This window comes from Lagenorhynchus albirostris, chromosome 12 (assembly GCF_949774975.1).
Source record: "Lagenorhynchus albirostris chromosome 12, mLagAlb1.1, whole genome shotgun sequence".
Taxonomy (NCBI): Eukaryota; Metazoa; Chordata; class Mammalia; order Artiodactyla; family Delphinidae; genus Lagenorhynchus; species Lagenorhynchus albirostris.
The window spans coordinates 38,248,262-38,305,212 of NC_083106.1; the positions used below are offsets into that span (position 1 = coordinate 38,248,262).

Genomic DNA, 56,951 nt, shown 5'->3' on the forward strand with positions numbered 1-56,951 from the left:
ACTTCACTCCGTACGATTGTCTCTAGGTCCATCTATGTCTCTACAAATGACCCAATTTCATTCCTTTTTATGGCTGAGTAATATTCCACTGTATATATGTACCACATCTTCTTTATCCATTCATATGTCGATGGGCATTTAGGTTGCTTCCATGACCTGGCTATTGTAAATAGTGCTGCAATGAACATTGGGGTGCATGTGTCTTTTTGAATTATGGTTTTCTTTCAGTATATGGCCAGTAGTGGGATATATATATTCTTTTCTTCAGATTCTTTTCCATTATAGATTATTACAAGATATTGAATATAGTTCTCCATGCTATACAGTAGGTTCTTGTTGTTTATCTATTACATATATATAATAGTACTGTGTTATCTGTTAATCCCAAACTCCCAATTTATCCCCCTCTCTCCCCTTTCCCCTTTGGTAACCATAAGTTTGTTTTCTGTCTGTGAGTCTATTTCTATTTTGTAAATAAGTTCCTTTGTATCATATTTTAGGTTCCACATATAAGTGACAATATATGATATTTGTCTTTCTCTAAATGACTTATTTCACTTAGTATGATAATCTCTAGGTCCATCCATGTTGCTGCAAATGGCATTATTTCATTCATTTTTACGGCTGAGTAATATTCCATTGTATATATGTACCACATCTTCTTTATCTATTCATCTGTCAAGGGACATTAAGGTTGCTTCCATGTCTTGGCTATTGTAAATAGTGCTGCAGTGAACACTGGGGTGCATGTATCTTTTCAAATTAGAGTTTCATCATTTCTAGATATATGCTTAGGAGTGGGATTGCAGGATCATATGGTAACTCTGTTTTTGGTTTTCTAAGGACCCTCTGTACTGTTCTCCATAGTGACTGGACCAATTTACATTCCCACCAACAGGGTAGAAGGGTTGCCTTTTCTCCACACTCTCTTCAGCACAGAAATGCATTTTTATTGGTGAAAATAATAGTCTGTGGACTAGCATGATGAATGTTGGAAATGGACTCTCAAAGGAGAAATTAAAGATATGCAAAGTATGTAGATTAGCTAAATGGCATGGATAGATAGACAGATAGATAGACGATAGATGGATAGGCAGACATAGAAATATGTGCATGTATTTTTTTTTAAGAGACACTCACTCCTCCTATCATACATAAGCAAGGTAGAAGAGCCAGGAGGCCAGCAGCCTCACCTCTAAGGATGATATCTTAGACAATCCTCACCCCTTCTGCCTCCGAAGGTGAACTCCTGAGGGTTTTGAGCAGTGCCCCGTGAAGGCATATTGAAGCCTGAGTTCAGCAAAGAAACAACGTGTGCCCTTACATACTCTTACCAAAATATCCTCCCACATTTTGAACCAAATGTAAAAGTTAATAAAATCTCTACAATCAAAACCATGACCATAAAGCTCCATGTTGCCCAATGGGGTCAGGTGCCACGGTAAACCTTCACGACCTGTTCTGGCAGTTCGGTAACCACTGGTTACTTGGAAATGACTTCTTGTTGCACAGCAATGCAGGAACATAAAACAATGACTGTCTCATTTAAAATTTTGACATTTTGTTCATGACAAATTATTTTGCATTCATTTTGAATTTTTAAAATATTTTTAAAATATTATTTCTCTTACTAAGTGTTAAGTGATTACTAAGTGTTTTGGCACCTCTTTAAATTTTGCACCAGAGGCTAACGCCTCAACTGCCCTGATTTTGAGCATCTGAGGAGGCTACAAGACTGAAATATTGTATCTCTAGAATTTTAGTGTTTGACCCTAGCAAACCTCTAATCCGAGGTAGTGTTCAAAGAACCCCAGTGGATGGAGAATGGGATCTTCTAGAGACTATAAAATGAGAATTGTAAATAAAATGTCTGTTGTTTGGTTTTATATGTTATTTTACTATTAAATATTTAGTTAATATCTATATATGTGGTATAATCTGGATGAAACTTGTTTTCATTATCATCTGACAGGCCAGAATTTGGGAATGGCTACCATTATCTGCCAAAAGAGAAGCTGAGAATAAGTTAATTCACAACACTCAAGGAGACAATGAATGGGATCAAGGGTAATGTATATTTTATCTCATTTAACTACATTTTTGTCACACTAACTATGTGTCAAAGATTGTTTTATATGCTTTACAAAATTTGATTCATAACAATCGTCTTTGTGAAATACTATTACTATGTCTATTTTACAAATGAGAAAACTCTCTTCTTTCACTTGGGAAAATCCAGAACTAGGTGTACCTCGTTTGAAACTGCATGACAGAAAAAGTCCACCATAGATATCATACAAAACTAATGTAGCAAAAGGAAAGAAAACATTGAGCCTTTAGACCCGACGCGCAGGCTCAGTGGCCATGGCTCACGGGCCCAGCCGCTCCGCAGCATGTGGGATCTTCCCGGACCGGGGCACGAACCCACGTCCCCTGCATCGGCAGGCAGACTCTCAACCACTGTGCCACCAGGGAAGCCCAGGACTGTATCTTTAAAATAAGTCATCTCAAGAACCAAAATACGTTTAGAAAATTTGTTAAAATCCTCAATCAAATGCAAAAACCCAAGAACTCATAACTATAAAGGCTCAGGCAAAATAAGAGAGCAAATCAGTAAGATTTAATCTACTACAGTAATGTTTTTGGAGGGGGAGAAAGTTTTATTATCAAGTTAATGTAAATCCTCTTAAAGACTTTGTTAGAATGCTTCTGTCCCACTCTTGGCTCAAATCTACTTAAAAATTGCAGCACTGATTGGCACAAAATTATCTGTGGTTCAGAGAAATGTCTCTAAAGACTAACGTTTAATTATGTCCATTCTAAGAGTTTGTGGTATGAATTTGAAGAGTGGATATAATTTCTGGACTTAGATCCTCGTATCCTGATAGCACTTTTCCCCCCCAGCTTTACTGAGATATAATTGACATATAACACTGTGTAAGTTTGTGTACAACACATTGATTTCATATACTTATATACTGCAATACAGTTAATGCCTTAGCATTAGTTAACGCCTCCATCATGTCACATAATTACAATTTCTTTCTGTGGTGAGTATAGTAATTTTTAATTGTCCATTTATGTATATGTCTTCTTTTTTGTTTCAGGTTTCAATTACAGGCCCTGCACGTAACAGGCATTAAGAAAATGTTTGATGAATAAATGTATGAATCTACTCCTCCCTTTTCCATAAAAATAATTACTGAACATATGAGTAACTTAAATAAACCCAGTATGGCTTCTAAACAAGGGAGCCCCCAATTTGATATTCTGTGGTCTGTCATGCTCAAATGTAGAAGATAAATAACACCTTAAATGTACTCTTATTGAAAAGATCTTGTTTTGCGTCTAAAGCATAAAGATTCCAAATGAAAGATTTTGGTTCTTTCTTCTGTAGCAAACATATCCATTAAAATATAATGATGAGTAGACGGTATTTAAAATTTTTAAGTAACTTCTTTTATTTTCAAAGGATTTTAGTATCTTTATATATCTAAAATCAATGCTACCAACTCTTGGCAAAAAAATGAAGGGTTAAAAGAAACTACGGATATTTCAGCTAAAGATTCCAGCTAGATTTTAAGGGGACTGGTGGTTAATGAATTTTCAAGTGAATAAAAACTGCCTCAGGCTGCTGCTGTGGTGCTTTGATATCACTTGGCAGTCATTTGCAGGCTTAACAGGAAAGAAGACAAGTGAAGACTATATCACAACATTCCCTGTAACTCCAGTCCTTGTTCCAAGCACAATCCCTTTGCTGTCTGGGCGATCTGAGAATAAATGCTTTCAAAACACACACATAAAAAGGGATTTTGTAAGTAGTATCCGGCAGGAACCTCAGTATTAATCTGCAAAATAACAAAACCTGCCTGACAGACTGATCAGAACATAGGTTTATCTTCTATGTTGTGACAGCCATTTCCATGTTTTTGCGATTATATGGTTTTAGACAAAGCAATCATTTTAGCAACTTTTTATCATTCTTCCCAAATAGCAAAGACTCAAGTGGACATCTTTGTAATACAGTTGTCAGTATTTCTGACCCTCTTGTTTTGTGACATGACAGTCACAACCCCTACTCAATAGTTTCTGGGAATGAAGTCCATTGTAATGAAGGTGATCCTGTTAAAAATATTTAAAATATTTTAATTGTTAAATCAGTTTTAGTTACGTGCAATGTGGTTCAAAGGCAATCAGTGTTCCCCATAAGCTGCGCCCACACGCGTGCGCGCGCGCGCACACACACACACACACACACACACACACACACTCATCACAGGAATGCACACGCTAGAATGAGCTCCATAAAGGAAGGAATCTTCATCTGTTTTGTTCACTGCTGTTTACCCAGCACATAGAACAGTGCCTGGAACACTACGGGAACCCTACGTATATTTGTGGAGAGAACTGTGCCATACAAAACACAGCGCTTGTGGCTTTATGTGTGTATAAACTGAACGTTCCCCAGAACAACACTGAAAAGTATGAGGTTCTGTTTTCCTTAACGTCATCTTCCATCTTCTGTACTTCCAAGTCCCTGTCAAATCTACTCTGTTCTCTGTGGGCATCTAACAATGTCAAAAATCATATTAATATTTATAACTTTTACATAATGCTTACAATGTCCAGAAACTGAGCTATGCACTTTACATTTTCACTTAGTTCCCACAATAATGTTATAAATCAGGTGATGCTATAACTCTCATTTTAATTGACGAGACAAACTGAATTACAGAGAGGTAAGTACCTTGGACTACACAAACTAGAATCCCTGACCTCATCAACTTATCATATGGCCTCCCGATGACCTTCTACTCGCTAAGCCCTTTTCCTTACCAGCATGTGAGAGGACAGGCTACCCTTCTTTTCTTATGTCTCAAAATCCCCACTTCCCTTCTCAGTTCTCTTTCCCCAACCCGCCAATGCCAATGCCAGAATCCATCCTCTCTGTCTCAACTGGAATCAGTATGCTCTCAGGCACGTAGGATGGCTGACTAAACTTGTTACCCATTAGTGTAAATGTTTCCATCAATGGATTGCCTAAGCCAAACATTTCTATCTTCAACCTTTAATCTCTGCTGCTTAATGATAATAATAGATGGTTTTATCTAGTCATTAAGGAATTTGGCCATCAGCAAGAAATGGAGAAAAATATCTCCCAACATAGATATAATTTCATTAATTTGACACTGTTCATTATAAAGCTTACTTACCTATTTGTCAAGCATTGTGTTAGGTGATGGGGATACAAAGTTGGGTAAAGCAGAGCCCTGTCCTCTCAGAACTAAAGGAAGAGAGGGAACAGAGAAAAATGGCATTGATGGTTTTAAATAAGGTAACGATGGTGGCCCCAAGGAGAGCACATTAAGTGTGCCTGAAGAGGTCAGATAAGTTGTGACAACAAAGGTAGTTTTTATGTGAGGTCTTAAGAAAAACAATATTAGAGAGAGCAAGAAATGGGGGACTTTAGATTGGGAAAAGGAACAATGTGAGCAAAGGTGAAGAAATGGGTAATTGCATGGATGGACCTAGAGGGTATTATGCTAAGTGAAATAAGTCAGACAGAGAATGACAAATACTGTATGATTTCACTTATATGTGCAGTCTAAAAAAGAAAACAAATGAACTAACATAATTCAACAGAAACAGAGTTATAGATACTGAGAACAAACAGGTGGTTGCCAGAGGGGAGGTGGATGGGGGTATGGGTGAAATAAAAGAGGGAGATTAAGAGGTACAAACTTCCAATTATAAAATAAATGAGTCCGGAGATGAAATGTACAACATGAGGAATATAGTCAATTATACTGTAATATCTGTGTATGGTGACACATGGTAACTAGACTTTTCATCGTGATGATTTTGTAATATAAAGAAATATCCAGTCACTATGTCATGCACCTGAAACTAACATAGTGTTGTAGGTCAATTATTCTTTAATTATTAAAAATATATGCATATATAGACACAGAGTAAATGCATCAAACTGCTCATGGTCATTACCTATGAGAGGTGGGGATTATGGGTGATTGTTACTTTTTACTTTATCCTTTTATGTATTTCTAGTTGAATGCAATGAACATGTATCACTTGTAAAATTAGAAAGAAAACAATAAATGTCATTAAAAATGAAAAATAAATAAATCCCAACCTTATAATAAATTAGGAAATTGAAATATATGCTACATCTGAAGCTAATAAAAGAACAGAAATTAATCCAACAAAGTGTACCACTTTAAAAAGGGGAGAAAAGAACAATATATAAGAGTTTCAGTTCTGTCTTCACCAGTTCTCGACACTGTCAATTTTTCAAAAAACAATTCAATCGGAGTGTGGTAGTAATTTATTTACTTTAAAATTTTTTTTTACTTTTTAGTTTACATTTTTTTAAATGACTAATGTTGTAGAGTGTCTTTTTACATGCTTGTTTGCCATTCGTATTTCTTCACTGGTGAAGTATTTGGATCTTTTGACATTTTAAAAAATTGGGTTGTTTTCTTACTGTTGAGTTTTGAGTTACGTATTTTGAATTCAAGTAAGTTATCAAACATACATATTGAAAATCTTTTGAAATGTATAATTACATGTGTGTTTAGAAACTGACAATCTATGTTAATTAGAATATGGGGTGGTGATGGGAGGAAAGAGTCTTCACTGAGGCAGGAACAAAGGCTACAGAAACCAAAAGGACCACTGGGTCCCTAGTCCTGCATAAAGAAAAGTCCTCCAAGCCTACAAGGCAATGGTCAGGGGACACTCACAGCCATCTTCCTAAAACCACCAGTTTGGGGACATAGAACTTTCATAAGGGAATGTACTATGTATAGCATAGAATGCAAAAGACCTGAAGTTTTACAATAAAAGAGAGGAGTTTTATACTGATTTGTTTAAAATTAAACAACAGATTGTAGAAAGAAATTTGTTTTACTAAAAGTTAAGGATGATGAATCACACTAAATTTTAATGAGGAGAATTTTGTAAAACAGGAACTTCAGGTATGTTTTGAAAAACTAATTATAAAATAAACATGATCCTTACCTTATTATTTCTTTCTGTGTTCATGGAAAGGTTGCCTAATTATGCTTAACATACATAATTGCTCCAAGGAGAAGCAACCCAAGTAGGGGATGCTGTAGCTTGAGAAAATCCATTCTCTACCAAAAGAATAGATAGCTCATCAATAACTGAATTAATACTATTTTTCCTTTCCTTAAGTGTCCTTGATGTTTGTCTAGAATGATTTAGGCAGTACCAGTGGGGAGGCAGGCAGATGATACATTCCTATAAGTAAGTCATGTTTATTCCTAATAAATTTTAAATATTGTAGAAACAATCACAGTAGTAGAGTCTGAGTTGTTTGGCTGCTTTCTTAGGGTACTAATTTATTTTTTAAAAGAAATCCTTAAGTTCTCAATTTAGAGATGATTAGAATAGAAAAATGTTTAAAGAACTAGAGGAATTCTTGGGTAGCCTGTATCAGCTGTAATACACTATAGTACTCTTAATCTGTTGCTCTGTGTCCCTCACACTCCCCGCCAGCCCTCTCCTCTTCTAGTAATCCCAACTCCCTCATAACACAACCATCTACCAGTTTCTCCAGCCAAAAATCTAGCAGTCATCCTTTATTTCTCTCTGTACTTTAGCTCTTACATCCTTGCCATCAATAAATCCTGCTGCTTCTACTTACCAAATATATCACAAAAGGGCTACTTCTCTCCACTGGCAGCACCTCAGCACCCCCCACAGTCCCTTCTCTACTAGACTACTTGAAACCCTCCAAGCGTCTCCATGCTTTCATTATGAATCATTCTCCGTAGAAGAGCCAATATCATCAACTTTAAAGGCTGGATCTCTATAGTACTTAATATATTTAAAAATATATAAAGAAAAATAGAGCTAACATTAACATAGCCACTAGGAAATTGATTGAACTAGGAAATAAAACTTTACCAACACATTTAAATCCCCTTATATATCTCTCCCCAATCAACTTTCCCATTCATTAACCTCCAACATTCCTGTATTTGATGTTTACCAACACACCTCTTCTGGGGGAATCTATTACATGTATCTGTAAGCAACATATAAATACTATTTCTGCATTTTTAAAGTCTGATAAAATATTTAGCCATTCTCCCGTGACATTCTCTTCCTTAAAACTTAGTTCTAAAGAGGACTGCCCTTCACTCACAGAATGAAGACAGCTAGTGAGGTCATGTCCTGTGATGTTTCATAGACTCAGAGATGGCCCTAATGTGACCTTGGTGTTTTCCCAAGAGTATAGATAGTGCATAAACAGTGTCAACCTCATGATACTTAAAACTGTCTGAACCTCAGTTAACACATGAAGTTTCCAGAAGAATGAATTAAAAGACTGAAAATTATCATATTAAAAATAATTCGTCATACTTAGAGAAAAGTAATTTGTCTTATTGTATAAATGACAATTTCAACAAGAGTATAAATTAAATGCAATTATATAAACTGGAAGATAGGGTATGTACATCCAAACATCATTCTAGTAATGGGCAGTTTAGATACATTCGATATAATAAAAATTTAGGATGTTAAAAATATCTACATTTTGGGCATCATAAAAAAGCAAAGACAGGAATTCTTCCTGCCCACTCAGCAACTCGCCAATTTTTGCATAACAATTCCACAAACTGATCTCAGAAACAGAGCAATGATACATTTTCTATGAGTATAGGCTGTGAAATACTATGGATTGTGCTTTATATAATACTGTTTGAGGCAATCTGTATACGAAATAACATCAAGATTCATAATTGCACAAATCTGAAAGGCCTTACATTTCTCATCACAAATTACCCTACTGTCATAACTCACAAAGAAGTAATTGTAGTATTTTATAAACTGTTTACTGTCTAAGATTGCAAATTGTTTAGCTAATTCATACAAACTTTTTGGCTGCAAATCTTCAATGTCATAGGCCTGGGTCAGGGTATACTCCAGCTTCCAATTAGATTTTCCCTTTAGATTAGCATCTGTCAGGTTCAAGTAATACTGTAGCACATCCTATAGTTAAAAAGAGTAACAAAGCCTGGTTCGTTTTTTGGCATATGAAGTACTGCATATCAAGAAGAGTTCTTATTAGGATTTATGTGACATTCTTAATTTAAAGTATAGTCATTTTAAGAAGTGTGCATTGCTTTTAAAGAAAAAGAGTCCTGATAGAAAAATCTATATATTTTTTCATTTAAAAAATAATGAGGGCTTCCCTGGTGGTGCAGTGGTTGAGAGTCCGTCTGCCGATGCAGGGGACCCGGGTTCGTGCCCCGGTCCGGGAAGATCCCACATGCCGCAGAGCGGCTGGGCCCATGAGCCATGGCCGCTGAGCCTGCGTGTCTGGAGCCTGTGCTCCACAACGGGAGAGGCCACAACAGTGAGAGGCCCACGTACCGCAAAAAAAAAAAAAAAAAAAGAAAGAACATAATACAAAATAATCCAACTATACAGAGGGACTTACAAAATAAAAAGCGTTCAATTCACACACATCAGAAGTAACCACTGCTAACAGTTGTATATAAATCAGTCATATGCAGGAGGTGGCTTGTACCAGCCCACAAATGCTTGACTGTCAAATTTTCAGGCATCTTGCAAGTTAGTTGGTATCACTTTGGCAGCTTGAAATTGGCCATGATGGGAGTATTTATTCCATGGAAATTGGCAAACACTACAAATCAAAGCACTTTTCCCCCTGCCCGGTGAATCAGCTGTTAAACATTTACCAGCACTCCAGTGTGCTGTTCTAGACTTTATGTACAAAGAAATATAAGTATTTAGAATATATATACCTATTTCCTAACTTTTTGGCTTTTTCAAAAAATGAAATTAAACTATACAAACTGTTTTGCACTTTTTTTTTTTTAAACTTCACAAAAAGGTAAAATGTGAGCTCCATGTGGGAAAGGATTTTGTTTCTTTCACTGTGTTTTGCACTTTTAAAAATGGTATAGTATTATATCAGGTACATCTTTCTATGTCAGTATACACACACACACATGCACACACACGTGTGTGTGTATCTGAGATTCAGATCCAAAAATAGGCAACTAATAGTTGTAAAAGAATTCCTTTGGGGACTTCCCTGGTGGAGCAGTGGTTAAGAATCCGCCTGCCAATGCAGAGGACACAGGTTCAAGCCCTGGTCCAGGAAGATCCCACATGCCGTAGAACAACTAAGCCTGTGCGCCACAACTACTGAGCCTGTGAGCCACAACTACTGAGCCCACGTGCCACAACTACTAAAACCCATGCACCTAGAGACCGTGCTCCACAACAAGAGAAGCCACCACAATGAGAAGCCCCCACTTGCCGCAACTAGAGAAAGCCCACGTGCAGCAACAAAGACCCAATGCAGCCAAAAATAAATAAATAAATAAATAAAAATTCCTTAGGACTATTTTCTCAATTGTTTTATCTCCTCATTTAATTTAATGTTTATGGATTAAACCAGATTTTTTCTGCCCTATCTTTTCTTGTAAAAACATGCTCTAGGGATTAACAAATCTATCTCCTACTAAATTTACCTAGAAGAATACAGTCACATCAATAGAGATTTTAACTGAGAAATTCTTTTCAAATTATATTTGTTGAAAGGGGCAGTACCCATAAGCTAAATGCCTGGCCTTTTGAGGCTGAATTGATATATAGAGTCATGTACCAGCTCCAGAGAGCTTTTGTCTCAAAAGTTCCACCTCGATTTATTTTCCTTACAAAAAAATTTTGCCAACATTTATTGAGTGCTTACTGTGAGCCAAGCATTTTCCCACGTGCTTTAAGAATAGTTGTTTGGGCTTCCCTGGTGGCGCAATGGTTGAGAATCTGCCTGCCAATGCAGGGGACACAGGTTCGAGCCCTAGTCTGGGAAGATCCCACATGCCGTGGAGCAACTAGGCCCGCGAGCCACAGCTACTGAGCCTGCGCGTCTGGAGCCTGTGCTCCACAACAAGAGAGGCCGCAATAGTGAAAGGCCTGCACTCCGCGATGAAGAGTGGCCCCCGCTTGCCACAACTGGAGAAAGCCCTCGCACAGAAACGAAAACCCAACACAGCCATAAATAAATAATTAAAATTTTAAAAAAAGAATAGTTGTTCATGTAGTCCTCACAGCAACTCAGTGAAGTCAGTAATATTTTAATCCCAGTTTTAAGGGGAATAGACTAGGACACAGAGAAGTAGGGTAAGACCACTCATGAGACAGTATGGTTTCAGAGCCTACATTCTTCTTCATAGCTGTGTTCAGGAGAAGAGTAATTAATAACAAATATGGAGTAGTGAAAAGTTTCAAATGTATGTAAGTCCACAAACAAGGCGCTACCCAATGATGTAAATGTGAAGACCTTAGAGGACAGAAACAGCTTCCCAAAGGCTAACCTCATAAACCCACACTTAGAAAGTGCTGACATTCCAAATATAAAAAAGCAGAAAAACATCCTGAGATTTCAACATCAAGTACGACTCACAATAGCTGTGCTGAAGACATTCAACTAAACTAATGAAAACTACAAAGATATGCATAAATATGGGGTCAATTCTAAAATTGTACCAACTTACCAGTAATTTATAATCACGAGGATCATATTGAAATAGTCTGACACCAGGGTTGTTGGTCTGTTTTTCTAAAACACTCTTCACCGGAGTAACAGCAGGAGCCACAAACAAAGAATTTACCGGATTTCCTAGACAAAATATATGTACATAAGCATACAGTTTTTAATAATTGAGTTTAACTATATTAAAAATATGAACAAATTCCAGATTAAGAGGTTAACAGAAGTAACGGCCAAATGATGTGTGACGCTTGACGGACCCTGATCTGAAACAACACTAAAGAGACACTTTTGAGAAAATAGGGGAAGTTTTGCTATGAAGAGATTAAAAGAATTATTGTTGATTTTGTTAGGTAAGTTAATGGTATTATTATTATGTAAGTTATCCATATACTTAGCAATGAATACAGAAGCATGTAGGGCTGAAATACAGTTGATGTATGAGATTTATGTTCGAATACTTCAGAGAAAAAAGAATAAAGAATCATAGGTAAAAGAAATGTGGCAAAATCTTGACAGATATTGAATATAAGTGATGGTACATGGGGGTTTGTCTTATAATTCTCTCTACCTATACATATATTTGAAATTTTTCATAATAAAACTATCCAACTTATTACAAGGACACACACACAAAATAGACAAAGCTAGTTTTTTTTGTACTCTACCTATAACAATATTCCAATAATTATATAATAAGAATTTGATTTAAGTGTCACCATGTTTTACACATATCTGCTATAACAGCAGCCCCCAGCCATTTTGGCACCAGGGACCAGTTTGGTGGAAGGCAATTTTCCCATGGGTGGGGAGGGTGGGTGATGCTTCAGGCGGTAATGGGAGCGATGGGGAGTGATGGGGAACAGCAGATGACGCTTCGCTCTGGGCGGCCCCGTTCCTAACAGGCTGCAGACAGCGGTCCGCAGCCCAGGGGTTGGGGACCCCTGTATTATAGAGCTAAATTTCTGAGTAAAAAAGCTACCAAATGCTGAAAATGGTCATTTTTACCCAGCCCACTCATTCTAGATGAAGAAGGTAAATAAAGCATTTCAAAAATGTTCCCCAGGGCTTCCCTGGTGGCGCAGTGGTTGAGAGTCCGCCTGCTGATGTAGGGCACACGGGTTCGTGCCCCGGTCCAGGAAGATCCCACGTGCCGCGGAGCGGCTGGGCCCGTGAGCCATGGCCGCTGAGCCTGCGCGTCCGGAGCCTGTGCTCCGCAACGGGAGGCCACAACAGTGAGAGGCCCACGTAACGCAAAAAAAAAAAAAATGTTCCCCAATTACTGAAAAAAAAAAATACATATTGATTTTTCTCCTGGCTGACTACTAAAAAATCAGAACTCTTATTTTGTTAACTCTCAGTTTTCTTGCCCTTATACAGAAGTTATCTTTAAAAATAGATAATCGTTGTCTTATTTAATGCTAGAGCTTCTTCTATTTTTTTCTTTTAATGCTGAGTAGATGACAATGTCGATAAGCACTTAAAAGTAGGAGCTTAATTTATTTTAAACCAACAGTAAATTGTGCTTTGCTCTTTAAATTCTGAGAAGTAAATCTAATCATATCAAAGGAAACTTGAGTCTAGCAGGTAAATAAAAAAGAGTGATTCTCTAAACTTGAGGACCTAAAAGAACATTTGAGTGAACTGAGGGTTTCAGAGGCTTTTGTGTCAACAGCAGTCAAATGATGACGGCCTTGTGGAGCTAAAAGGAAGAAACCCAGTGGCAGGACTAAATATGATTTGGACAGTTGCCATCACTCACAGAAGGTAACTGAGAAAAAGCAGGTGCTGGCAGGTAGATTTAATAAAACTTTTAATTTACTGGATCAGTAAAAATTAATGGATTTTTACTGTTTTGTTCTAGCATCTTGGACTGAGGAGATGCAAATAGAATGTTATATTACCTTTTTTATCTGAAAGAACCATAATACTATCTCTGTGAGTGTGTCCATAAAATTGTCCTGCAATGATGTTACTGTATTTTCTAAAAATATCTATCAATTTCTCATTATAGTATTCTCTCATTGCCGTGATGCTCCTTGAATAAGGCAGGTACCCCACTGGAACATGAGCTATGATGTACACCTGGAGAAAGAAACACAAAGAGGACTGATGAGAATCTTTTCACACATTTTTCACAACAAAATGATTTAGATACCCAAGATTGAAAGTATATGAATTGAATTTTAGAAAGCAAATATACCATTTCTCCTATTTATTTACCCAAAAAAAGATGAAATTATGAAACTATTAATGGCCCTATATTTGCACTTGTCTATTGGAACTACATGGTTTATGATATAAGGTAACTGTGACATTGCTCAAATTTTTTAAAAAAATATCAACAGATGTCAATCAATCCCCAGAGCAATAAAAGCAAAATAAAACAAGCAACAACAGCAGAGGCAAATCACAAAGTGTTTCATGTAAGAATATCTTTAAATTTTAATACTTTTATTAATACCTGACCCCACTCAAGTCTAATAAGTATACAAGTTTAACCCTCTGTTCATCCCATGATGATGTTGGTCTATGGCATCTACCTTCTCCTTATTTTGCTGAGAGATGTTCAGTGTATTTTCTAGCCATTCAAACTGATTTGCTGGGTCAGTCTTATTTAGGGTCACAATATTTGGGCCATAGTATAAGTTTGTGTTGAGACTGATGATCCTAAAGTTCAGATTAGTTGAAACTTTCTGTGAATAAAAGCCACCTATAAAAACAAATTTGAAACACATTCTGGAATAATACACACACAGATACATATACACTGTGAAAGCAAAATCTTAATTAAGGTTTTCAATCCATTTAGGCAAGTTATACTTATTTCTTATTCTTTAGTTTGCACATACATAGGCTGTCATTGGATAAGAATCAGATTTAACAAACATTTATTGAAAACCTACTATGTGTCAAGTCCAATGCTGCCACTTCCACAAATTGAGGTAACAACAGTTGTATCCAACATTCACTTGAAAAGATAACTAAATGTTTTGGCACTAGGCAATGAGGTACTGAATTTTATAAAAGCAAGATTAATACATCAACTTCTACTTTTGTATGTTTGGGGAATTAAGATAAGAGATATTGTGAAATCTAAAATCCAAAGAATGGGAACACACATGGATCTTGCCAGAGAATACTGAGGAAGAAATGTCAGATAAACCAGAGCTGCTACAATCTCAGGTGAGATGAGGCTTAAAGGTATAACCCCACTCACACCTGTGAACCAGTGGTGACAGAACACCCTGCTCCTGTGGCACTTTCAGCCACTGGGACCCTGACCCTGCTTTCTTCACCCTGGGCCCACTCGCCATCCATGCCACTCCCCGGCTTTCAAACATGATAAGGCCTCCAGAGAAACTGGGCACAGGGACTCTGCAGAATTGGCACACCCAAGCAAACATTAAAGATCTAAGTCTAAACAACATGAACTGAGATAAAAAATAGAGATAAAATAGGGATGAGTAAATCTTTCACTTACCTTTCCTTAGAGTACTAATAGCTTCTTCTTCCAGCCATGGCTTCCAGAGGCTTGCTACTGCATTGTACACCTTGCTGGTGAATACAGGCAGTTGATCCTGGCCACAAACAATATAATCTACCAGTGAAACTCTGAAGATATGTGGATGAATTAATGTAAATATCACTTGAGCAGTTACTACTATGTTAGGCATCTGGAGATGCAGGAATACTAGATAGACTTGATTTTCAAGGATTTACAACTTAACTGGGGAGATGGAGGACAAAATGCAACCAATCATCTGTAAGACAATGTGCTAGGTACCACCACAAGGGTTCTGGGAGTGGAAAAGCAAGAACAATCAAGTCTAGCCCAGAGAGTCAGCAGGGAGAGTGAAAAGAGCATTTGAACCAGAACTTGAATAATGATTTCATCAAGTTGACAAGAAAGGGAATCAAAGCAAAAATAATGGCTCAGACACCAACACAGTGCCATATACAGAAACAAGCCCTTGTTTCAGCGTGACTGGGGTATAGAATGGACGTGAGAATATGCTTATTATAGAGACACTGAAGGCAGGTTTTAGCCTGAATATGTGGGACCTGGTGTAGCATGCCTAGGAGATGGATTTCAGAATTAAACAAAGTCCTCTGGAATGTTAATACTAGTATAAAGCTTTTTAACTTCTTGAATGGAGACTTATAACCACACGTTTTTGATTTTTTGTTTGTTTTATTGGAGTATAGAGTTGCTTTACAGTGTTGTGTTAGTTTCTGTTGTACAGCAAAGTGAATCAGTTGTACGTATACATATATCCTCTCTTATTTAGATTTCCTTCTCATTCAGGTCACCACAGAGCACTGAGTAGAGTTCCCCGTGCTATAAGGGTGAGGTAAAAAGGGAACCCTCCTGCACTGTTGGTGGGAACGTAAACTGATACAACCACTATGGAAAACAGTATGGAGGTTCCTTAAAAAACTAAGAATAGAACTACCATGTGACTCAGCAATCCCACTACTGGGCATATACCCTGAGAAAACCATAATTCAAAAAGAGTCATGTACCACAGTGTTCATTGCAGCTCTATTTACAATAGCCAGGACATGGAACCAACCTAAGTGTCCATCGACAGATGAATGGGTAAAGAATATGTGGCACATATATACAACGGAATAATACTCAGCCATAAAAAGAAACGAAATTGAGTTATTTGTAGTGAGGTGGATGGACCTAGAGTCTGTCATACAGAGTAAAGTAAGTTAGAAAGAGAAAAACATGTTTTTGATTTGAAGTCTCTTTATGTCAGCCTAAATCATATCGTTCTGATTTTTTAAAATAATATATGTATAATACATTACACCGTATTTTTATCATCCTATTTTATCATATTATAATAAAGTATCTTTATGGTGACATAAGCGCAGGGGAAGAAAAAAAACTTCAAGAAAGTACATACTGAATAAAAACCCAGAAATCATTTGTGAAATTGGGTAATTATTCCTATTTTTCATTTCAAAAAATTATGGTAAAAAACTGAAGCTATTTTCTTCACTCTCTTCATTTCCTTCTCTATATTGGTGACACAGGCCTATTTCTTAAAGGAGTTTCCCTGTCATCAGTAATTAAAATTCTTAGTTTATTTTTTTTTTAAAGATGACACCCAAGTCACATTAGTTCCTAATACATGTGCCTAATACATAATGAAAATACAAATATATTCAGGGCAAGTAATAAGCAAATGACTTCTTTTAACTGAAACTGATTATCCAAAGGATATTTTCAATTCGTGTCAGCGATCAGAGTCATCTGTCTGAAAATTACACAATGGCTTAGGCCAATCTAAATTCTGATTAAAAATTGGTAATTATCATCATCATCATCAAAAACCTAATATCTTAGCCATTTGTTTACATTGGGATGGATGCCAAGATACTGGTATGGTCATGTAGAATCAAAATTATATAAACATTGCTCTAGATTTTTCTGTCTATTTTAAGTATGAAAAACATGAGCACCAGAGAAGTTAAGTGATTTATCCAGGGAGAGCTGGTCAGTCCCAGAGCTGGGTCTAAATCCCAGGTCTTTCTACCATCACTCTTACATCCAGTTATCTATTGCACAATGGGAAGTGACCCACTCACCAGTTTGGTAGCACCAGCCTTGCCATTGTAGGAGTACCTGAGGACCCTGGTCCAGACTGCTTCCTTGCCTGTCAATGGGAAGAAATCCCTGGGCTGTCCACACAAATATCTACTTCTGATGTAGTGGGTGGGAATTTGCGTCTGTATTTGTATGTTGATGTAGCTATGTTTAAATACATGTTTATGGGGTTTTAGTGGAGAAATAACACATCCGATTTATTTGTTACTAACATTCACTGGAATTTGATCTCAGATATGAGAAGTCTCCAGGAGAATTTGTTGTAGGGCTTTCGTGTTACATCTGACCTTCCTGAAACTGGGATGGAAGGACGGCAGTAGAATAATAGAAGGTTTTCAGGTATAAGGTCATAAGCTAGGAAGAGAAAAAAATTAACTGTTTAAGGTATAAAGGCTGCCAGTTTATCCTAGCTGTACATATAATCGGATATATTTTAGAAGTTGGAGAGCATCTATATCTTGAATTATTATAAGATTTGGCTTTGCAGAAAGAAGGCAGAGATAAAAGTAAAATAAAACCAGTCCTCAGGGGAGTTAGGAAACATGTGTCCCATGTCACTGCTTCATGCTGCAAAACCACCACTTCACTTACTGAGGGCTTATTATGTGCCAGGTAGGAAACTATGCCCTTTCCACATAGTGTCGCTAATTCTCCCCAAAACTTTGCAAAGTAGGTATTACTGCTCTTGTTTACAAATGATCAGGGATAATTATGTGCATTATCCAAGTTGCTCAAGCTATTAGAAGCAGGACAGAACAGGTTTTTAACTTCCAGTGAATGTGACTCTAAACCCCACACGTTTTCTATTACAACAGTCTGCCTGTCACATAAAGCATATAAAAACAATGTGTGTAACCTCTGATTCCTGGAGATTGCCCATTCCCAAGCCTCTGCCCTGTGTGGTCTAACATCTCAACAGTAACAAAAGCTGACCACTGGTTGAAAGGCCAACTCGCAAAGACTCACATATTGTTCATCTCAAGACAGGAGGCCGGGCTCAAGAAGTCACTTGAAACTTAAGGTCATCATAGAGTGCAACTTTTCAAAGTCACATTATTCACATTCATTAACTATTATAATCAAAACCTTCATTAAGCAGCCTTTGGACATGAGATGGAAAAGATATGCTAAACCAAAAGAAAAATGTAGACAAAGAAAGGCATGAAAGTAAATATAATGTTTAGGAAATATTGATATGTTAGTCTGGCAAGAGTAAAGGATGTGTGAAAGGATGTTTGTTTAACTGAACACAAAAGATCCAGGATGTGGGCTCTCCCACTAAGTGATTGCGAGCACCGGAACAAGCAACTTAACATTTCTGGGCCTCAGTTTTTTCTTTTGTAAAATGAAGAGCTCATCTAGACAAGGGGTCAGCAAACTTTTTCTATGAAGGGTCAAAAAATAAATATTACTTTAGGCTTCTTGGCCACATAGTCAATGTGGCAACTATTCTACTCTGCTGTTACAGTACACAAGCAGCCACAGGCAAAACAGAAAGCACAGCCATGGCTGTGTTCCAGCAAAACCTTATTTACAAAAACAAGTGTCACACTGCATTCGGACCACAGGCCCTAGTTTGCCAAGCCCTGAACTAAACAACAATCTCTAAGATCTCTTGAATCTGAACAAATCTAAGATTCTACACTGCTATAGCAGATCGCTGTAACCAGCGCTGCTATCCGATTGTTATGCACAGGCTGTTTAATAAACAGCCACCCTAATAGGTTGAAGCCTGGGCCGTATCAGGCATAAAAAATATTCTGAACATGCTCTCTACCTTGAATCACATCTTGAACATGGACCTCCCTTTTGGGTTCTTATGATGATTTTCTATGCTTTTGTTTTTAATCACAATCCAGCTTAGATCAGAGTATGGGTAGTTTAGTAGGCCTAATAGAAATTCTGAAAAATGTAAACATTTGTCAACATTAACCGTTTTTGCTAACCTGAACATGGAAATTCAAATGAACAAAATTATTCAAAAGAAAGGAGAAACTGAGGAAGAATACAAAGGAAATCAAGAATTAATAACTCACAAACTAGGTAATTTGATTCCAAAATCTCGCTATGGATATAACTTTTTTTTTTTTTTTTTTTTTTGCGGTACGCGGGCCTCTCACTGCTGTGGCCTCTCCCGTTGCGGAGCACAGACTCCGGACGCGCAGGCTCAGCGGCCATGGCTCACGGACCCAGCTGCTCTGCGGCACACGGGATTCTCCCGGACCGGGGCACGAACCCGTGTCCCCTGCATTGGCCGGCGGACTCTCAACCACTGCGCCACCAGGGAAGCCCTGGATATAACTTTTTATGAACTATTAGGAGTCCCTTTCAAGTCCCCAAAGCACTTGTCTTGCCTTCCTCGATGGTTAGCATTCAGAGCAAACTCCACCTCCATGAGCGCCCCTCCCACGCCCTATCATCGGCTAGTTATCAGCATAACTTTGACACTATTGATGGAAAAAATCCTTTAAGCATTTCCAGAAGTTGTGGTCAAATTTACCTGTGGCCAATAGTCATGATTACCCAGTGCAGGGAAAACCTGGAGATTTGGAAAGAGACTCTGGACTGTGGTGGTCATATTAGCAATCACATTTATGACCGTGTCTGTTGAGAGTTCACGCACTGGAACATGAGGTGGGCTATCCCTGAAAAGGAGACAGAATCATAGAGAACAAAATCAGTTGCTATAAAAAGTCACTAGACTCCCGTGTAATGCCTTGCTGTATTGTCATTGTCAAATTCCACTATAAATCAACAGATGATAAAGAGTTGATAAACTACTCTTCATTTACCTTTGTCCCACAGGGAAGCCTATACAAAAGAAAATTTGTGAAATACAAAAGATAAACTGGAAATCTCAGTCTACTTCACTGCCTGACTGAAGATTTATAAGAGGCAAAAATTTTTAGCAATTAAAAGCACAGATTCCAGGGCCAAGAGTGCCAAGTTTGCCATTTATTAGCTGTGTGCACTTGGGCAAGTTACTTAGATACTCAGTGCCTTCATTTCCTTATCTGTAAAATGGGAATCATAATATCCATTGTGAAGATTAAATGAGTTACAATGTATAAATTAAAACAGTGCCACGGTCATTACTTCAGGTCCAGGAAATATTAGGCCTCTTCACTCTGTCGTGATGGATGGAATTTGTTAATTACACCACCAGAAGATGATGTTTGCAAAATCGCTGTCACAGGTTAACTCCCATTGTTGCCTTTTGTTTTTGGATTATTTAATCAAGACCTATTATCACATTAATAAACACCTCAAGACACTGACACAAATACGCTGTTTATGGATTCATCTCTTAGTTAACATGGACAATATTTCTAGAGCCTATATTCTAAACAAGCAAACAGAGAAACAAAACTGGGTCTTTTAAAGTTTTTCTTATCCCTAATAATGTTGATTAATTTGATCTAGTATTTTTTTAAACCCCAAGAATTCTTAAAACGTAATATATATTCTTATGAAATTCGGCATTCTAATGAAGTTTAGGACACTGTAGATACATACTGAGTAACTAAGGGTATTTATATAATCACTCACCCTGTCCATATCATAAAAGATGCTTCCTGTCCTGAATTTTTAATAAAATCAAATGCTGACAGAATGAGGTGATAAGGAGAATCACATAGAACATCTCCAAAAGGGCCAGGGTTGGAGGCACTTGCACCTTTCGAGGAAGCGCACACTTTTGTGTGGTCATCTGTGATGTGGTAAGTAGGGTCTAAGTGTAAGTCAGTCACGTGCCAAAACTGTCCTGGTGATGAGAAAATAAATGCTGTTAAATCTACTTCTCTTTTGGAATTCCCATACCAATATTTACAGTATGACGAGACAGTTGCTCCACCCTGTGATAGAGGAAAGCCTTAGTCATTTAAATATTCATATGCCCTGAAGTTAAATACACTCCCTGTCAGAAATAAGGATTCTAAAGACAATAGGAAGACTTTACTAGAATTTACTATTTACACACATCAGAACTGATGAAGTCCCTCAAAGCATGACTACTTAATAAAGACTACAGGACAAACATAAGTTTGCATAGTGATATATATGGAGACATCCTTCTGGGAAGTCAATAATAATCCCATATTGTATCTTAATAGTATGTCTCCTTCCTTGTAGCATTTAAGGTTTTAGAATTTATTTATTTTCTTGTAGAAAAATGGACAAAAAATATGATGTGTTTTGTTAGGGTCACACAGTGAATAGATTGCAGAACTTGTAACTAATAAATCTCACTCCTAATTTCTTGTAAAATCTTGCCTCTCAATATTAATGAAAAAAAGAGTCTTCAGTTTAGCTTTCAGCCCAAAATAGCTACTGCCAGAGGTTCTTAAAAGCTATTTAACAGAGGAACATCTTCTATCATACACTTGTATAAGATGTTTATAATATTAAGGGAAGCATTTGTTAAAGAAGATGCTTCCACTGGGTTTTCAGGGAGAAGCCCAAGACCCACTTGATAGCACCCCTGATTGGAAATCATCTTGAGAAAGATTCTTTCATTGAAGGAAACACAGGTTAATCATAGTAGTATCTCTCTTTATTAAGTATTTACTATGTGCCAGATATTGTAATAAGCAATTTAAATATACTGTGTCATTTCATTCTCAAAACTACTCTCTGAAGTAGCAATCACTGTTCTCATTTTAGAGTTGAGAAATTAATGCTGGATCAGTTAGAAAATTTGCTCTAGTATATACAGCTTAATAAATGGCAGAGACAAAATCTGACCCCTCATTTTGAAGGGCCCTCAAGTTTGCTTATACTTAATTCACATATATCTTCAGTGATTTTGCTGCCTTCTCATATGCGACCAATAAACTGTTTTAATATTGAGACTTTTTCACACTTTGAATTTGGAGCTCACTCTGATTAGGACCAATTTACAATAGGAAACATCAGAAGTGACATAGCAGCAGTACTACACCAGAAGCATGGAGCAAATAAGTAGAATGCAAACTTTTATCTATACAAATGATAAAAGCTAAGTATGATAAAAGCTAAGTATGCACCTTGGATAAAACCCAAAGCTGGATAATAAAGTAGAAAACTGAAAGCAGTTTACTTAAGGTGGAAAAGGTGTACTATATTTAGGATGTTATTTCTTTGCAAAGTTGTTGTAATTTTATAACACATTTAAGTTCACAGCTAAGAAGTGGTAGACAGAAGATCCAGAACAAAGTAGTCATTAAATAGTCTTTACGGTCAATTACTTGGTATTCAGCCCCCATTTGAAAACATTTGCCAAGAGTTATTTTCTTCCATAATGCAGAAAGTACTGCAACTCTTTTTCCAGCTTGGACATACTTTACCCAGCACATAAAGTGGTTTGGCAGATAGCTCAGAATCATCCTGGTGGCTGCCCTTCCTTGGGGTATAAATATATACTGCATCTCTATTTTACGTAAATATGTACATTATTATTCATAGAATGTTAAGGTATGTAGTCAACTACACACAGAACAGCACAGTGTTATGGTTAAGGATGGGGGCTCTGGAATCAGACCGCCTTACTTCAAATCCAAGCTCTTCTTCCTAATCTAGTTGTATGATCTCGGCCTGTTTCACCTGTAAAATGGGAATAATATTATTGTCTACTGAATGAGGGTTAAGTGACTTAGTAGCAGAAAGAGGCTGGCATCTGGTAAGCTCAACATTAGTTGTATTGTTATTCATTTGTAATGTCAAGCTTGCATCTGAGATTGAATTTCCTCATTTCCAAGTAGTAGCTGAAATGTATTGAGTACTTACTGTAAGTTTAATACTGTTTCTTATGCTTTACGTGTATTGACTGACCATTATTTCCATTTTACAGGTAAGGAACTGCAGCACTCAGAAATTAAGTGCAAGCCACATATGTCATATTCAGGAAATCTGACTCCAGAGTCCACACGGCTCTTAACCACTGCACACAGTACCTCTCTGTGCGTGCTCACATTCAAATGTCCTTCCAGAAAACAGAAGTCCTTCCGTCTCACTTGCCTGGTGTAAGATAGATAACAGCTACACCTATAGGGGATACTGTGACAAGTAAGGGACATGAAATTATTAATATATTAAACTTTGTAAAACAAAACTGGAAACACATTAAGGACACATTCCTCTGATGTAACCTATTACCTGGATTTATATATCCCCAGCATCCAGAATACGTCTGACCTATAGTAGGTCCTCAACAAACATTCTTTAATTAGGCACAGACAGATTCAGAATTTCCTCAATATCACATGGTGACTCAGTAATGAAAGCTGAAATGGAACCTGTCTCTCCAGACTTGCAGTCTAGCGCCCTTTCCACTACATTGGATTGCTAGACAGATAAGTGAGGAATAATTATTTAGGTGCACTGAAGGGTGTCTTTAAATAGAAGCCAAGAATGGAGCCCTGACAGGTTCTTAACCTGGGATTTATGAATAATGAACCTCTGGAGGCCTCACCTCCCACCTCTAATGAAATTTATACAAAATACTGTGTGTGTGTGTGTCTGTGTGTGTGTCCAAGGCCAGAAACCTGGCCTGTGGCAGAGCCCACACTTCAATTGATTCTCTGGTTCACAGTCCAATGTTCTTTTCACTACACAACAATTGCTTTCTTGTTCTGCAGATAATCTTTAAAAAGATTCCCACATATGTATATGTGTATATGTGTATGTGTGTTGTAAACATATCTGGATAAATGCTCAAAACAATCTTATCTTATCTTTGGGATAATGTATCCCAAAGAAGCTAGTATATCATAATTCAGATGTTTGGACATATGGTGGTTGTTTAAAATAGGTGTTTTTGTTTATTTCTTTATAATGTCAGTTCCTACCAAATACTCCATCAGGTCCTGACTTACTAAATCTAAAAAACTGTGGCCAAACACAACCAGGTGAAGTCTCCCTGGGCTATTGTCCTCTAACCACTGGGACTTGACAGGACAGAAAGTTGAAACCGGGAATTGGCACACACACACACCCACACACACACACACACACACACACCACGGTGTAAAGAAGTCCTAGCATTTGGGGTGGGAACAGGGAGAGAGGGGAAGGTCACATCAAGCGGAAAGCATATGAATTAATATATCCAATGTGAACCTGCTGAATGGACACTTCAGCAGGTCTTTGAACCTTGGTTCCCCCTCTCCCTCTCTCTTCCCCAGGTGTAGCTTCCCTACAGAAACAGGGCGGTGTGAAGTGGAGACTCACTAGACCCCAGAAAGCTGTCATTGAGGCCTTCAGCAATCGGATCCTTAAAACCAAAAGGTGCATTTGCCATGCGTTGGCCTCCGGCATCCTAGGACATTTTATCTCAAAATCCTAAACAGCCACATAATTAAAGAAAAACAGCTTTAATGAAGGCAGAAACCAGCAGCATGCATAAGTATTTGAGGACAATTTCTTGTTACCACTGACAGTTGGGAAATAAGATTGACAGTTCTTGCTTTCAACTGCCTGACAGCTGAGTCATGAGGACTTGGCTCCTGAACAAACAGGAGGCATTTTTTGCCCAGGGCATTTCCGAAATCATGTGAGAGTCAAGTGATGGAGAAGAGAGGAGGCTTCAGAGCCAAGTACTAAGCTGTTTCAGAGACAGCTATGCCCAAACCACAGAACACAACTCCACCCATCCCATTTCTCCCCCTCTAGATAACAAAGCAATTATGTTTAAAGTTGAGTCAGGGAGGTGAGGGTGGGCACCTTGACCTTTAGCACTGAAGGCTCAGGTGGCATCACAAAATCTCTCATCCAACGTTTATCCATTCTGGACCAGTGGTTCTCAGACTCTAGCATGTATCACAATCACCTGGACGATTTGTTAAACAGATCGTTGGGGCTCAATTCTCCGAGAGTTTCGGGTTTGGCAGGTCTGGGGTGGGGCTAAAACCTTGCATTTTTAACGCGTTTAAGCGTTGCTGGTGCTTCTGGTGCCGGACCCCACTTTGAGAACCACTTCTGTACAGGCGCTGGGCTAAGCGTTGGGAATGAATTAACATCGGCCCTGCCGGCGGGGAGCCCAGGGACGTCCAGGTAAAGTGAAGGCCCCGTGCGTTCTAACGTAGACTAACCAGCGCGGAGCGCCAGGGCCGCAACCGCGCTGGGGTTGGAGGGGTGGGAAGAAAAGGCCACCAAATTTGACGCGCAGGACAGAAGAAACTCAGTCCCACTGAAATTTACGCTGCTGAGAAGCTGAAACCCCGCAGCTCCCCCTCTGCTCTGGGCAGATTCGGGGCCTCTGGAAATGCGGGACACCCAGCCCCCAGCTTCTTTTTTCCTTGAGACACCCAGTTTTTCCTTCCTTTCCTCCGGGCACAAAACACACCTGGAGACGCAAAGCGAAAACAACTGCACGGGAGGAGCAGCGGCCCCCACTGTCCGCAGCCAGTCCCGGCCTCCCCGCCGAGCCGAGCTGGCGCTCGTGTCCTTCCGTCGCCCTCGCCCTCCCCGCGCCCCGAAGGGGGAGTCGCAGCCCAGAGCCTTGGCTGGGGCCACTGCTGCCCACACGCAATTTTCTCGGCTTTGCGCAGGCGCTCTGGCCGCCGCTCCCGGGCAGCTCCCAGCAGGATAAGGGTACAGACGACTCACCCACCGCCGGACTGGGACTCGGGCCGCCAGCGGGAGCCAGAGGCAGTCCGAGGCCGGGGCGGCAGTGCCAAGCAGCCAGCAGGCAGCAGACGAGCGCGCCCAGCCGCGCCATCGCGGGTCGCGGCCACGGGCCTGGGAGACCTATTACAGTCCCGGGGCTCCACACGACCGTAGGGTCCGGGGCTGGGGAGAAGGAAGACCTCTGCTGGGGTTGACGCCCAGTGGTCACGTGAGAGGGCAGAGTCCTTAATGAGTAGGTTCGGTTGACTTTCAACAGCTGTCTAGCTATAATCCGGCTTTTCCCGTTGCTGTTTGTGTCTCAACGTCAGTAACTGGGAAGGAATGTGCTTGGAGCAACCCCTCGCAGATCATCTTCCCTAAGTGCCACCTGACCCTGAGCGCATGGGACTCCTCTGCAGAAGTGATGCAGAGAACCTCGAAGTGTCTCGATTTGAACTAGGTCAGCAGAGATTTGGGATACAGTGGATCTGAGTGTGGGCCCTCGACCAGCAGTGTCAGCACTACCTGGGAAGTCTAGTTAGAGGGGAAAATTCCCAGGCCGGGCAGGGACCTACTGAGCCACAAACTCTGAGGGTGAAGCCTAGTCGTTTGTGTGTACAAGTCCTCTACGTGACGCTAAAGTGATGGTGATGTTTGAGAACCACTGCTCAGAAAACACTAGGTTTCAGTTTTTTATCCGTTTGGCTTTTTTTCTTTGTTTTTGGAACTGAGAACAATGTCTCAGAACCATATTCTATGCATTCCAGAGATATACAAAAATCATAGAACTGGTTGATTTTACTCTTCAAGGAATTTTTGAAGATACTCAGTCTGACAAAGGAGCCAAGATCCCCAAACTTCATTGGGTTCTGTGGTCCTTCTATTACCATTTATGAGGATGCTGACTTCTTTAAGATAAGGGAACATGTAGTTTAAATTTGTAGGGCGTGGAATTCCTCTGAAGAAGAAAAAACCCTCCAGAATTACTAACCTCATAAAAGATGTTGTAAAGTGTGTTTGTTTCCCAACAGAGAAAACCTTATTTTGTATGCTGTGTAATTTAATGGGAAAGTGTCTCATGAAACGGGCTTTGAAATGGGAGTTAGGGTGCCTCTATTTTATGCTTCATATGCTGCCAGGGCTGTTCAAGTTCTGCTTCAGCTTTAGGATGAATCAAAAGCCTTTGGAGAACCAAAGTGCTTTCCTATTGTGGAAGAAATTGTCCTTGGAGTTTCTCAGTCAACAACCTCAAGAGTGTGGAGGAAAATGGAGCAAGATTTAAAAAAAAAAAGGAAAATGGATGTGAGAGAACAACTCTAAGGACAGCAATATAACTTGCATGTTTCTAGGACAAGCATTTTGAAAGATAGAAAAAGGATTTAAAAAAATTGTAAAAATAGAAATTCTCACTCTTCTTTTGCCAATTTTCAGTCAGCTTTACTGGAAGTAAATTGGTTGTGAAATAATTCTTCTTAAGTAAGCATAAAATATGGCATACACATTTTGAAACCTAAGAAGTGCTTGCAGTTTTAAAAAGGCAACATATTGAGTTAATGGGTAGAAACACTATCCTCCCTTTGACTCCCTCTGCTTTCTTTTGTTTTCCTTTATACCCTCTCTCTGAGGAGCACAAAGCTACAGTGCCTTACCATCTCTGGGTGTATACCTCACACCTGGGCACGTATTTGTAGGTCCCCATGTTCCAGGTGTAGGTGTAATTTGTTGTGAGCGTGTGTATCTGGGTGAGAGACTGCACCAGTGACAAAGTGGTTCGTGACTAGATTTCACAAGACAACCTTTAGCATAGTCAGTATCTGAGATCTTGGAATTTCAGAGATGTTCTTCCAGGGCCAGTTGGTCAAATTGCCTTTGGGCTTAGTAGTTTTTCCTTTTCAGATGCGTTGAAAAAATTTTAAAGAGGCAAACCAGAAAAGCTAGTACCTTGGCAGGTTACTGTATGAGATAGAATATAGCTTGAAGGAAAATGATTTGTAACTACCTTGTAAACATTTAGAAAGTAAATATCCTTGTTATTTGTCTTCCTAGAAAACTGCATTTGATCTACCGCTGCAACTCTTGAGCTTTTAACCCAGTGTAACTTTGCTTCCCACTAGGCCATCCCAAAACTTTTCCATTTTTCAGACAGTTGTTACGGAAATGAATGCCAGGATGTTATTTGACCTAATTATAATGAGACGAAGCTAAATCCCTATCCTTGCCCTTGTATCTTTAAGAATAGAGAGGCTAGAAGCCGTGCTTCTATCAGAGCATAGGCTGAAATCACCAAGAGAAAGCAGTCTTCCTCCAGAAGCAGAGATGAAGGTTTTCAGAGCTATTGGAGCAAACACCCTCTCTATGTTCTGTTTCATGCTTTTAAAGACAAAGGTAGACTCTAGTTTTAGTAATGGTAACTTGAGCTAGACCATCATATCCTGACATTCAGTAATAATTGTACATTCACGTGTTAAATCCTATAGCTGCACTTTAGATTTTTTCTACTCTTTACTGCAGTAGTTAAAAGTAATACAATAGTCAGGTACTAGTATCTTTGTGTTGAACTGTGTAAGTTAAGGGAAGTTTCCTCAAACTTATATCTGTAAGTTAATTGGACTTTGAATTAACTTATAGAAACTTAATGAAAATATTGGGTTGATTAAAAATGAATACTGAATGTTTGTCCTGAAAAATATTTACCCTTTCCCTGCCCCATGCACCAGCCTTCACAGAGGCTAACAGGAAACTTTTCCTAAGGAGTAATTCAGGGAAAATAAAATCTTACATTTTTGTTTCAAAAGAAAATTTAGCTGAAATATTAATTTTTGAGAGGAAGTAAGCAGGAAGATTGCAAGGTTTGCATTTCTCAGTATTATTCACTAGTCGAGAGAACTTGGACATGTTAATCGAATCTTCAGTTTCCTCATCGGTAAAGTAAAAATAATAATATCTGCCTTACCTGCTTCACATTGTGGGTTTGAAAACATGTACAAAAACTGTCTTATAAACAGTGAAATACGAAATAATATTTGTACTTTACAAATGCAAATCTTAGCCAGTCATAAACAGATATTTACTTTCCTTTGGTCAACTCAGTTCCACCAACCTCGCACACCCCTGCTTCCCCACCACACACACACACATACACACAATGCCCTCTGCACACTCCATTTTATCCGTTTTAGCACGTATAGACTTTGTTCAGCTCAGTGTACTTGTCTGGAGATGCATCTTTATAGTGTTAGCACAAGTTCGTGTGCCCAATGCACAATGAGGCCAAACAAACTGAAACGTCAGAGTCTGGAGCAGAGAAAGGTTTATTGCAGGGCCATGCGAGGAGACAGGTGGCTTCTGCCCTAAAAGCCCTGAGCTCCCCGAAGTGTTTGGCCAAACATTTTTAAAAGCCAGGTGAGGGAGGTGGGGTTGCAGGGTATGTGATCAGCTCATGCACAATTCTCTGACTGACTGATGGTGAAGTAACAGGGTTGTGTCACAAGGGTTCACATGATCAGTCCTTAGGCTCCAGGAGGCCTGGGGGCTATGTGCTCATGGTCATCAAGTAGTTAACATCTTCCATTTGGTGGGGGGTTTTCACATCTGGAAAACAACTCAGGAAATGTGCATCAAATACTGTTATCTAGGTACTTCAGAGAGGAGCTAAAGCAGAGGATATGGAGGGAGGCCTGTCCCAGGAAGGCCCCATAGGGTCCTACTTGGTTACAATAGTCTCGGATAAAATTCACTCCCTGGTCCTATTTACCTTTCAATAAGAAGCTTGAATTACATGACATTTTGATTATATGAGATTTTGATTATATTTACTCTTTAATAAGACATTTTCATGTATATCAGCTTGCTTCTTCAGACTGCCTGTTTCTAGTAGCAAGAGGTCATTCGTGCAGTCCAGCCCACCATAACAAAGCTCCTTTGGATCCTGGACATCCCCAATTCTCTACAGAAGTACCAATCCAAATTTTTCCACGTTTCCCTGGGCTTCTGCTTATTTTTTAAATTAGTATTTTAAACAAAGTGCTAACTTCCCCAGCCTGACTTTATGCCATAAAAAAAGGCTATTTAAAACTCTCTAATATATAGTTCCCAGCCAGATTAGTGATATTAACAACAACAACAAATTTCTCATGGGTGTAAGATTTTTATTCCAATTTGATTTGCATTCCATTGGAAATTATAGAATGTATTCCCTTCTTTATTTTAAAAAAAAGTAGTTTACAATTTTAATAGGAATTATAAAATGTGATAAATCTGCAGATCAAAAATGGCTTTGATTGCTTGCAGTAACAAGTCTTTAAAACAAGTTTTGAAGTCATCATTTTCCACCTCCACACCAAGGATAACCTTCTAATTAGCGATCGGCCGTGCTGTAACAGCAGTAGAGCACTGAGACTTGGGTAAACAGAAAGGTTGTAGAACTTCTCCAGCCCCAGATCAGGATGTTTTCTATGCCTTCTCATAGTGGCGAATGGCAACCACATCGCCAAAAGTAAGAGTCTGAAAGATTCAAAAGATAACCAAATCTTTTTACACAGGTACATCAGTAGCTGGAAATTTTAAAGATTATCATGTTATGTTATTTTAAAGATTATCATATATATGATTTAAGTATTATACAAAAGAATAATGGCATTTACAAACATTAAATGTTGCATAAGTCTTCATTTTTTGAAAAGAAACCCTTATATTTATCTCGTGAATGACATGTATACACAGTTCATGTCTCTAAAAGAAATATGAGGCAAAAACTGAGATTATCTAGATTCAGGTCAAAAGAATTCCTTTTGCCTTAAATTATCAGGGTAATTGGAGCAGATTAGCTATCTGCTTTAAAAAGTATATAAAATTTATAGTAGGTTTTCATAATACTTTACAATTCATGACCTAGATAAATTTTGAAGAGTTTTTTGAAAACCCAAATTATTTGGACAAATGGTATTTGCAATGATTTGTTCCACAATCAGCAGGAAAAGGTAAATGTACAAACGTTCTCGTTGCTTTGGCTGTCATGTTGTAGCCTATGTGAACCTTGGTGGTTATGTGGCTATAATGTGCAACATGGGCTCTTGTATCTAAGCCAACTTGAAGAATTGCTATAAATCCTCTTTACAAAATTTAGTGTTTTTTAGTGTTCATCATTTTCATGTAGTCCTGTGATTTCCAAGAGTATAGTGTGCCCTTGTCATCCATTACTTTCATTTCCTTGTTTGAACTCAGGCTTGCCTGATCACCGTCATACATGCCAAAGCTGAGCTATCCACTTTTCTGTATTCAGGAAAAAAATAAAGAAAAAATCATAAAGGAGAACTTCAGATTGAATCCTTTATAAATGAATTTTTTTGTTTGTTTGTTTGATGATGGTGATGGTCACTGCAGGAAAACGTGGGCAAATGTTCATCAACATGAAAGGAAAACTGTCCCTCTGCTCCCCACACCCACTTCCACCCAGGAAATGAAGAATGAATATGTAAGGCCTCTATCTCAACCTAGAACAGCTAGCTGGTAGTCAAGGGAAGGAGAAGAAAACTAATCAATAGTCTTAAATAACAAAACCAAAAGACCCTTCCTGCTATTATCTTAGAAGGAATATGTAAAGCAACCCCCCGCCAAAAAAACCCCACAAATGATGTATTGACTACTTCAATGTCATCAAAATTCCATTTTAGAGAAATTATTTTTAAATTATTTTTTATTTTATAATTTTTACATGACTATCCAGTATTGAATAGACATGTTTTTAAAGCTATCTGATGCATTAAAAAGAAAGACTGGAAGGAAGTAATACCAAAATGGTTCTAAGGGGACATTAAAAAGGATTTTCATATTTTTGTTACACTTTCCTGTTATATTCCAAATTATCTGCACTGAACTTGTGAAACCTTTATAAACTAAAATATAAAATGTTTAAAACTCTCATTTATTACAGAAGCTATAAGGTAATTTTTCTGAGTTTCAGCAAACGATAATATAATATCATCTCTATATTTTCATGATGATTGGTTTTATATTCAGATTTCATTGGAGGATTAGACATTACGGTAATCCAACAACTGTTCTTTTGACACAGTTTTAGCTAAATCAATGGCAACTTTTTAAAACTACACTTAAGTAGAACTTTTCTCTTTTTCTGTAATTAAAAAAGCAGAGTGGAGGAAACAATTAGCTAAGATATTTTTATTTCTCCTGTTTTACACATGATTAAAGAAGCTTGCTAGTGATTTAATGTTGTTTAAGAAGGAAAGACAGGAGAAAAGGAGGGAGGGAGGGACAGGGAAGGAGATGGGAAATGAGGGGGTGAGGGGTGGGCAATGAAGCAGGAAGGGGAAATTGCTCCTACTTACCATGACCATTTTGCCATTCTTAATCTCTCTTACAAAATTTGTCTCTTTGCCATCCCATTTCTGTACATGGACAAGTTTGTCTCCATCCAGGCTAACAACAGACTGAAACCAACAACAAAATGCAGAATATATCAATAGGTACACATCAGATTTCTGATATGGAAGCCAAATGAATTGATTTTTATCTATTTACATTTATTTATTTATTTTTGACTGCATTGGGTCTTTGTTGCTGAGAGTGGGCTTTCTCTAGTTGCAGCGAGCAGGGGCTAATCTTCCTTGCGGTGCGCGGCCTTCTCATTGCAGTGGCTTCTCTTGTTGCGGAGCACGGGCTCCAGGTGCGGACTTCAGTAGTTGTGGCACACGGGCTCAGTAGTTGTGGCACACGGGCTCAGTAGCTGTGGTACACGGGCTTAGTTGCTCTGTGGCATGTGGGATCTTCCTGTACCAGGGATTGAACCCATGTCCCTTGCATTGGCAGGTGGATTCTTAACCAGTGTGCCACCAGGGAAGTCCCTGAGTTGATTTTTAAAAGAGTGATAATTGAATAAATAGTGATCAACTAATTATCAAAGTAGTACAATTTCCTCTGTTGCTTCCAGAGTCATTATTATAAAATCTCTAGTAATTCATAATTTGATTGAAATGTGTACATCTAAATGCAAAAATTTACCTATTAGAAATAAAAATCCTGAACTAGTGCTTTCTGACTAATCATCCTACTCTTTTAAACAGAGTCTTAGAATGAGGCAAGCTATTGATTGAGTCAACCTGAGGCAAAAGAAAGATTAAACAAAATGCAGTCTTTCAAATGAACACTATTAAATACTTTCTGAAATACAGGTTTAATATAAAATGAGAAAAACACATGGTAAAGAAACAGATTCAGGGCTTCCCTGGTGGCACAGTGGTTGAGAGTCCGCCTGCCGATGCAGGGGACACGGGGTCGTGCCCCGGTCCGGAAGATCCCACATGCCGCGGAGCGGCTGGGCCCGTGAGCCATGGCCGCTGAGCCTGCGTGTCTGGAGCCTGTGCTCCGCAACGGGAGAGGCCACAACGGTGAGAGGCCCGCGTACCGCAAAAAAAAAAAAAAAAGAAAGAAAGAAAGAAAGAAAGAAACAGATTCAAGATTTGAGCTATAGTAGGTGCCCATTATTCAGAATATAAGCTATGAACACTAGGATGCAAAATTAACTCTTGGTCCTTCTCTCTGAAGTGAAATACTGAGAATATTTTTCACTTCCCATCATCTAGAAAAAAAGAAATATTGGGACTTTCTCTCTTTTATTCTCTCCTTCCCATCCCCACCCTCAGAGAAGGAGCAGCTCCTCACCTTACAGTTTCTGTCATCTGGAGTGGTTTCATCAAACTCTTCTCCCAGATGGAAACTAATCTCCGTGTTCTTGAATGTGCTTTGAGTCCTGATCACCACTTTGTCCCCCTCCTGACTGATGATCACTGTTGGTTTAGTCACATTTCCCACCTGCCTAGTGGCAAAGCCCACACCTAAAATAGCAAAAGGAAGCAGTACAGTTGGCTGCAACTTCCAAAATAGCTCACAAAGCAGGAATCTACCTTCCTATTCTGGAATCTATGTCCTAAAGTGGAAGTTTCATTAGAGTATGTTTAGCCCATCAATTATGCAGGACAACTACTGAGCCGTAATAATAAGCAGATGCTTATTTGGAAGCATAAATAGTAAAAGGATGCTGAAGAAAAAGCGGAAAAGGCGCGGAAGCTTCATGTCCTCCCCAGAATACTAAATGCTCCGTTATTTGGCCCTAGGCAAGAAAGCAGGCAAATGCTACATTTAAATATCCATTCTGTGAGAAACACACAGCCTAGCACCCTGATTACGACAATGTGATCTGTCTTTGTCTCTTGCTAACCTGATGGGTGAAGAAGGAATCTGCAAGTATCTGAAGCTGCAGGTTAAGATGAGAAAGCACATCTTATTTTTACCTACCTAGAGCCTTCATGTACTCGTCAAAATTCTGACTGTCCGTCAACTTCCACGTAGCACAGAAAGCCTCCACCATCCTTACCCTTTTCCCGTTAGCTTCAGAATCAGATAAAAGAGGCAGAGGCAAGGATCTTCCGATCTTAGGGCCACTGCAATTCGGAAGACCCCTTTGCACCTCACAGCAGCTCCTGCCTTCTTATTAAGAAAAGAGGCAGGCAGAAAGCCAAGGATTTGAATTGCAAACACATCCCTCCAGTGTCCCTCTTTCCAGGAGGCTGTTGCAGGGGGAGGAGATGGGAAGGGGGGCATTCAGCGAGGTTCCAATCCTCTTTGTGATTGGCTCAGGCCACTGGGTTAGCGGAGTAGGTCGAGTTCCTCCCAAACCTCACACTGCAGCCCTTCTGCCTGAGAAATCTCTGCAAAGATTCAGTGAGGCTGGAGGCAGGGAGCGTATAATGAGAGAAGGTCTTTCAGGTTCAGCCCGAAAACTTGGCAAAGGCCATTTCAGACTGTGAGGAAAGAAAAAAACGCACAGTAGGACATTCAGATTGATTTCCGTTAATGGCAAAGCTGGTTGCAAATGAGGACCCCGCCTTAACGAAAACCACTGAAACGCCAGACTTTTCAGACAAAAGAGACTGAATAGTGCCTTTTATTTTCTCTCGTATTTATAGGGAGAGCAAAACATGAGCTAGAATTTGCCAGACTCGGGAAAGAGGAGGGGGAGGGGGTGTAAATACCTTCCCTAGATTGTACTGCTAGAAGACCACTCCGGCTGAGTACTAATGGGACACTAATTTTGGCCTCTTCCCAGCACAAACTGAGTGAATTTAAAGATCCCATTTTTCTTTCTAAGGCTATGAGAACGAGACTAAGATGGAAAAGGGACCTAAGGGCGAGTATGGTTAGGATTCACTAATGAGCTACAAAAATAAAGCAGAACACACTCTTTTTCCCCACTCTTTCAACAGATTGTAGAATCGAAGTGGAAAAACTGGACAGAAGTTCATTTGGTAAGATTTTAAATGACCTGCACTGTAGAACCTTTTGATTTCCTGAGGCCACATCTACATCTGTATACTAGTTGTGAGTTAGAAATGGAGGGGGGGCAAGAATTGGAGCAGAGGTGGGAATCGGAAGACTTTGGCTTCAGTTCGTCCTGGCTTAGGGCATCTCAAGGATGGCAAGCTACCTCCAGCGTTCTAAGTAATAACATATTTAAAGAGGGACTCAGACTCCCCTTTACCCAGAGTTTCTTCCTGCTTTATTAGTGCAGACCGCTGATGAAAAGCAGGTTCCCCCCCTTTCATGGGGACAGATCAGGGGACTCTGACTTGGCAGTCTCTGCTCTTCCCTCTCTCTCTCCTCCCATTTCAATCTCAGCCCACTGCCTTTCAGCTTCTGTCCACATCAAATACAAGAGACAAGGCTCAGAATGCATCTTACTCCAACTGTCAGCTCTGTGGTTCTACTTTGGTGTCTCAAAGGTACCTCAAAACATAAACTCAATCTTTCCCCTCACCTGGTCCTCCTCCAGTTTTCACCATGTTTGTGAATGGCAGCATCATCTACCCAACTGCACAAGCCAGAAAACTTGAAATCCTTTCTAACCTTTACTCTCTACATCAAAGTCAATGTCAGAGCCCATCTATTTTCCTTCCTGAATATGTCTCTAACTTCTCACTTTCCCCCTATCCCCACAACCACCTTCTTAATTCAAGTAACCATTGTCTTTTACTAGTCCTATGGCAATAGCCTCTTAACTGTTCTCCCTGCAGCCATGCCTGATCTCCGGCAGTTCACTAGGCTGAAGCCAGAGTGACCTTTTAAAATACAAATCTGCATCTTCCTAGTGACTAATGGTGCTGAGCACACTTTTCGTGTGCTTCTCTGCTATTAATCTATCTTCTTTGGTGAAGTAACTGTTCAAATCTATTGTCCATTTTCAATTGGATTGTTTCTTTCTACTGAATTGTAAGAGTCCTTTATATAGTCTAGATAAGTCATTAGTTGAATGTGTTCTTCAAAACTTTGTTCTGTTCAGTTATAGATACAGAGAACAAACAGATGGTTGCCAGAGGGGAGGGGGACTGGAGGGAGGAAAGAAATAGGCAAGGAAGATTAAGAGGTACTAACATTGCAAAATAAATGTCACAAGTATGAAATGTACAGTGTGGGGAATACAGTCAATAATTATGTAATATCTTTCTATGTGACATATCATAACTAGACCTAACATCGTGATTGTTTGGAAATGTATAGAAATACCGAATCACTGTGTTGTATAATAGCAACTAACACAGTGTTATAGGTCAAATGTACTTCAAAAACAAACTCATAGGAAAAGAGGTCAGATTTGTTGTCACCAGAGGCAGAGGGTAGGAGGAGAGGGGATTGGATGAAGGCTGGTCAAAATGAACAAACTTCCAGTTATAAGACGAATAAGTACTAGGGATGTGATGTACAACATGATGACTATAATGAACACTGCTGTGTGTTATACAGGAAAGTTGTTGAGAAGGGAAATCCTAAGAGTTCTCACTGCAAGGGAAAAATATTTTTTCTATGTCTTTAATTTTGTATCCAGATGAGGTGATGGATGTTAACTAAACTTATTGTGATAATCATTTAATCTTGTATGTAGGTCAAATCATTATGCTGCACACCTTAAACTTATACAGTGCTGTATGTTAATTATATCTCAATAAAACTGGAAGAAAAATGTTGTTTAATTTTTTTGCTTTTCATTTTCTCGATTGTGATAATGGATACATTGGTGTGTCAAAATTTATCAGTTGTACATGTTAAATGTGTGCAATTGATCTTATGTCAAATATACGATGGTAAAACTATTTTTTAAAAGCTAAATCTTATCTTGTCCCTCTCCTGATTAAACTCCAAATGGCTTTTTCCTGCTCTCAGGTTAAAGACCAAAATTCCTATCATTGCCTGTACCAGATCTGTTTCTAACTTTTGAAGGACTCGGAGTAAGAATCCAAACAGGGCTTCCCTGGTGGCACAGTGGTTGAGAGTCCTCCTGCCGATGCGGGGGACACGGGTTCGTGCCCCGGTCCGGGAGGATCCCACATGCCGCGGAGCGGCTGGGCCCGTGAGCCATGGCCGCTGAGCCTGCGCGTCTGGAGCCTGTGCTCCGCAGCGGGAGAGGCCACAACAGTGAGAGCCCACGTACCGAAAAAAAAAAAGAATCCAAACAGAGGTTCACATGCCATATGCCTAAACAGTAAAAGTTATGGATCAAACGATGCCCACGGCCTGGCCCAGCATCGAGTCAGGACTCATAGCCACCCTGCCACCCTTTCCTGACAGGCTGCCCCGTGGCTGCCCACGGGCACTGGCACAGATCTGGTGGGGCAGGCAAGTGGAAGCTTGTCTGGAGCTCAGGGTTTCCAGTCAGTGACTAGAGTACCCTAAACCTGGAATGCGGACTAACATGGACTTGCTGTTGTGCTGACGTGAGCCTGAAGCTGCCTAAGGCTACAGTGAAAAGTCTGAAATGAAACAAGCCCAGAGGAAGCAAAGCTTATACATCAGACACATCCGACATCATTTGAGCCTTTGAACCAAGTCTCCGAAGATAGCCCCACCTATGAATTTTTCATACATTCTCTTTTTTGCTAAATCTAGGCGACTAATTAATTAATCCATTTACACAAATCATCCTTAGGGTAGAAGTTCTCAGACCAATTTATTTTGTTATGTCAAAATATTCTTATATGTTCCCCTTAATAAAACATATTTAAACTGGTAGAATGTTTAATTATTATTCTAAAATGTAATAAACCATTTCTTTTTCATGGTCCAAGAATATAAGATCAGGATTGTTGAGAGCAGGGTGCACGTATTAGACATCTTCATCTTACCTCCTAACTGATCATGATGCTGAAATATTCATCTGTCTCATTTATTTTTTCCACTCTTTAGATAAGGAAAGGAACTAATGATATATTTATTTTAACTTAAAGCATATATTTCTGTAATTCAGATATTTTTACACATTATATAAAACATAAAAGCTCAGCAATTTAGAGATAGGTTTTTTGGAATTGTATATTAACTTAGTAATAAGCAGGAGAGAATATTGTTATCCAGATGTCTATAGTAGAAATTTTACGAAAAGCCCCTTGACTATTTTGTAATTCCCTAAACTGACATATTTAATCTTACTATTTTTAATTGCTCAGGATATAATAGATTTACAGCCAAGAATAGCTGCTTTCAACTAATAGGTAATAATAAGTCATTTGCTCTATTTATTGAGGACTTTATTAGAAGAGAAAGTGAAAGAACAGAGAAAAGATTGTGCTGTGCTAAGGAGGATTCAACTAATAGATATTTTTGGTAACCTAAATGGGAGGGAAGTCCAAAAGGGAGAAGATATCTGTATGTGTATGGCTGATTCATTTTGTTGTGCAGTGGAGGCTAACACAGCATTGTAAGGCAGCCATACTCTAATAAAAATTAATTAAAAAAATAGTAGATATTAATTTTAAAAAACTAATAGATTTTTTTTTCAATTTTCCTAAACCTAGGAACAATTTATAATCTTGCTATGGCTTCTATAATATAAATGCATCCACAGACTTAAAAAAGGAAAGAATGTGACAGATTGACCCCTCTCTCAAGGCTATGACCTTTATGTATGGGAATTTGGACTCTAAAGAATCCATTATAAAGATTATTTTTAATAGTGAAATAAAAGGAACAAAGAAAAATTGCTTTGGGAAATCTTGGCAAAATCTCCACGTGGGACTGAATTTCCTGGCACCTGCTTTATGGAAATTTTTCCTTCTCAAGAAAATAAAAAGTTTTAATAAAATGTTAACACTGTTCTTGAGCCAAGTAAGCCAACTGGGGTCATGACACTATTTCCGATAAAATATCCAAGGATCTCCACCAAAAGAGATTAAGTAACATTCAAAGTACTTGCTTGAGGTTCTTTTTGTTACCAAATGGCACAAAATAAAATAGTAATGGAAGATCTCTATAGTTGGAAATAAAATGTGATTACACCATGAAGGCACTCTTGGCCCACAATCTCTCCCATGATAGGTAATATCTTCAGACAACACCCCTTGCTGAACCAGTGGTCTGTCTGTCATGTGCATCACACTCTCTCCACCCAAACAATTAAACGGCTAAACCAGCTCTAGGCTTCAGGAGTGATGAAGATTCCAACATTCAAGCAGGAGTTAATGTGCTATGGGTAATGGAATTCAATGGGAGGAGGTGTGTGGGAAAAGACCTGTGAATTGTCGCCCCTTGGTGTTGTGAAATTTTTATATTATTATACTTTTTAAAATGTGGACTAAACCAGAGAGGAGATGCACCTCCAGGTGTGGCACAATCTTGAAAAGAAGGGCTTTATTCTACTGGAGAACGAAAAGCTAATAAAGACAAGCTGTTGAGGTTTGGACTATCTTTCCAATGTCCTTCTCATTCTTTTCGATTTTCTGCAGGTTTTTTTTCTCCTTTTACCTCTCATTACCTGAGTATTCCACTCTTCACATTTTCTTGGGTATAAAATGTAGAAGAAGTCCTTCACCTGCCTCTAGATATGACAAATCTACTCAGGAGAGAAATTTATTCCAGGTTTGTTATGAAAGAGTTATGGACCTTCCCTCCCTGGCCATTTATATGCCACAACTCTGCTGAGAAAACTCCACTCTCCAGTCCCCTAGGTACTTTCCTCTTGTCTTTTAGAGGTTAGCTCAAATATTATTCACTCAAGGAAGACTGGATCAGAACCCCAATTATGTCATCCCGTGGTTTTATGTCTTTTTAAACATATAAATTTTTAAAACTTTTGTAGTCAATTGTTTAATATCTTTCTCTCCCATTAGAACATGAGTTCCCTGAAGCATTTATTTTAGCATCTATGTCTTTTATCCTCCATTGTGCTCTATCCTCATTGTCTATCACAGTATCAAGTTCACAGTGTTTGTTCAACAAATGTTAAAGGCATGAACAAATTTTGAGCATGGACATAGAGAATCATAGAACTTCAAAAAAGTAAGATTGTAAACTATTGTTCAAATGATCTTTTCCAAGTTTCTATTCAAACTTTTCCTCTCTTTGCAACCTGTATAATCTCCAGAGAAGGATACCTAAACCTCTTCCTCATTCCTGTCATGTCAATTTGGGAAGAAATTAAGGCTCAATTTTTCTAGAGTTCTTTTCTTTGAAGTAAAAGCACATAGACTAGTCTGAGCAAACCTCTAAATGTATGATGGATCTATTAAATGCAAAAGGAGGAGAGTTTTGTGCCATCTCATATGTGGAAACCTGGTGCCAATTAATATGCACAGAATTTGTCCTTTCAGTGGATCTGTTTGATGTGAGTTGTTGATGTGTAAATAAAAAATTTAGAAGGTTTTTTTTTTCTGGTTCATATACTCCTGGAAGATCTCTATTGCTAATTCTGCACATGAAATGTCGAAGTAAGCTTTGAGTAATGATTATCAGACCGGTGGCTATAAAAGGAAGGTATTAAGGTATTAATCAGTTTAAGATTAAAGAACCCACTCTAGCTATTTTTAACAGAAACAGGATGAAATACAGGGAATTATACACTTATAAAATTCTTAGAAGTGTTGGAGGACAAGGTTTTAGGCTGAGCTGAGCTTTCAGTAATAATTCCAGAACATACCACCGCATCATAGAAACTGGTCTGCTAAGGAAAACATTTTCTCTACTAAAATCAGAACGCTGGGGAATCAGGAAGCTGCTTTCCCACCTGCTGGCTCCAGAAATCTCTTGCCTTAGTTGTCATCCAGGAATGAGGGAGCGTCACCCAGAAATAGTGATTCCAGAGGCATGCCACATGGGCCAGATCTCAGGAGCAAAATGGTTGTCTTGGGGTCACTCTCTCTCACCACTTACCTGAGTTTTGAATTCAAGTCCTACTCAAGCATGTATGATAAGCAGGGCCTAAATCAAGTGTAGATAGAGAAGAGATTGGGAAATGTTGTTTTGCTCTCTGGGGCCTCTGCAGAGCAGAGAAGACCACAGAAGGCAGTGGGAGCAAAGGTCAGGTGAGTCAATCTACCACACCCTATACACAACTCAGAGATAACTGGATATATTTTTTAAATGTTTGTTAAAAGGGGAGAATAAATAAAAAATAGAGATCCTGTATGTCTGGAAATATTTTAGAGTAGTGAAATGGGTAATCATTAGAATCACCTGGGGAGATTTATAATAACGCAGAATCTAAAGTTACCCAGAGAGATTTTGATACAGGTGGTCTGGGGTAAGGCTGAACTTTGTACTGAAAAACAAAATTTTAAGTTGAAATCCTATGTATGCTGATGCATTTAATGCCTTATGATTTATAAAATAAATAGTATACTCCAGTCTGTCAGAATCACATTAATAAATTTGGATTGTAATACTTCTTCAATGCAAAATACAGGGTAAGACTAGGATAGTGATACTACTAGTTTCTTGACACTACCATTTCAGAAATGGTGTGTAACTTATACCAAGGATGGCTCCACATTTAAAATTATGTGTGTTACACAATAAACTTACACTACGCTTTAGGTCAATTATATCTCAATGAAACTGGAAGGAAACAAATTTAAAAATAATGTGTCATGTGATAATCAGCAAGAAAGAAACATGATCCAACTATCCTAAGGATGAAACATATTAAATCAATGTTAACAAGTAAAATTCTGAGTTGTAATGGAGAGTGTAATCTATCATAATCAAATTATCAGGATTCATAAAATTAAGGAGCTCTCTATAAATTTAAATGGAGACATTTCTGAAGACATTGAGAAGTCTTATCCCAAGAGAGCATCTGGTCTACCTGGGCCTTCTTGTGAATAAGATATTTTCATACTCATTTTCTAGAAGAAACAGAATCCTTGAATAGTACTTTCCATCTAAAATTTAAGTCTCTACAACATGCAATTTTCAAGACAATTTATTGGAACAGCTCTTGATATAGTTTGACCAGTAACATAATTAAAAATTATAAATGGGCCATTGAGATTCATGGCATTTTTCACCCAATCACTAATTGGAAAGCACAGGAGTATAAGCATATCTTTGAATGCTAGTGATATAAAAATAAAATAAAAATAAAATAGGGTATTAATTAATTTATTTTTTATTTCCAAAGCAACTTATTAAGTTGAAACCATTATTATGATTGCATTATTTTTGTTATTGTTTTTAAGCACATAGGAATAACTTTACAAATGTTAGTACCCATCGATTTGTTGAAGGGTGAGCCTCCATTTTGAAACTGTTAAGAAAATGCCAGAATATCATAAATTTTCTGCTCTTCATATTAATTTACTATGTTTGGAAATAGTTAATATCCTGAAGAGGAGACAGTAATAAATAGAATTATATTGTTTGAAGAGAATTTCTAGAATGCAGGGAGATATTATGAATAGTAAAAGTGGAAATAATAGACACGAAGAGAATGAAAATACAGCCTAATTACAGGTATTACTAAGAAAGACATCTAAACAACTGGAATAAGATATGTAATAAAGAAAATCATAATTGAGAAAAACATTCTGTAGCTAAAAATAGGCATCAGTATATAGATCAAAATGTTCATCATTTGACATAATTAATGAAAATAGAACACAAGCTCTTTAATTCTAGTAATATATTTGAATCAAATATAATTCAAATAAATATATATAAATATAAGGAAAAATCCAATAAATATTCAATCAGAGGAAAAGATGCATAAAATGTTATAAGAAGTGTGGCTGACCATAGTCTTTTCATTGTAGCATTTAGATACCAAATAAATATAGAGCAATGTTACAGAGTTATTGAAAAAAGTGGTGGCTCAAATTTTTTTCATCATATTGTGAATGTAGAAGAGATTTTCTTTTTGAAAATCAATCGATGGTCATTTTCATTATACCATTTTCATGTGCTACTTGTCTGCAGGAAGAGAATATATTAGTCAATGGATTGAGAACACAATTTACTCTGCAATTATATTTCTCTTGCAAATCAATAAATTCTGATTGCATATATCAGTCATGGCAGCCTAGTTGACTCGTGTCTGTCCCTGAGACAAGATCAAGGTTTGCTGTCAAATTGTGTTCCCAGATCCTCAGGATCAAAGTCCAGTTTCTGAACAATGACAAACACTTTTCTGTTTTTGTTGTTGAAATATAGTTGATGTGCAATATTATGTTAGTTTCAGGTGTATTACATAGTGATTTGGCACGTGCATAAATTATGAAATGATCACCACAATAAGTCTACAAAAAGTTATTTTTGTGCCTATACAAAGTTACTACAATATTAGTGACCATGTTCCTTATGCTGTATATTACATCCTCACGGCATATTTATTTTATGAATGGAGATTCATACCTCTTAATCCCCTTCAGCTATTTCTCCCCTCCCACTACCTTATGAGTCTGTTTTCATGTCTTTTTGTCTGCCTGTTTGTTTCATTTTTCAGATTCCACATATAAGTGAGATCAAATAGTGTTTGTCTTTCTCTGACATTTCATTTAGCATAATGTCCTCTAGATCCATCCGTGTTGTCACAATGGCAAGATTTCATTTTTTTATAACTAAAATTCCATTGTCTGTGTGTGTATATATATATCACAGCTTCTTTATACATTTATCTATCATTGCACACTGAGGTTGCTTCCATATCTTGGCTGTTGTAAATAATGCTGCAATAAACATTGGTGTGCAGATATCTTTTTGAATTACTATTTTTATTTTTTTTCCGAGTAAATAACCAGAAGTGAAATTGCTGGATTGTATGGTCATTCCATTTTCAGTCTTTTGAGGAACCTCCTACTGTCTTCCCTAGTTTCTGCACCAATTTACAATTCCACCAACAGTGCAAGAGGATTCCCTTTATTCCACATCCTCGCCAACACTTGTTATTTGTTGTTTTTTGATGATAGTGGTTATGACAGGTGTGAGTTGGTAGCTTATTGTGGTTTTGATTTGCATTTCCCTGATAATCAGTGATATAGAGCATCTTTTCATGTGTCTTTTGGCCATTTGTATGTCTTCCTGGGAAAAATGTCTGCTTAAGTCTTCTGCCCATTTAAAAATTTATTTTTATTTGAGTTGTATGAATTGTTTGCATATTTTGGATAACTACTTATCAGACATGTCATTGGCAAATATCTTCCCTCATTCAATAGGCAGCCTTTTTGTTTGGTTGGTAGTTTCCTTCGCTGTGCAAAAGCTTTTTAATTTGACATAGTCCTATTTGTTTAGTTTTGCTTTCATTTCTCTTGCCCGAGGAGACAGATCCAAAAAACTGTTGCTGAGACTGATGTCAAAGAGCATACTGCCAATGTTTTCTTCTAGGAGTTTTATGGTTTCAGGTCTTACATTTAAGTCTTTAATCCATTTTCAGTTTATTTTTGTATGTGGTGTGAGAAAGTAGTCCAGTTTGATTCCTTTGCATGTATCTATCCAATTTTCCCAACATCATTTATTGAAGAAGCTGTCTTTCCTGCAGCTTTGTATAGTCTTGCCTTCTTTGTTGTAGATTAATTGACCATATAAGTGTGAGTTTATTACTGGGCTCTCTATTCTGTTCCATTGATGTGTCTGTTTTTGTGCCAGTACCATATTATTTTGATTAATGTAACATTGTAGTATAGTTTAAAATAAGTGAGCATGATACCTCCAGCTTTGTTCTTTCTCAAGATTGTTTTAGCTATATGGATTTTTTTGTGTTTCCATACAAATTTTAGAATTGTTTGTTCTAGTTCTGAGAAATATCCCCTTGGTATTTTGGTAGGGATTTCACTGAATCTGTCCATTGTCTTGGGTAGTATGGCCATTTTAACAATATTAATTCTTCCAGTCCATGAAGTTGGTATATTTTTCCATTTTTTTGTATTGTCTTCAATTTCTTTCATCAGTATCTTATAGTTTTCAGAGTACAAGTCTTTTATCTCTTTGGTTAGATTTATTTCTACGTATTTTATTCTTTTTGATGCAATTGTAAATGGGATTGCTTTTTAAATTTCTCTTTCTGACTGTTCATTGCTAGTGTATAGAAATGAACACATTTCTGTAGGTAACATTGTATACTGCAACTTTACTGAATTCATTTATTAGTTCTAATAGTTTTTGGTAGCATCTTTCAGATTTTCTATATATAGTTGTCATCTGCAAAGAATGACAGTTTTACTTCTTCCTTTCCAATTTGTATTCCTTTTAATTTTTTTTCTTGTTTGATTTCTGTGGCTCGGACTCTCAATTCTGTGTTAAATGAAAGTGGTGAGAGTGGGCATCCTTGTCCTGTTTCTGATCTTAGAAGAAATGCTTTCAGCTTTTCACCCTTGAGTATGTTGTTGGCTGTGAGTTTGTAATATACGGCCTTTATTATGTTGAGGTATGCTCCCTCTGTACTGACTTTGTTGAGGGTTTTTATCATAAATGGATTGTGGATTTTGTTGAAAGCTTTTTCTGCATCTATTGAGATAATCATACAATTTTTATTCTTCAATTTGTTAATGTGGTATATCACGTTGATTGATTTGTGGATATTGAACCATCCCTGCAATGACTTTCATCTCATAGGAGAGATACACACACATACACCCACACACATCCCTTCCCTGAGGGAGAGGATACTGAGCGTGGAAAGAGAGGATGTGTTCTCTTTAAGAAACCATGTTCAAAACAATTGCCATTGTTTTGACTTAAAAATCAAGAGAAAGCATACAGTTTTTATCAAAGAGAAGATGTGTCATAAAATATTGAAGTAATGCTTCAGTTCAAGATCTTGGGGATCCTTCAGGAGAGAATAGTCATTCTGTCTCTTTAAACATCTTCTCAAAATTTTAACAGGTCAGAATTGAGTTAAAATTTATAAATTTTTCAGAAAAGATTGAATCACTATTACATGCAGTCTTTCCATTTAGAAACCATAAGGTTTTAGCTCTACTTATTCAAAGGTGTGATACTTCTTTCAGCAATGTGTTTATCTTCCATGTATAAGTTTGTGTTCCTAATCCTTTTACTCTCTTCAAGATAGCCTTTGGCTGCAAAAATAATTTAAAACAAAATGAAGCAAAACTGCATACTCCAGGGATTATCACTTTTAATCTTAAATCTGTGCAAATCCAGCATTTGGATAAATTAATATAATAATCCTTGGATGCCCTATATGAAAAGCCTATTAAGAGAGGATTTTCTTGTTTTGACTACTGTCTAGGTTCAAAACACAGGGTTTCTTCCACTATCTATCTGTATATTTACCCTTAGATAAATTATCTAAACACTTTAGCATTTGTATCATTGTCTCGAAATGATGATGTTGTTTTGGATCATCAATTAGTCTTCTTCTTTCTCTAATGTCCCGGGATTCTTCCATACTTCTACATTATGTTGGTCCATTTTCAAATTTAACTTCATGGAAACTCTGGCAGAGAAGTTACGAGAACTTTGACCTATTTATGTTAACAGTCACCTTGTAGGAGCTTCATACTTCATACTTCCTGCATTCATCCAGATGCACTCAGCATTTAACAATCACGCAAATGCACTCAAGATTCTAAATCAAGGCAAACAAAACAATTCTATTGATGTAAAATTTTGAGATTAAAAAAAAAAGTAATCTCTTTAGGAAGATGGAATTGGGGAAAAGAGAAAGAACTAAATAGCTATGTTTGAGTTTCCCAAGTAAATAAAGCTAAATTTAACCTGGAAATATCACAAAATTCTCTTCAACATGACTTTTATTAAAATTTTGATTATTTACTTAATGAGGAACTGTATACTAATCATTGGCAAAAACTTTCACTTAAAATTGATATAGTAATACATGTGCAATTAACTAGAATTAGCTTGCATGTCTAGATTTTCAGCTTGAGCAATGACAAAGGTCTTTCTGTAATTGATTTGCATAGCTGGCACACACCCTATGGGGAAAGACAGCAGCCAAATACAGTTCAGAACTGTTGCCAAGAACTCTTGTTACTTGATTCGGAAACTCTTAGGAGGAACCTCTGGGCTCTATCCTGTCGCACTTTACACATAGGAGATACTTAATAAGCATATTTGAATAAATTAATGAATGGGGCATTGTGGGACTCATTCTGAGTTTGTGACACTAGTGGCCCTGCTTTATAACTTCACAAAAGAAAAACCCAAGAAGAGAACAAAATATGATGCTGGTCCTAAAGGGACTTGTTTCTTTAAGAAACTTTTTAAAGTACCGTGTAGCTCTACTATTTCCACTCTAAGATTTAGAAGTAGACTTGCTAATTGCTGTCCTAATGAGCAATGATCTCTAAATATTTTTCATTTTGCATCCCATCAATAAAATATATTTATCTACCTCATATTTGTGTATTTATTTATTCATAACTTATGTACATATAAATGAACACAGTATGCATATTATAACATATAAAATATAAATTGAAAAGAATGAGATGAAGACAAAATAAATAAATTTTTATATGTTATTTTGCTAATTGTAGATGGCTTCATATTACTGTTAACTACTATTTCGAGGCCAAAATACACTCAGGGTTGAAATAGGATGAAAAATGAGGGACTCACTGACTGTCATACACTCTTCCCTCAGGATCCTGCAGGACAAGTGACTGATGTGTGCCCAAGTGAAGGACCAATGTCAATATATATATATATCTCAGTAAAGATTTAGATCTAATCTTATATAAAATTAAATATGAATGAGGGCATTAATATTTTCTTCTGGCTTCTTAATAGATCATCTTGCTGACTCACAGGGATTCCTGTAGCCTCCTTGAGCAGCCCATCAGGAAAGAAGGCCCACAAGCCACATAAAGGGGACAGAAACCCCAAGGACAGTGGGTATGAATTTGCAGCCCAGAACCTATATAAAATAACATCTATCTTTGCTCTTCTGTAATTGAACTTGATTACTAACTTCACTTCCCAGAAAACTTTGTATGGTCACTTTTTTGCACATTTAGTAAAATTTGTGATTATTGAGACATTTTAGGTTTTCCCCAAGTCGATTCAAGGATTCCATCCTCCTTCTCCATGAGGTTGCATCTAAGGTCTAAAGACAGGGAATGAGATGAAAGGGCAAGGGGCCAGGGGCCAGGGGCCATGAAGGAAGTGCTTGTTGTGGTGGCATCACAATATCTAGTCCTCAGTCATCTTCTTTGGACATTGGCCGTGCTCACCCTGCAGCGTATACGATGCTGAGGTTTCCTGTCCCACGTGAGAGAAAGGGCAGCGTCAAGAAAGATTCCAAGATTTTGGCAGGAGCAACTTACTGAATTGTAATTCCATTCAGAGCATTTAAAAAACCTAGAGAAAAACTGGTTTTGGAGGGATAAATCATTTTTCATTTGGAAATGATAAGCTTAAGATGTCTATTATGGGGCTTCCCTGGTGGCGCAGTGGTTGAGAGTCCGCCTGCCGATGCAGGGGACGCGGGTTCGTGCCCCGGTCTGGGAGGATCCCACATGCCGCAGAGTGGCTGGGCCCGTGAGCCATGGCCGCTGAGCCTGCGCGTCCGGAGACTGTTGCTCCTCAACGGGAGAGGCCACAACAGTGAGAGGCCCGCGTACAGAAAAAAAAAAAAAAGATGTCTATTATGTATGCAAGGCAGATATCAAGTAGCCTTTTGAATATGGCAGTCTAGAGCTCAGGGGAGAGATTTAAGGATAGGATATACATTTTGGAGCCACCAAATCATATAATTGATCTTTAAAGCCATGGGACTGGATTAGATCATCAAACTCTTACGTTCTGAAGAGTGGATGTGGACAGTACAGAGAAGCGATTCAAAGACTGAGCCTTAGGAACTCTTCATTAATAAATCAGGAAAAGTAGGAGGTTCCAGACAAGGAAGCTAAAAAAAAGTTGTCAGTGGAGTGGGAGGCAAACAAGGATGTTGTTATGTACCAGAAGCCAAAGGAAGAAGAACTTCAAGGGGAGGGACTGATGAACTTTGTCAAATATGGATGAGAAATTGGGAGAGATGAAGACAGAGCTGATCTTCAGACTGGGTCATCTGGAGGCCACTGACGCCTCTGATAGTAGTGATGAGAGTGGGTTCCAGAGAAACTAAGAGAGAAATTGGACGTAGTGGGTACAGACAAGCCTTTTGAAAAGTTTTTCAAAGACAAGAACACATAAATTGGGGAAGTGGCTGGAAGGTTATGGTAAGTCATGGAAACTGGTTTTGTTTTGTTTTTTTCCCGCTGCACCAAGCCTCATGCAGAATCTTAGTTCCTGACCAGGGATGGAACCTGTGCCCCCTGCAGTGAAAGGGCAGAGTCCTAATCACTGGACCACCAGGGAACTCCCAGTTCATTTGCTTTTTAAAGGGGAGTATTACAGCATGCTGGTATGCCAGTGAGAATCATGCAGTGGATTGGGAATGATGACCAGAGAGGCTTGGACAACAGGGACAGTAAGGCTATTCCTAATGATAGCCTCCTAGGGGCAGTCAGTGTCAGCCCTGTTTACAGCCTTCACAGTGAAGGTATCATTGACTGTCTGTGGTAGTATAAAGTGAGAGTGGTGGGGAGAAGTGGTGGTCTCAGCAGAGGCATGGAGCGCTCTACAGTGTGCCTTAGAGCTTGCTATGGGCAAAGTCAAAGTTTGACATTGTAAAACTTTGTACAAAGTGACACTATACACCAGAGTGCAATAGGATAATATACTTTGTACTGTTTAACCATTGTGTTTTTCACCCTGGGAATGCTCTTTTGTTCCATTACTCTTTCAAACCAGACTTCAAGGCACCTATTGTCACCACTGAAGACAGGGAAGGAGAAAGGCAAAAAGAAAGTTTTGGAAGCTAACACTTCGGAGTTGAAAAAGCCTGACCTTTTAAATTACTTGAAGTTCTCATGCAAATTAAGAAAAAGGGTATAATTTCAGGAGAGAAATCCTTGAGAAGGTGGAAAGGTTTGAGAACTACAGGGCAGTGAAGGAGTTGTCTTAGGAGCAGGGATATTTCTTCCATTGAAACAGGAGGGATGGCAAGCACATGGGCACAGAAGCAGGAAAACTGGTGGATTTAATGTGAGAAAATGAGAAAACACCTGCCTGATTTTCTTGTATGAAATACAATACATTCATCAGCTGAAAACAAAGTTTAAATGAATTGAGATTATCTAGAATTGACAGAGATTAGGTAGAAACCACTTTGCGGAACTCCTATTTGAAACCAAATTTGAATTTAGAAAAATAAAGTTACATTTCTTATACAACTGAGTCTTGTGGGCTAAAGCACTACCCACTGTATGCAGAAGCCTGTCTATAACAAATATATGCACTACAGAACCAGATCATATTGAGGTGATAGGTGGGAGAGAATTGGCATGTGGGGATGAGGCAGACTCCAAAGTCAATACCAATTTCAGAAAAACTGCTGGATTGTGTGTAAGCAGACTACTGATTGCTTTGCATTTTCTAGGTAGATGCAGGGGAACCTACATAAGGAAAGAAACAAGGGTCAACAGTCTTATAAATTGCCACAGAGATTCAATTCTCTGAATCCCTGGAGAACACCTAGGAAGGAGTGAAGGTTTTATTTAGAGCCCATTCCTTAGGCTCTGAATTTCTTTTCAAAGCTGTCTACAAAAGCACAGCAAGACAGAGCTCCAGTTACCTTGCAGAGCTGTCATCAAGCAGCCTGGTGACAGATCGCGCTTTGGGAGAAAGGTTTAGACTCCATGGTAAAGCCAGAGAGAACCGCTTAGTCCCCAAGAGAAAATTGTTTCAGACAGCTGTTAAGCTTTAAGTCTGGAATAAGCATTTTTCTCTTTCTTTGCCTTTATGGAAGCAGCATTTTATTATTGGCTGAGACTTAAAAAGAGACTATAGCTAAAACAACAGAGACCATGCAGGCTTAGGCAGACCCAACAAACCAGAGAGGGGCCCCCGGCCCTATGCAGCCCAAACTCAGCCAGCGTTTTCTTTTTTGTTTGTTTGTTTGTTTGTTTGTTTGGGTTTTTTTTTGCGGTACACGGGCCTCTCACTGTTGTGGCCTCTCCCGTTGCGGAGCACAGGCTCCGGAGGCACAGGCTCAGCAGCCAAGGCTCACAGCCCTAGCTGCTCCGCGGCATGTGGGATCTTCCCGGATCGGGGCACGAACCCGTGTCCCCTGCATCGGCAGGCGGACTCTCAACCACTGCGCCACCAGGGAAGCCCCAGCCAGCATTTTCTTGATGGCAAAAGAATAGGCCATCACTATGTGGAAGGAGTGGATACAGCTTTGTTTGTTGTGTATAAACTCTAAGTGCCATAAAGTTTGGTTTGCTGGGAGGAAGAGAGACTATTCCGATTCACACCTATTGCCCTGGCACAATTATCCCTTTCAAAGGTGTCAGAAGCTTAGACAAAGGGTACAAAGCACCCTGTGTATAAGCAAAGCCAACTCTTCACCTCTTATGCAAGAGCTTTCACTGGAGCTTATTCCTGAAGAACGGCTTCCACCTGCTTCACAGCCAATTCCCCAGAGACGGGGAAGACAGGATGGGAGTTTAGGCCAGCACGCGAAGGTGGAAAACTCCTATAAAATGACTGTCAATGCTAGTGAAGGGCATTGCATATGAAACCCACGACTTAGGCTTAACCCTGGAGCGAGGGGAGGAAATGTCACCCAGAGAAGCACAGGCTGCATTGTGTCATGAGGAAGTTATTATTCTCATGAAATAGATTCTGTATAAAAAACTGGTTTTCACCCTTTTGGAGACTGCAGACAGGGACAAACATACCTCCAGGAGAAGTCAGTTTTCTTCCCAGAACACAAAGACTTATTAGAACAAAATAATATTTTGCAATATAAATCATTGATTCTTTCTTTTTGCTCCTTAGCCTTCTGGCAATCAGATTAGTAAGTTACTTTGCTAGTCAGCTAAGCCTCCGGGGAGGAGCCGTGCCCACAGAGAAGAGCAGGGAGAGGGTGCTGGGGTGGAAAGCTGGGGAGGGGCAGTGGATTCTCAGTTACAGAAGCCAAAACATTTGGGTATGGGCTCCCAGGGACATCAACAATAGATCTGCAGGAAAGCCTGAGGAAATAAGAGCCAGTCCGTTAGCTCAGATCTCAGAAGATCCATAGGAAGTAAAGATTACCTGGGCTGGGGGGAAAGGATGGGAGAAGAGAAAGAAGGAAGACGAGCAGGAAGCCAGAGAGCTTGGGAGCCAGTGAGTCCCCGCTAAGGCCCAGTGTCCTCCACTGGCTTCCTTTCCCCGGCCGAGTTCTAAGGTGGAATACAGGACAGAAATCCTCTACTATACATTTGGATGGATCTGAGAGACAAAGAGTCAGTGCCTTGGTGCTCAAATGGAGTGAAAGGAGTTGAGTTCCCTTCTTACCCAGCAGCACAGCTGAGCATTAAATAAAAGTGGCCTTTTCTATTATCTAACGTGTCTGACCCAGCATTTTCCCAAGCTAAATGTGCTGAAAAGAGGTGTGAAAATAGCTAAGTGTGAAGTGAAACCAGAAAGGCCTTGTAGACAGGATGTGGTAGTAACCTGAGTAGAAACTTTAAAGGAATGTGACTTCTCAGCAAGGATGCTAGCAAGCAGGCAAAGATGATGAAAATCAAGGACGAGATGCTTCCCCACCTACCGTGCTTCCCTATGACCCATCACCTCTTAGGACCAACGTCAAGGATGAGAGCAGAGGTAATAATACTAGTAGAAAACATATAGGGCTTTCTCTAGACCGAGCACTATTCTATGCAGTTTACATATATTAACACATTTAATTCTCACAACAACCCTATGATGTAGGTACTGCTATAAAACCTATTTTACAGATGAGGAAACAGACACACAGAGGTTAAGAATAAAAATCCTGAATTAATTTAGATTAAGTAGAACTTACTGACATCAGTTTCATGATCTCTTCTATACTAGAGTGATCAAAGAAAAAATGTCAGTATACATATATATTCATGTACGTTTATGTGTGTATAAATTTATTATAGCTGAATTTTCACACAAAGATTTAAACTCACTAAAAAGATGACTAATGTGAATTTTTAATTATGAGGTATTATGTATAACAGGTAATTGAGAATCAAAGTAACAGCATATTTAGCACAAAAACACAGAAAAACTCAGAGTAACTTAAGCAATCCAGAAGAACAGGAAAAACTCCACAGCATATACCTAGTCTTTCAGCTTTTCCTTATTCTCCCATTTATTAGCTACCTCCTGACTTCATTTATCTCTCTTCATGGGCCTTCCCCAAAAGTAAATCATTCCAGTCCTGCTCTTATCAACACCTTAAATTCTTTCACGACATCCAGGTTTAGACAAAATTTCTTGTCTTCTCTGTTCGTCCTGCCTTTAACACTGCTGGATCCCAGAGTAAGAGTAAAAATGGAGGCCCACATGCTGTTAAATATATGTCCTCTCTCCCTGCCTTGACAAATACACCTTCATAATGATTCCCTGCCTTGACAAATACACCTTCCTAATCCAAAGACATATGTAATTGTATGATTTCATAAGGATGAAAATTAGCAAAATGTCGAAGACCAAAGAATTGTTATTATTGCACACGTCTGATTGCACTGTTAATGAACGATCAATGGATGGATGACTAATAATGAAAAGCATAATTTATAAATTATATAATTATTCAAAAATATATTTTCTTATGTTCATTTAAGCAAAATAATTATATTGTGATAATCGAGATTTTTCGTTTATTTTGTGTTCTATTGGCAGCAATTATTCTAGAGGATTAAAAGATATGTACTTATATTCAAAGTATACAAAGTTTGAATATAGTTTTTTTTTTAATAAATTAAAATTAGATAAACAATAAGGTCCTACTGTATAGCACAGGGAACTATATTCAATAGCCTGTGATAAACCATAATGGAAAAGAATATGAAAAAGAATATATATGTCTAACTGAATCACTTTGCTGTATAGCAGAAATTAACAACATTGTAAATCAACTATATTTCAATAAAATTAAATAAAAAATTTTTTTAAAGATACCACCATATTCTGTAGATTCTAGTAGTCCAAACGCCCTAATCTCATAGAACTCCACTGGATTACAAACATCAAAAGCGAAAAAATTAAAATTAATTCAAAAAAAAATTAGAAGTATTTTCAATGTTTTCAAAGCACTTTTCCTCTGAAATATCCAATTTTATCTATTAAAATTACAAAGCAAATACAAATTTAAAATTAATGAATATTAAATTTATTAAAATTAATGAATACTAAATATTTAATTTTAAAATTTACATAATCTCATATATGTTAATAAATTTAAAACTACTCATAATTCTAGCATTCAATTTTCATCTAGTTGAACTGGTCTCACAATTTACATGACATCTAAAAGTAATACAAATTGCTCTGTTCCTTGCCACTGTGGAGGGAACAAGTGTCAGTCCTGGCCAATCCAAGCACCTTCTTTCTGTAGCTAAAAGGTTCAGTACTGAAACATGTCTCAAGTCAGACTGACAAAAGTATTCCAGAAATTATTTGCTAGAACTGTTGGGGAACAACAGTCTCTTTCCCCTGTGGGATGTTTAAGCTGGAAGTCACGCATCTGGAGTCATTGGTAGCCATCTTGTCAATCATACATCTGGTCCTAGTGTGAAAAATCAAAGTCAGGCAGAGGTAAGCAGAACCAAACAAGAGGGTCAGAGCCCTGTTGACTTGCTTGAGCTCCTGGCTACAGCCAGGAATAAACCAAACACACACACGAGGGCTAAAAAGTGTAGTCAGAGCCCAACAGAATTATTGAAGGCTCTGGACCCCCTTTTTTACAAGTTGGCTACACTTCTGGACTTACAGTTATACAAATCAATGTTATTTTTGCTTAAATTCAGATTGAGTGTCTGCATCTTGCAATCAAAGAGCACTGCTGAATACTTTAATCTATAATAACACAAGATGATTAACTATTGATTCATACAACAGATGGGTCTAGATACTATTTAGGCGTGCCAAGGTGGAGGAAGATGGAGCAGGAGTGTGTGCTCTGTCCTCAGTAGTGATGTGGGTGGTGCAAACTGTACCGTCATAAAGAGTGTGCATTACAGACCCTCTCCCAGCTACTTAGGAGTAAGTGAACTGTGAAGCAAAGGTTAATTGGTTTAGTGTCCTCAAATAACAGACGTTTAAGAGTTCATTAAAGGTTTGAAAACAGTGAAGGTACATGGTATGAATGACATCGCATGACACGAACAAGAAAGTCACCATTTCACTTTTTTGTTTTTGGCCTTGCCACAGGCTTGTAGCATCTTAGTTCTCCAACCAGGGATTGAACCCGAGCCCCCTGCATTGGAAGCGCAGAGTCTTAACCACCGGACCGCCAGGGAATTCCCAAAAGTCACCATTTCAGAACCCCCATCTCTGCTGCCAGCACCTTCTTATTGGTTCACACCTTCCAGAGAACTCAAAATCCTGAACTTGTGGGACAAGTTGCAGTATTCCAATTATCTTATTTTGAGAGATAGATGTTTTTTAAAAATAACAATGAGAAAACTGAGGCAGTAATATTTATGAAAAATAAAAGAAAAATGGAATACTTGGGAAAAATCATCTTAATTTACCAATCTGTGAGCATTAGCACATATATAAGAAATATTAAAATACAGATTAAATACAGCTTTTTTTCTTTATTGTGAAATATGCTTGACTACAAACAGCAAACTTAGAATAACAAATCATTAAGTTTTAAAATCCTGATAATCATTGTCTAAGTGACTATGTAATCCCAACAATAAAGTTGAATTAATTCATTATTGAAGAGACATGGAAAAATACTAATTTGATTACATTAAAATGTTTTTTGACAGTATATTAGAAATCAAGATTTAAATCTTTTCACTGATTTAAAGGCAATAAGGATGACCATAGGAAAAAGGTGTTATATATGAGAGCATAATGATAGCCAGTTTTTAAAAGTATGCTGTCATTCTTACCAGATATTAAAAACTTATGACAGATCTTAGGCTTGGTAAATCTTAGTTACTGGATATCTTTTATTTTTAATATATTCTCAAAATTCTGTAAGATACTGTGAAATATATAGCTAGAGATAATATAAATTTATTTATTTATTTATTTATTATTACATGGTAATTTTGTTCTATTGTGCTTAACTCATCTAATAGAAAAAGTATGTTCTTAGTTAAAAAAACATGTTTTATGCCTAATACCTCCATATTTCTTGGAAATTAAGTAGTCTAATTATAAGTAGCTATGGATTTATTGTAAATATATCAAAAAAACTAGAAGAATCTCTCAAGAATCTTAAATGAAAAATAATGTAATTACACCATCCAGTTACTTGACTAGTGAAAAAGTCAGTACTTCTAGGTAAACTTACAAGTAGTTGAGTTCTTAAAGCTATACAGCTAGGAATTTTAGAGACCTGTGGGCATTACCACAAAATTTGAAAAAAATAATAATATACCTCTGGAAAATACACCTGAAATAAATTTCTTAATTTCCATAAATAGAATCTCATGTTCAAAATTTCAAAATAAGATACGTAATTTAATATACAATGGTGATAAAACAAACATTTTAACAAACATTGATGAATTTTTTATTTAGATTTTTGTTTTGTTTATATATATTACATACGTGTATATATACATATATGTTGAGGCACGTATTACAGCAAATATGCACTGTATATACATGTATGTGTATATACGTATGTGTATATATATATATATATATATACACACATACATTCTTCACATAGAATGAAGTATTGAGTCAACACAGTCTAGAGTTAAGTCCTTGCTAAAGGAAAAATCTAGAAATATTTTTCATTGTGGTTCCCAAAATGAGATTGCTAGACCCATTTTCCAGTGTTATTAAAAACTATTTGAAGCATGTTAAGGACTACTT

At 38.1% G+C, this 56,951-nt stretch overlaps 2 protein-coding genes across 7 annotated transcripts; both read right to left on the reverse strand.

The window, feature by feature from the left end:
* Positions 1-6,327: 6,327 nt before the first annotated feature.
* Positions 6,328-25,987, reverse strand: SMPDL3A (sphingomyelin phosphodiesterase acid like 3A). Of its 6 annotated transcripts, XM_060167437.1 has the most exons (9): positions 25,782-25,923; positions 23,129-23,231; positions 20,748-20,961; positions 19,699-19,843; positions 15,060-15,156; positions 14,119-14,288; positions 13,480-13,660; positions 11,580-11,704; positions 6,328-9,039 (listed from the first exon to the last, which is right to left on the reverse strand). In XM_060167437.1, the coding sequence occupies exons 3-9, from the start codon at positions 20,759-20,761 to the stop codon at positions 8,722-8,724; spliced, it is 1,050 nt and encodes a 349-aa protein (XP_060023420.1). In that variant the 5' UTR covers positions 20,762-20,961; positions 23,129-23,231; positions 25,782-25,923; the 3' UTR covers positions 6,328-8,721. The 6 variants fall into 6 exon arrangements, with proteins under 6 accessions (XP_060023420.1, XP_060023419.1, XP_060023421.1 ...); XM_060167436.1 differs by lacking the exon at positions 23,129-23,231 and having other exon boundaries at positions 25,782-25,987; XM_060167438.1 differs by lacking the exon at positions 20,748-20,961 and having other exon boundaries at positions 23,147-23,231.
* A 4,034-nt stretch (positions 25,988-30,021) lies between these two features.
* FABP7 (fatty acid binding protein 7) lies at positions 30,022-34,176 on the reverse strand. Its single transcript, XM_060167435.1, has 4 exons — positions 34,095-34,176; positions 33,462-33,634; positions 32,129-32,230; positions 30,022-30,284 (listed from the first exon to the last, which is right to left on the reverse strand). The coding sequence occupies exons 1-4, from the start codon at positions 34,165-34,167 to the stop codon at positions 30,234-30,236; spliced, it is 399 nt and encodes a 132-aa protein (XP_060023418.1). The 5' UTR covers positions 34,168-34,176; the 3' UTR covers positions 30,022-30,233.
* Positions 34,177-56,951: the final 22,775 nt, after the last annotated feature.

Excerpts from the sequence above, each read along its gene's own strand:
- FABP7 (XM_060167435.1), bottom strand. The coding sequence starts at position 34,167 with ATGGTGGAGGCTTTCTGTGCTACGTGGAAGTTGACGGACAGTCAGAAT. Across the intron at positions 32,231-33,461 it reads CAGATGACAGAAACTGTAAG|TCTGTTGTTAGCCTGGATGG; the intron begins GTGAGGAGCTGC and ends TGTTGGTTTCAG. Across the intron at positions 30,285-32,128 it reads AGAATGGCAAAATGGTCATG|ACTCTTACTTTTGGCGATGT; the intron begins GTAAGTAGGAGC and ends TGAATCTTTCAG.
- SMPDL3A (XM_060167436.1), bottom strand. The coding sequence starts at position 25,893 with ATGGCGCGGCTGGGCGCGCTCGTCTGCTGCCTGCTGGCTGCTTGGCAC. Across the intron at positions 13,661-14,118 it reads CTCAGCAAAATAAGGAGAAG|GTGTACATCATAGCTCATGT; the intron begins GTAGATGCCATA and ends TTCTTTCTCCAG. Across the intron at positions 11,705-13,479 it reads GGTTCTTTCAGATAAAAAAG|GAAATCCGGTAAATTCTTTG; the intron begins GTAATATAACAT and ends TATTTTGTCTAG.